Here is a 60,111-nt window from a genome sequence, read left to right as displayed (position 1 = left end):
CCATCCATTGTAATATGAATCTGTAGCACACTAAATTAATGCAAAAGTAACAAATATAGACTCAAAAACGGACTTTAGTATCAACAGTCAGTTTTTATTGATTCAACAATTGGTAACTTGGAGCGCTATATGAAATATGCAGTAAATATGTTTTGGTGGTTTCAGACCACAGTAGTTGTTATTTTGCCACACAAATATACCTGCATCCCTCCGTTGGTGTCTGCACCTCGAATTCAGGTAAGACTGGGTGAATCAGAAGTTTTTAGTATAAATGCATCAAAACTGTCATTTACACAGGATCTCAGTTCATACTATCACAGTATCTCCCCATGTTTACCTGGAGCAGTATTTAAACTAAATTAACTACAGATGCATATTGAGTCTGATTATCCCATTGGCCACGTTGTGGTATTGAATGAGTAAAGGTTTAATGGTGTCACGAGAGAACAATCTGTACACATAAATGATTCTGAGTTATTACTTGTGTATTGAAAGCAACTTAATATCTGAAATTGCAGTCAGGTTCACAACTGACTATCCACAACTAAATGTTTTCATAAATCAGCATGTACGTCTCTGGTAGACAGACCTGCTTTCGGCTAAATAATTTAGATCAGAAGGAGGAGAAACATTTCAAATATATCAAATGTTTCAAAATCCAGGGAAAGCAGAGCTGTCATCAAATATTCACATTATTACTCGCCACGTGACATATTATCTGACTAAGCAGCAAAGGTTGCAAAATGTTGGACAACCCAAGACATTAAAATATTTAGTTGTTAAAAGCTCTTGGTATTCATAGGACAAAAGTTAGAATGTTTCTACACTTATTGACTTCGAAAAAAAGTATCTTATTCATTACTAGACTTATTGTATTGCTGTGAGAAGAAGCCAGCATCAAAAAGCTACCAGTGACATTTAAAAGAACATGGGATATTGGGACTTTAGTTTTACTTTGGAAGTCAAAGTTTTCATGTGAACATATTTTTTCCAACTTTTCATTCCACAGTGAGGTGAGTTCAAAGTTAACCAGAGGTCAATTAAAGCACCTCACTGGAGGCTCTGGATCAACTTTACAGTTGGTTTTGGTTTTGGTTTTGCTGACTTGGCGTAGACAAGAGCCTGCAAACATATAAAGTCCATTGCTTGAGTTGATTTTAATGGAGCCAAACATCCTCAGTGTGAACGAAGCTGCAATAACACCTCTACTCCTTCTGTTTGGAAAGTTTGTTTGGATTTATGATTCCACTTCTAACTAGAGAAGAAATTATTAGTTTGTGGTGGAAGTTGTTCTGCTCTGAAGTAGCGTATACACCACCAAGCATCTGCTGTCTTGGCTGATAAATCCTCTAGGTTTTGTCTGGTGATGATTCAGGCCCCATTTACACAACGTTTTGAGTTGAGAACTCAAAACTTCTGTTGAGTTTTAAGTGTCTGTCTACATGACAACGGAGGTCGGAATCCCTGAACAGAAAACATTTTGAAAATGTCTTCCAAGGGCTAACATTTCTGAAATAAAATGCAATGACTCCATCGTGGTGTAGGTGGGCGAAAACCACTTTCTGGAATTGATCTGAGGGCTATGAAGCGGGAGAAACAAATCCACGATCTCTCTGTTTCTTGGTTGACTGACCCAGACACACACGATCCTGATCACTACGTAGCAGGTTGCCAACTGGCTCGTTCGTCCCAGACCTCTGTGTGCACGTTCACATGACAGTTTGCTGCATCTGACAAATGACACACACGGAGAAATCCTGCAATCCTGTCGCTCCTGCAGATGACTGAAGGAGCGATTATTTTCTGATCAAATTAAGAACTAAAACAAATCCAGCAGCTAAAAGCAACACTGCTGCTGCTGCCAAAGCCTGAACATTCCTGACTTCATAAGATTATATGATATTAATTCACTGGTGATATAAACAGACAGCACAACACTCTGATCAGTCAGTTTAACTTTATACAAGATAATTCTTGTATAAAGTTTGTGATGAACTTGACACATTGAACTCACTGCTCTTCTTTTAGTTTATATTTCCCATCCAGTTGTCTTGAGTTTCTCTTGTGCAAGTTTTTTGTGTTGGAATATTAATTCATCACCGCGATGGGGCGAACAGTTCTGGTTCCATAAATTCATGTTTCTGCAGTTCTGTCAGGTGTGATCATTAACCTCATTGTCACAGATCGTGGAGAAAAACAGGCTTGGAACAGTCAAGCACAAAAACATCCTTGCCTCTGTGACCAAGAACTATTTTATGTCAAAAAGATTGTTCTAATTACTTTCTCATCTCGGCTCTTCTGCAGCTCGGCTCTGAACGTGTCCACCAATCACCATCATTAAAGAATGGGCAGGTCATTTTCCAAGAGATCTTATTGGTTAGGAGGCAGGGCGCCAACCGCTTATCGAGAATATAACCTGCTCCGGAGCAGGTTTGACATTCAGCGTCAGTTGCCGGGGTGATTTATCCTGGTGAGAAGTGAGCGAGTGCCGTAGTGTTTTCAGCCTTTCGGCCATTACAGTATAAAGGGACATCGTTTTCAATATGTTGCCATTTCTGAAACAAAAATACAAGCAATGTATTTTCACTTGAAACATTGTGTTCACGTTGTAAATGAGGCGTCAACATGAATTAATTAGCCGTAGTTGAAAAAGAATCCCAGCTGGAAAAAAAATATGAGTTTCTTACTTTAACAAAGACTACCTGTTGGTCATGCTAACGTCAACTTCAAACTTTCCAACCTCATTTTTACATCAATCTTAGTGATTGTTCACATGCTCGGCTAACTCTCCGAGGTTATGAGAGGTCATTCTAGTCTGATGTGGAGAGCTCAATTAAACAAAGATAAAATACTTTGGAGATTTAAGTAGCCCTGACTTGTTCATACGATCATTTAGCATCCCTCCACTTGTATTTATACAATCACCTTAAACATCTGACCCCACGACTACCTACCCATGCAGACGAAAAGAGACATTTAAAATGATTAAATTACAATACATACTGGTGGATTTGTGTCTGTCCTTATACTCAAACATCTTTCTTAGCCTCAGATATGAGCAGAATTGTACTTTTTTTTTTTTTTTAATAAGAACTGTATTTCATTTGAGGAGTTACTGGAGGTAAGAAGCAGCATCACCGGTTACTATGTGCAGATGATACAATAACTAGATGCTGTGGGAGAAATCTGCAGTCAGAAACATCTTGAAAATCATTCCACCTTGATATCGATTCAACCGTCTCATGTCATCACAGCAGCTGGTGAGCAACACTTTGTGCAGGAAATCACATTCAATATGCATATGTTCACCTGTGTGTGTGTGTGTGTGTGTGTGTGTGTGTGTGTGTGTGTGTGTGTGTGTGTGTGTGTGTGTGTGTGTGTGTGTGTGTGTGTGTGTGTGTGTGTGTGTGTGTGTGTGTGTGTGTGTGTGTGTGTGTGCGCTCTGCGGTAAAGAAAGTGTACAGTCCAGATTTAATGTAAACATATCACATCTTTAAAAACAGAATGTGAGACACAAGTTTTTAATTTTGATCGACGTCTGTTTCTGTTTCATGCACTTGATTCTGTTTCATGTGTAACAACAGCTTGTATAGACATGTACTGTACATTAACAGGATGCATGTAGAGCAGTGTAATTTATGTACAATAAAAAATCTAATTGTGAATTGTTATGGTCATAATTAATGTTGTATTTTTTTTCTGTGTCTGTCTGGCTAGTCTGTCTGAGCCAGTAAATTAATGTTGTAGCTGCACACTGCAACTCAGAATTACTGAGAACCCCAAAAGTACAGATTTCCCAATGTTGGTAAAAATTTGAAAACAACTTAGCAAACAACTTAGTATTAGTGGTGAAATTATGTTTTCATTTGGTTTTGGAGGCAGAAGCAGTGGCATCAATGGAAACCCCCAAACATATGTTCTCACTACAAAAAGGCTTCCTGGAGTTTGTTATGAGATTGTGAATTAGAACTACAATTACTCAAACACTGTTTTTAGTCAGCACAGTCTTCCATATATCTCAGGTGGAACAACAATGAACTCCATCATTTACATTCAATTCCATTTTATTTCTGTCACACAACATACAACAGTCATCTGAAGAGTCAGTCATCTCTGTTCCCACACTCCAAAAAAAAAACATAAAAAAGAAAAAAGGAAAGATTCTCAATAGCAGGTTCTCAACACAGAGCACCTGTAGCCCATCTCCACTGGCATCCACTAGTCATTCATCATACTGAAGTCGACTTAATATACCAATTCAATTAGAAAACACATTATCTAACAGTAACAGACTCTCCAAAACTATGAATGATCACTCAATGGATGAAAATGACGTGAACATTTGCTTGAAAACACTCCATTTAACAGAACACAAAACTTGAGTCTTTGAACAAGGTCTATCCTGTCCAGCACTGATAGAATTAAAAAAACAATACATAACTATCTTACAAAACTATCTTACCACAGTGTTTCAATTGAACATAACAAGAACTATGAACAGATCAAGTCACATTGTTTTCAGACATCAAAGAAATACCTGCAAAGTGTGTACCTGAGAAGTTTGTTCTTCAAAAGTCTGCAGTTTTGGAGGGAGGGAGCGTTTGGTTCCCCAATCCAGGTATTACTCAAATCAGTGTTTTCCATGCATTTTGGGTAATGCAGGTGAAGGGTATACTCTTATGTAATGTCCTGCATGTCTCTTGGCTCGAGGTGCTCTGTGTTGAGACCCTGCTGATGAGAATCTTTGCTGACAACTGTCAGCACCCCAATCTGTCGCTGAGGTGAGTTCTTCTTCTCTTGATGTATCCTGCAAAAAGAGCATTAAATTCATTCATTCAGAGTGTATTTTATTTCTGTAGAATGGAGGTTCTTAAAAGTGTGAGAATGGACATCAACGAAAATAGAATAGATTTGTTGCAAAATGGTTCCCAGTGATTCAGATCATATCTGAGCCCTGGTCACCTCTTAGTATTAACATTTCTAATTAATTTTATTGTATGTGTTTATCTCACTTTAAAATGTCTTCACAAACGGGTAAAATAGTCTGTTTCTGTGCAAAGAGCCACGAAGTTACACAACTGATAGTGAAATACAGTTTCCCCAATTTTGCCTGCATTCTTTTGAGTGTGCCGTGTTGATAGGTGCACTTCGAGTGCTTTATAAGTCCAAAGACTTATTTTTACTTACAACTCCAACTGTCCGTAAGGAACTGGGACAAAAAAACCTTCATGTGTTCTGCTGCATATTCATGGAATACTATACAGACCGAGCTTAAACTCACAGATCTGATCTCACTCGGAGCATTCAGGGCCTTTTACAGCGGCTGGAAACTAAAAAAAAAAAAAAAAAAAACGTCACCCTGTTCTTGTCTTACCTAACTTAATTTGAACTATTTGATGGTTTTTAGAATTTTTTCTTTATTTTTTTTATCTTTCATTGTTCATATGCTCTCTGTGTCTGTAGTTTTATTGTATTTCATGTATTTGTCTATTGCTATTTATTTGTTTTTAAGAACATTTTAATATCACTGACACTGTAAATTAATTTTATGTACCACTACCAGCACACACTTGCAAAAGACATTTTTAATCTCAATGTGTTTCTCCTGATTAAATAGAGGTGCGTGAATTAAATTAATGTGCAGAGATACTCTATGAAAACTTGGGAGTCGGGGTGTCCAGTGCAGCATCGTTTCAAGCGGTTATGATTAAGCAAGTAGCCTCTCTGTTCAGCAGAAAATGTGCAGCTGGATCTGAAAAGATGTAAGCAAAAAGCTGCTTGGAGTTTGTATACGGAGGGAGTACGGGGGATGCATTCTGACATGGTAAATACTTTGTAAAACTCTGCACGTATTTTTTATCAAATGTCCCTCTCACTGTGGATATTCGGGCGAGGTCGCCCTCCTTAAATCTAAACTTTCTTTTCTGACCATTGCAAGCTATTGGTGTGCCGTACAGATTCCAAAAAACTTGGCGTGTATTTTCAGACATCACCTCCGCGAGGGTCATCTTTATGCTTTGGTGAAAAGTGTTGTTGTAATTTCGAACCAAGTCTTGCAAAACCTCGAGGTAACGCCTGGTGTTGTGAGCCATGAAATATCTCCACGTCCTTGTTTTCAGCGTACGGTTAAATCTTTCAACCATGGAGGCCTTTAGATCGCTGGCTGTGGAGAAATGTGTGATGCCGTGTTTCTTCATCAGAATCTCAAATATTTGTTAAAAAAAAAATTCCTTCCCGGGAGCAGTTTGTAGTTTTTCTGGTTTCTGGCTATTGCAAAAGACTGACTTGAAAGCCTGCACGACCTCACTACCGGTCTGCTTTAAAGCACGCACGTAGGCCCTTTTTTTAAAAACACATCTATGATGGTCAGCAGATAGTTTAATCCGTCATTATCGCCTGACAATTCCCTCATGTCACAAAGATCGGCCTGAAATTGTCTGAGAGGTCTGGTCACTATAACTCTATTCCTCGCAAAATGTATCCTGGCTGGTTTGTGCAGAGTCCAGGAATCTTGACAGGATAAAAATTCTTTCACATCTCCTTTCTTCACTTTTCTCCCCGTCTTGTTTTGAATGGCTTTACAAAGTCTGTCTACACCCCCACAGCTGCCCGGATTGGCCGCATTGTAATATAGTTGTTTCATAGACCGTTTCTCAGCTACAGGGCCAAGTGGGGGCCCTAAGCAGGATTTTGTTTTGGGGGGCCCCTTCCAATAACATAATAATAATAATAAATATTATTATTACTATTATTATTGTATTGATGTTTGGAAGCCATCTCTCTCTCTCTCCCTACTCTCCACCTGGAAACAACTGCCTGCCGGCCCATCTGACCACTGATTGGTCAGATGGTGATGCTTCGTGCTTTTGTCTCTCTCTCTCTCTCTCTCTCTCTCTCTCTCTCTCTCTCTCTCTCTCTCTCTCTCTCTCTCTCTCTCTCTCTCTCTCTCTCTCTCTCTCTCTCTCTCTCTCTCTCTCTCTCTCTCTCTCTCTCTCTCCTGCCTCAGACTGACTTGGTGGCGGTGTTCTACGCGCCTCTCGGCAAAATGCACGCGCATCCTTTGCGCATTTGCAGAGAATGATGATACTTTATTGATCCCGAGGGAAATTCAATTCACTGGGCAAAATGGGGCCCCCATGGATCGCGGGGCCCTACGCACAGCGCGTGTTCTGCGTGTAGGGAGGGGCGGGCCTGCTCAGCTATGTTTTCTTCCAACAGTTACAAGGATCTTATGTGTGATCTTATGTGTGAGAGAGAAGTACTTCATTTAGTTTCATCTAAAATCCCAAGTGTAGGCTGTAAGCTGTCATCGTTGTTGTTGTTTGACGTTAGAATGAAATCTAACATTAAACCCTGTATTCAGAGAATTAAACAATTAAAAACCCTCTAATACCCCAGAATTAAACATTTAAACTAAACCTTACATTAAAAGCCTGCGTACGTTCACTTAGGAAGTTGTATTAAAGAGTTAAATTTAAATTCTTCAAACTAACCTTTGAACAGTAAAAACTCTTTGAAATTCTCCTCAGAGCCCTTATAAACTCATGTAGGAAGTTATAACACACCTGCTAAATTCTTCAAAGTCAACTCTAACATCAAACTGTTTAAGACCACGTATACAGAGAATTAAACATTAAACTATTTAAAAACATCCCCTAATACAGGTATTAAACATTTTAAACCATCCCTAATACAGGTTTTAAACTAATTAAACACCTCTGGATTAAACAAAATAACCTTAATTCAGTAAAAACTCTCCATAATTTAATTTAGGAAGTTACTGGCACACCTGCTCATTTCTTCAAAGTAACCATAAAATAATCCAATCCTCATAAATGGTCATAAAACGACCACAAAAGACCATAAACACGTTTTTATGACCTTCTCAATCCTCGCCCCACCCCTTTTTGGGACATCAAAGGGTTAGGGGTCATAAGTCTGCATTTTGACATATGGCACATCACTTTACCACTAATGGTGCTTTGATGATGTCATTGAGAATCCGACCAGATGCTAACACCGGGTTAAAGTGACTCTTCATTTGAATATGAATGAATGCATGAAGTCAGTGATGACGAATGGCCTGAAAAGACGGAAAGACGGAAAGACTGACCGTTGTTCTGAATGCTTCTCGTTTCCTGATCCTGAATCTCTCACTTCACCAGTAGAGGCCCAGCTGCCTCTTCCTCCGAGCCAGAGTAATCAGAGTGTTTCAATCTGCAGGCAGACACTTCTAGCACAGAGTGAAAGTCCCATTTGTCAAGCATGTGACATGTGGGCAAAGATAAAACTGTGGAAAGCACTTGATGACTCTGAGCTGTTAATCATGTTCAATTTTCTATTGTGTCAACATGATGGATGTCGGAAGATGGACTTGTGATTTAAAAGAGAGAAATGGAATCAGCAAACATAAAACTGAAGATAGATTTAAACTATTTAAAAAATATTCTCTCAATGTGGAGTGTAGGAAAGAAAGAAAGAAAGAAAGAAAGAAAAGTCAAACAATAAAGAGAAAAAAGTGAGACTGGAGTTTTAATTCTTTCTATTGAAAATCTTGAAAACAAATCCTGAAAGAGTAAAGACCTAATCTATATTGCCTTCAAAACACAATAGATAAAGAAAACTGAATCCTCAAAAATATATGAAGCAATTCAAAAAGAACAGATGGAGGCTCTTCTTGGTGACCTGGTCCTTTCCTGTACTAGTCCAACTAATAATCTTATTTGAGGTTCTGGTTTTATAAAGAGCTTATTCATCAGTTCTTCATAGTGAAATTTTACTGCAGCTGGATAACTTATTGAATTAAAAAAGAAAATGATTCTATTAACAGCGTCATTAAACACAGACATGAACAACACTCTTTCATCAATCCCATTTTATTCACATATAAAGTATAAAACCACACAAAAAGTCAGATTCCACCAACACCCTGTCATATTTTTTAAATGTTTTTGAAAAAGAATTTTAAAAAGCAGTGTGTTTTTAGGCTTCATTTATTAAAATATGTGTAAAATAGCAGATCAGAGTTAAGGTACCAGCATGCTGCAGCTCGGCATCAGACTGATTGTTCATATCAGACATTTAGCTTCATTCAGCATGTAAACATCAACACTGTCTGTTATTTGAATGCAATTTCATGCAGGAGATCACTTTGTATTGGTCACTGCAGAGCACCAATAGCGTCACTATGGTCTTTGGCAAGGACACAAGCACATGTAAAAAACAGGAAGTGGAAAGAAATCCTGAAAACAACACATGGAAAAGAGCACAGATCAATAAGAATAGCAATGTGTTCCTTCATCTCTTAGACTTGTGGAGATGTGAGAGCAGGGTGCTCATCCATGTTCTACTAGTTGCTGACACATCTCACATACTAAACAGAGTTCATAATCACTACAACTCCTCTGACCTTTAGTGCACAGATTAGTACAAATCAGTAAACACTCAAATAACTGCTATTTTCACATTTTTATCAATGCTTCTTGGTACAAAATACAGTCAAACATCTAAAAATGGGATTCTGTTCACAGGAATGATAAATGGCTTTCACTTTTATAGTGCTTTTCAAATGTTAATCACATTCACACACCAATGGAGGCTGTGGCCATTCAAGTTGCTGCCACTCCAGCAATTTGGGGTTCAGTGTCTTGCTCAAAGACAGGGGGGATAGGAATTGAACCTGCAACCTTTCATTTCGGAGACAAGCGCTCTACCAACTGAACCATGCCGCCCCATCACGGTGCCCCTTCATGGCGGCATGGCTCTATCTATAACTGTTCTCATGCACTCACTTCCACAGTATTGGGTTGAAAAGGTGGTTTGGAATTAAAGGTATATTAAAAAATAGGATGAAACAATGTTCCAGAAATTACAGTCAAACAGGAACAACTCAGATTGAGTGTAGAAGACGATGGACAGGACAACAAAGAAAAACGTCCTGTGAAGCATCATCAGTATAAAGTCACACTGAATCTGGAAAAAGGTCTGCAAATAAAGGGCACAGTTTGAGACATTTCACTGGATTCAACACCAGGAGGCCTTGTTACAAATGACACAATGTTGAAACTGTTCTTGTTTGAAGTAAATGTCAGCTGGTTCAAATGTTTGAAAAGAAATGAATTGTGAACTTGTTCATGTACCCGTTTGCTTTCAAACAGATCCAAAAGTTCAGAGCTGACTAAGAACAAAGAGAAACTAGATGATTCAAACTTGTACATGAGGGTCATAATGTCAGTGATTAAACATGAATTGTAATGAATGTCTCGGTACTGGCAGACACGACCTAAAGGCCAGAACAGAGGCACTTGCGTTGTTTTGAGGAATGTGGAGCTGAAATGTTGTGCTTTTTATCATCAACAAAGCAACAAAATGAAAGCGTATGTTAATGAAATGTGCTGACTTTAACCAAAAATGATGTGTCTTGTAAAAGAGAGCAATTTATCTACTGAAGCCTTAATGTGTGTTTTTTCAATCAGCAATTCAAACCAAAGCAGCACAGACATGAATCAGTGCTACAGTGTCTCTCCTCATCCTCATCTCATTGTTGCCTTCATCTGCTGGGTTTACCTCTGAGGGTCTTGATATTGTTCCTGCTGGAGGAGAGACATTGGCATGTGGAACATCGTGAGATGGCTTAGTTTTACCCTACTGGGGGTGTGTTCTTGCAATAGTAATTCTATTACTATCCTGGGAAGTGAGGAACCAGGATAGAGGAACCAGGATGTGAGGAACCAGGATGGGAGAACCAGGGGGTGAGTGACCAGGATAGAGGAACCAGGATGTGAGGAACCAGAATAAAGGAACCAGGAGGTGAGTGACCAGGATAGAGGAACCCGGATGTGAGGAACCAGAATAAAGGAACCAGGATAGAGGAACCAGGAGATGAGGAACCAGAATAGAGGAACCAGAATAAAGGAACCAGGAGGTGTGGAACCAGGATAGAGAAACCAGGATAGAGGAACCAGGATGTGAGGAACCAGGAGGTGAGAAACCAGGATGTGAGGAACCACGATAGGAGATCCAGGAGGTGATGAACCACGGTAGAGGAACCAGGAGGTGAAGAACCAGAACATGAGGAACCAGGATGTGAGGAACAAAGAGGTGAAGAACCAGGATAGAGGAACCAGGATGTGAGGAACCAGGATGGAAGAACCAGGAGGTGAGGAACCAGGATAGAGGAACCATGAAGTGAGGAACCAGGACGAGGGGAACCAGGAGGTGAGTGACCAGGATAGAGGAACCAGGATGTGAGGAACCAGAATTGAAGAACCAGGATGTGAGGAACCAGAATAGAGGAACCAGGATGTGAGGAACCAGGAGATGAGGAACCAGAATAGAGGAACCAGGATAGAGGAACCATGAGGTGAGAAACCAGGACATCAGGAACCAGGAGGTGAGAAACCAGGATGTGAGGAACCAGGAGGTGAGGAACCACAATAGGGGATCCAGGAGGTGAGGAACCACGATAGAGGAACCAGGAGGTGAGGAACCACAATAGGGGATCCAGGAGGTGAGGAACCAGGATGTGAGGAACCACGATAGGGGATCCAGGAGGTGAGGAACCATGATAGAGGAACCAGGAGGTGAAGAACCAGAACATGAGGAACCAGGATGTGAGGAACCAGGTTCATTTCTTGGAGCTGCTGTGGAGAGGGGAGCCCTGGACATAGGTGAGGATGGCACTCTGCAGGTAGCTGGCTCGTTGGGCCTCGTCGTCCCTCATCCTCTGTATTTCAGCATCCTTCAGCCGGAGCTTCTCCAGCATGGAGGACATCTCACTCTCTTTATCTCGGAGCGCCTCTCTGTGGTTACTGCTGAGAACTACAGGACCACAAGAGGGTAGAAAGCAGAGAGAAGAACCAGAATCACTTCATTTCAGTATTAGTTCTAGTGTTTTCCTTCTTCTGGTTCCGATTGTTTTTTCACAGTTGTGAGGAAGACGTCAGCAGGGTTAAACTCTTTCCATTTCAGGGGCCACACAGTCACTTTTCAGTTTTCTGAAGCCTTCAGTCTAAACATTCTCACTTATTTTAATATAATATTGCTAACACAAATGTAGCTATAGCATTTCACTAAAATTAACTGTTGAGTTCTTTTTATTAGGTAATGTTTATGAATCTACCATAATTTTGCGGCTTATGCAATGACACAGCTAATATATGCATTTTTAAGTGTTTAATGGGCTTCATGCCGTGGATACATCTCCGGGACTTTATTCACTTTTCACAGAGCTCCATCTGAACCACCATCCCCCATGCACTTCACCCGAGCCCATGGGATGCTCACTCTCTCGGACACGCAGCCAGCAAGGACGGGGCTTCACCCCTGGGGCTTTGCTTCACCCTTGGAGCTACAGCTTCACACCCTACGTGTGCCGCTGCTCAGCCCGAGGAAAGCAAACCGTCTCGGACCTGTCTCTCTCTCTCTCTCTCTGACTCCCTCTCTCGCTTTCTCTGACTGTCCCTCTCTCTCTCTCTCTCTCTAACTCTCACTCTCTCGGACTGTGAGAATTGTGGTGTGGAGCTCTGAGTGGAATTGGTGAGAAAGTGCTGTTTTTTGAGTTGCTTGAGCGAGTTAGACTTATTTAATTTGGTTCATGGTGAGATAGTTTGTGGAGTGAGTGTGTGGGTTGAGTGAAGGTGTGTGTTTGTCCAGTTTGGTGAGGCTGTGGTGTGGTTAGCATTGCGCTAGTGGTGTAGCACCATGGCTTCCACCAAGCTGAGCAGGAAACACAGGTTCAAACTGAGCCCGGGGCTCCCCTGCTCAGTGGAGCTGCGGTGGCGAAGGTGGTGGGGGCGGCAGATATTGTGTCTGCAGCGAGAATGAATGGTGCTGTGGTGATGTTTGTGAGGGAGGTGGAGAAGGCTAATGCTGTGGTCTCAGCTGGTGTGGTGATGAGGGACACGCTGGTGGAGGTGATGCCTCTGAGCACACTGGCTAAAAGAGACATTAGTGGAGGATGGAACACTGGTGGAGCTGCTATCCAGGTATGGAAAGGTGGTGTCTCCTGTGAGGAAGCTGTCCTCAGGCTGTAAGGAGGTTGAGGACAGACACATCATCTCTCACGGGAGACAGCACATGATGGTGATGAAGGACAGGAGGCAGGAGTTAAACCTGTCCTTCAAGGTGAATGTAGTAGTCATGTTGACCGCCACAAACAATATGAGGTGCTTTGGGTGGGGACAGGAGGGACACCAGAGGAGGTCCTGTGGGGTCCCTCCAGGAGGGGTCCTGTGAGGAGGGGGTACAGGAGGTGCAGGTGGACAAGGGGGTGCATGGGGTGGTGCAGGAAAAAAGCCAGACGAGAAGAGTGAAGGTAAGAACAGTGGGAGAAGGCATAAGGGGTGGAGGTGGAGGTAGAGAGGGATGGTGGTGGAGGAAAGAAGGTGGTTAGAGAGAGGGTGAAGGTGGAGATTAGGATTTTGCAGGTGAAGCAAATGGACAGGAGGTTAATGGAGGTGCTGAAGGTGAAGAGGGGAGAAGGTGGAGAAGTGAGTAGAGGTGGTGCAAAAGGTGGAGAAGAGGGTAGAAGAGGTTCAGAAGGTGGAGAAGTGGGTAGAAGTGGTGCAAAAGGTGGAGAAGCGGTAGAGGAGGTGCAGAACGTGGAGAAGTGGGTATAGGTGGTGCAGACGAGGGTAGAAGAGGTGCAGAAGGTGGAGAAGTGGGTAGAGGTGGTGCAGAAGGTGGAGAAGTGCATAGAGGTGGTACAGAAGGTGGAGAAGAGGGTAGAAGAGGTGCAGAAGGTGGAGAAGTGGGTAGAAGAGGTACAGAAGGTGGAGAAGTGGGTAGAGGTGGTCAAGAAGGTTGAGAAGAGGGTAGAAGAGGTGCAGAAGGTGGAGAAGTGGGTAGAGGTGGTGCAGAAGGTGGAGAAGTGCATAGAGGTGGTACAGAAGGTGGAGAAGAGGGTAGAAGAGGTGCAGAAGGTGGAGAAGTGGGTAGAAGAGGTACAGAAGGTGGAGAAGAGGGTAGAGGTAGTGCAGAAGGTAGATAAGTGGGTGGGGGTGGTGCCGAAGGTCTCCCCTTCACGAAGTATTTTGCACCCACCTCGTGTGGAGAAAGAACAAATCAAAGGGAGGTTCGTGGTCGTCACAGACACTTTCGAACAAATAAGTTTTTTTTAAATATATGCGTAGGCTCCTGCTGATAGATCTGACAAAGTTGGACTTTTGAATGGAATGGATAGTTTTTTAATGCACAGTGGTGCTGATGATTTCTTGTTTTTAGGGAGGATTTTAACTGAACACAGGATGATCTTTTAGAGAGAAACCACATGGAGCCTCACAAGGAGGTTTTTAACAACATGGCTCAAACACATGACCTGGTGGATGTCTGGAGGAGGAAGAATAGTAAGAACAGACAGTACTCCTGGAGCCATTTTATAGAAAACTCCATCTCACTGGCCAGACAAACAACACAACCTGGCCAAACAGGTCGTATTGTTTTAGCCACCACTTATGTCACCTGTAGGTTTTAGAATCAGAATCAGAATTGTCTTTATTGTCATTGTAACAGGTACAACGAAATTGCATAGAAGGTTTTGGGGAAAGAAGGACAAGATGAGGTGAGGAGAGGAGGGAAAAAAAGGTAGATTACAGACTGTGCTCTAAGGAGCACAGTCTGTAATTGGGGGGGGGAAAAATCCACCTCAGGCACATTTAGCATCAACACAGACAGGTTACAACATATTTCTCGAGACAGCACTTAGGATATGTGAAGCGTAGTTTTGCAGCCCACCACTAGGAGGAGGTGTCTCAGCACACAGCCCATTGGGCACGCAGCCATATCTCCCCCCCATAGCCTCTGCTTGGAGTTGGGTAGGGGGGCGCAGCAAAGGCGGTGAAAGGTACTGTTTGCTTGTCTCTGCCGTTCAGTCCACTTCTGTTGCTGTGAGAAGGCCTTGAGCTCTGCACAGAGGAGCTTCCAGTAGGCCAAAGTACCGGGGGGGGGCAGAGCCTTCATTCCACGCTCACATCCAGGAAAGTTGAAGACAAAACACCAGCCTTGGCGACTGGGTGTCTGGGAATCCGAAATGTAGATTAGATTTGTTTTCATTCAGGCGATTCAGCTTTATCTGTCGACCTTGAATGTCTCTGGTCTCCATGCTGCTCCAATCGTGGCCAAATTTCTTAGCTTCCCAGCTGAGCTTTAATATCCTCCAAGATGGTTCCAATTTTGAGTAAATGTTCAAGAGTCGTGACTTGCGTACTCTTGAGTTCGTTTATCACATGAGTCTGAGCGTTCAAAGCTCGGCACAATCCCTCTGTGATGATAGGCAGCCTTCCCAATGCAGCTGCAACTTTGCGATAGATCAGAAAGGCGTCAGCCCCAATCAGCAGCATACCTGCTATCATTAATCCCAATATGTAGAGGTCCTCCACATCCTCCATGGAAAGAATGGCCAAACACAGGGACCTCCAGGAACCCCAGGAATCCAGCATGTATCCGGCCGCTAACGTTCCATCAGGACATGCAGGCTCTCCTTTGCCCGATCGTCGTGTCGTAAAAATTTGGTCGATCGCATTGAGAGACCAGTTGATCAATTCCATGGTTCCGGTTAAATTCGGATGGGGGTGTGAAGAGAGGCTCTTGTAGATCTGACAAGAGACGGTACAGGACGGGAGCAGCAAGCGGGGAAGACGAGGGGGAGAGGAGAGAAGAGAGAAGTGTGCGCCTTCGCCGAGAGTCGGAAGAAGAATGTAATCATTCATTAGTTTTTATTACTAATATTAAGCCACAGAGCACATATTGTTTTTTTTTTTTTTTTTACTTGCTGACAGTTGCAGTTGCTCAAGATTCCATTGAACTTCTCCAGCAGTTTCTCCCCCCAGAGGAGAGACACCAGGAACAATGGAAAGACCATAAAGCCACAGGGAGGAGAGCAGCGACCCCAGGAGGTCCACAACCTTTTGAAACCAATAAGAGCTCCGCAATGAATGCTGAGCCTGAGCTGCAAGCCACTGATTGGTTGAACCGACAAGAACGCCACAGGTGTCCAAAATTCAAACTTGGCAAAACTGCCTTCCAACAAACTGCTCCTGGCTTTTCAACCCGACCACTGAGAGAGACGCACATCTCTGCCACCTCGGAAAGGTAAAGAGAGCACAAAGTGGAACCACAAAACCAAAACAAGGTTCAGCCCGCTGAACGAGCAGGACACAGTTTAGACTACTTTTTTCTCTTTGTATTTTTTAATGATCTTTGGAACACGACGCAAAGCCGCATTTTTGAAGTGAAAAGGTTGACTTTGCTTCTCTGAGGCAGTGGTGCGACTGTGGCAAGGTCAAACTCAAACAACTGTCAGCTGTACACACAAAATGTCACTCGGGACAATACACAGTCTCTAAGAACTCTCGAGCTTGACTTGGTGAACCTTTACTCTGGTTCTACTGGAAATCGAGGGCATTTTGAAGCTCTGAAGACTAAAAGCAATATGATAAAGAACCTACTAGGCATACAAGCCCAGGGGCACTGGTTCACTCCAGGTACCAGGGGGTCAGTCTGATGAATGTGCCGTCCAGCTACTTCTTTGGTCTGGAAAAAAGAAACGGGCAGAGCCGCTTCATTCACTGGTTGAAGTCGGTACAGGAGAGGATCGAACCGAACCGAGCCTGGGGAAATCCGGAGGGCAGCAGCTGATTTCTACACTGAGCTCTATAAGAGCCAGTACATGGAGGACCAGGCCCTGTTTTACACCCTCTGTGGTGGACTCCAGAGAACCTTTGCTGAGGAGACCCCTGACCTCAAAGACCCCCTGACACTGGACCAAATGCTCGCTGCTCTGCCAAGCATGCAGGGGGGCAAATCTCTGGGGATCGATGGGCTCCCAGTGGAGTTTTACAGGGCTTTCTGAAAGGAGCTCGGGGGGGGGGGGGGGGGGGGGGGACCTCCTGAAGGTCCTGACAGAGAGCATTAGGGAAGACTTGCTGCCCCTGAGCTGCAGGAGAGTGGTGATCATGCTGCTGCCAAAGAAAGGAGACCAAAGGGAAATCAAAAACTGGAGGCCTGTCTCCCTCCTGTGTACTGATATAAGATCCTTTCCAAAGCCCTCGCCAACAGGCTTGGGGGGGGGAGTGCTGGATGACTTTATCCATCAAGACCAGACCAAATGTGTGCCTGGTAGGTCCATCAAAGACAATGTGTCTCTAATCCGTGGTGTTTTGGACATCTCTAGTTTTTTGGGAGCAGATGTTGGTCTCATTTCGTTAGACCAAGAAAAAGCTTTTGAACGGGTTGAGCTCCTCTATCTGTGATAGGTTTTGGTCCAGTTTGGTCTCAACCCAGGTCTGACAATGATCAAAGTGTTGTACTAGGACACTGAGAGTGCACTGAAGATCAACGGGGTGCTGAGTGCTCCTCTTAAAGTCAGGAGGGGGGTTCGGCAGGGCTGCGCTCTCTCAGGTATGCCCCACAATATCTGCTCCACTGGGAAAGAATGAAGGCCTGGCAGTGTGGAGGTGGACCAGGGGTCTACCAACATTACCAGCTGGATCATTGTGGAGAAGAGGAGGGGTTAAATATCTGGAGGTGTGCCCGGAGGAGGAAGCTTTTATTGGGAAAAAGTGTGAGGAACTCAATAAGTGGAAGTGGCTGCTGCCAAAGATATCTTTTAGGGGGTGAGCATTGGTAATTAATAACGTGGTCGCCTCCACTCTGTGGCACCGTGTAGCCTGTATTGAGCCCCTCTCAAGACCCTGGTTCATTCAGCTGGGTGGAGGCTACCTGGCTGTGGAGCTGCTGCTTCGCTGCTGAGCCTGAGGTCAAACCAACATGCCAGACAATTATTAAAGAAGTGGGCGGAGTGGCTCTCTGAGCTGGAGAGAAATCTCCTGAGAATGTACGGGGTAGGGAAGGAGGTCCTGGATCCGGAGGACCCTTTCCGGATTTTGGAATCCTCCCAGATTTCAGGAACTGTTCCGGATCTCTGTTGGGAAAAGAGGATCAAAAGAATGATTTCTTTTCCCAGAATGGAAAAGCGTTGTACCACCTGTACATGAAGGTGTTGAACAGACATGAGCTGGACGGAAAGATGGACTGTAAGTGGAGGGAGGACTGGGCCCTAGGCTCTGGTTGTGGGCCCTCATGGAGGGCCTTCTACAAACTGCCCTGCAAAAAGAAAAGCAGTGACCTGCAGTGGAGGATCCTGCATGGAGCCACAGCCATTAACAGCCTGGTGAACAAGATCAACCACGCTGTGTCAGCTTCCTGTCTGTTCTGTGGAGTGGAGGAGACCCTCACTCACTTTTTTTTAAATGTCAAAGATTTGCAGTTTTGTTTGATTTTTAAAAGCTTTATACTCTTATTTTAACACAGCATGGTCAGAGAAAGTTTTTATTTTGGGGGCTGAGTACAGGAATAGGGAGGACACGAGGTGCCTCCTGCTGAACTTCCTGCTGGGAGAAGCCAAAATGGTGGTATACCTGAGCAGGAAGCACAAGGGTAAGCCAGAGGTGTACCAGGACTTGCTCGGGGTGTTTTCAGCTTTGGTGATGGCCAGGGTCTAGGTGGATTAAATGTTTTGTTTTTTTTAATGAAATGAAGGATGTGGAGAGCTTTAACGAGAGATGGTGTTTTAGAAACATCATCTGCTCTGTGGTGGAAGGAGGACTCGTGTTCAGAACCTTATTTCAGACAATATAAAAATGGAGGTTCCTTTTTGTCTGTGAAATGGTTTAATAAATTGTTCACTGTCGAAAACAGTGCTGTAAGTGTTTTAGAACTGTAAATAAAAGGTTTTTTGAAAACTCAAAAACTCTCTCTCCCTCTCTCCTTTAAAAAAAAGCAGCAATCCTGCAGTGAAATCCCTGCCCTGTTACAACGTGGACACCTAAGTATAGTCAAGTGCAACCTATTATGTACAAAATTCTTTTTCTTTCTAAATTAGGTGGGTGCGGCTTATATTCAGGTCCACTCATTAATCCAGAAATTACAGTATTTATTATATTCAGAGTTCCCACCAGAACAATAAAATATCAATCTCTACTTCTATCATAGTGGATTGCTGTTTGTTTGGGTGGAAGTGTCCGATTTTTCCCGCCACAGATGGGCCAGTTCCTGTGTGTGTGCTGGCGGCCCTGCTGCGCTTTGCCAGTGTGGAGCAGCCGTTCCCCACAGCTTCAGAGAGACACTGGAGCTGTGACAGGAGCAGGTGATGGCTCAGGAATGAAGAGGGGCAAGGTATGGCGTAGAGAGGGAGGGCCATCTGGGTGTTTGGAAATCAGTAACAACCAGCTCCTCTTCTAATCTTTCTAACACTACTAAAGCTCAGTCGTTAAACTCTTTCTCCTGCTCGACACTGAACAGTGAAGAAGTCAATGGCTCGAGATGTGAAGTCCAGAGTGAGGTGATCCTTGTCCTGTTGGATGGTCAGACAGTGGCGGTCACCATAGCAGGCTCGGGGCTTCCCCACGCTGTTTAAAAGGACTGGGGAACCAGTCTGCCGTCCTCCACAGGATCTTATTGATGGCTTTACAGGAGAATGGACAATATGGGATGGTGGAAGACACTGGCTGTGGGCTGCAGGCATTTCCGTTGGGAACAGACCAAACCGAACAGGAGCCCTTTTTATGAAAACTGACAAAAAAGTTTCCTGACGCGTGCTGCGTGCTCAGATCTCACAGGACCGCCAGGCCTCGGCTGTAGCCAATCAGAATCTTCCCTGACTGCTGAGGATGTTCTTGAAGAGATTCCACCAGCTCCAAAGATTTCCCACACCTCATCATATTCGTCTGACAAGCTCTGCATGATCAGATCCTGGGGCAGTGTCAAGTTGTCCTTCAGGTAGAAGTGGGGCAAATCCAGGAAGTACACACCACCTCCTTCTGTTCGATACAGAGAATGTCACATGACTTCAACACGAGGAAGACAGTCACACGTGTGGCGCTGCAGCTGTCAATGCCTGGTCTTCCTGGGACGTCTCAGGGAGCGATTATTTCAATCAACTTAAATATTTTGTTCGATGCAATATTCAAACTGTGAAAAATCAAACTTGAGATTAGATTGGATCCCCAGTGGTCCAGTTTGATTACCAGACTTTTACGATCCAACATGCTCCAGCTCAGAAGGTTGGGTGTTACTTCAGATTATCAGGGAAGTTTGAGCTGACTTACGCAGTCGTAATGATGTAGAGCACTGAAAGACAGAGACCTGTCTCCAGTACCTTGGACAAAAGAAATACCAGATAACTTAACAAGACAAATGGTTGATCTGTCAGCAAATTACTGAGCACAATGACCTAATTTTCCTTGTTAAAGAAGGAAGATGCGTGTACCTTTTATCTCTCTTTCTAAAGCGTTGATCTTCTCTTTCAGTCCTCTTTGAGCTGTCCTCTCTGCTTGGAGATGTCCCACCTGCTCCTGCAGCTCCACCCTCACCCGACTAACTTCTGCCACCTTCTCCTGGTCTTTACCAGAAAGCTCCTGCAAACAGAGGAACACGAGTTCAACCGCAAGTCCACCTGGTAGACCCGACCTCCTGTCTAAAACCTGGACCTCCTGTTCAAAGACTGGACCTCCGTTCTAAAGACAGGACCTCCTGTCTAAAGACTAGACCTCCTATTCAAAGACTGGATCTCCTGTCTATAGACTGTACCTCCTGTTCAAAGACTGGACCTCCTATCAAAAGACTGAACCTCCTCTCTAAAGAGTCAACATTAGACTGAACTGTCAGAGTTCAAGATCTGTCAGGGCAGTTTAAAAACAAATTGTTGTTAAAGAATGTAACTTGATTAAATTAAGTTAATGTTCTTGTATTTATGAATTACATTTGATCACTCTTAAATGAACTGACCCGTTGGCGGGCAGCCACAGCGTGGCGCTCAGGGGAGCAGGTGGGGGTCGAGGGTCTTGCTCATTGACCCCCGGTGTATGTTTTTTAGACTGTGGGAGGAAACCCATGCACAAATAGAGAGAACATGCAAACTCCACACAGAACACCCCGTTCGGGTAGTTGAACCCAGACTTTCTCAATGCAAAGCGAACACACCGACTACAGTGCCGCCATACGGCCAGAAATGATCTATTTATTTACAATAACACAAAGTGAATGGTTTTCTCTTTTTCTGGATTGTTCCAGTCCATCCTCCATTAGTTTGAGTTGTACTATTGTACAAAGTAAGTTTGGCTGCCCTGATATGAACTGTGGCAGTGTTGGGATTTATGGTTGGTAATTAGCATTAAAATTACTGTAAGTAATAGATACTGAAAGTAATAGATTACTGGAAGTAGTTTAGGAAAAATTGGAATTACTAATGGAGGTAAACGGTCATTTGCTCATTAGCAACTCTTATAAATAATTTATCAATGAAAAATTATTAATTTGAATAAATTGATTATTTATCAAATAATAATGGAATTGGGGCACCACCAGCTAAGCTGGAAATAGCTAATACCAAATATCAGTCTCGTTTGTAAAAAGGTTATTTAAGTTAGTTAATATTCCTGTGCAAAATATAACAATCTTAAATAACAAGGAAGGTGTGAGATTCAAGCGCAGACTGTTACAAACCAGTGAATTGTCAACAATAAATCCCAACATAATGGTGCCTCGTGGGAGGTCTTAACTTAATGGTGGCCCGAGGGCTGCACAATGTAAAGCCGCCCGTATGAGGCTGTTTTAAAACCAGTATTGTCACAATATCTGCATAATCTATCCAGAATTGTCCTTTTAGTTGTCCAACTGATAACTTTGTTTCTTGCAGAACTTAGTTTTCGAAGAACACGTTACAGCACTGCTAAGCAAAGTCAGTTGTGTTTGTGAAGTGATTAGAGCCATTTTCTTGCATTTTCATGCATTCTTTTGTTTCTGGTGTAGAGATAAATGTACACTAACACAGCTATTGCTCACCCAAGATGCTAAAACCACCCTGTTAACTTGAGAAGTTACAGTTAGAGCAATTAGCATACACTATAGGAGTGTAAGTCACAGGTTTACCTCTCATATGTGCATCAGCAGCAACCTATAGAGTTGTAGGCCACAAATGTAACCATCCCCTGTGCATTAACAACATTTTGGCACTTTTCAAAACACAGCTTTCGCGTGACTCCTACCATGAGTAGTCAGAGACACTGCGTGCTCGGAGCAGAGACTCCTCGGGAGCCACATGACCCAGCCCTGCAGACTGTGGTCGCTGGGCTCCTATGCCTCTCCACACAGGAGAGAAGAAACCTCAACAGCTACAGCTTGGAGACCTGTGAAGCAGAGATCAGGCAGCTGTTAAGCTATGTGAGGAACCCGGTTGGTCAGGTAGAGCTCACCATTCCGGATGTGTTAGGCCACATTGCACTGCTCTACCAGCGCAAGGCCGAGCTGCAAGCTCTGGAAGCTCAAGAGCAGCTCTCCCAGCTGCAACTTTACAGTTCGCAGCTGAGGATTAACACTGCCCAGCTGAAGCTGGAGAACTCCCGCCTGCGACAGGAGATCCAGGCCAGGGACCATCAGGCCCTTAACCTATTGGGTTACAAACCGAACTTCTGAGAAAGATGTTAAAACAGACTCATCATCTGATGATTCATCAGACGATGAGTCAGGTTATGGCTCTCAACACAATGAGCCAAACCACATTGGGGTAAAACCTGGTGCAGCTCTCAGCAGAGACGCAGCACATCTCCACAGTCTGGAAAATGTCCAGTTAGATGGACAAATTATCCCAGATATGCACATTCTTGAAGCTGTCCAGTCAGGTGGACAGCCTCCTCCAGATCTCTACAGTCCTGAGGTGGTCCAGTCAGGTGGACCGCCCACCACAGGTGAATATAGACTTGAAGCTGTCCCGCCAGTGGGACAGACAGCATCAAGCTTGACACACAGCCATGGGGGCGTGGCACAAGGCACCTGCCCAGTGTTGTGGGAATTGACTGCATCCCACTGAACCGACACACAGTCCCCCCCAGCTTTTTACTTTGACAACCACAGGGTCCCGGTGTGCTCTGACACACATCCATCGTTGCATAGCCGCACCACAATGCGCTCACTTGTTGCAGATGGGGGACCCGTTAGATGTCCACAACCTCGACCACGAGGTGGACAACCACACCAAGGTAAGCGATCAAGCGGACCGAGACCTCTCCACTCCCAGCGGAGAGGTAAGTCTCAGAACCGAGGCCGAGGTCAGACCCAAAACCATTGGGACGCAGACATCCCACAGTGGATTAAAACCTGCATCAAGGAGATGATGCAGGACCTGAACCTGCCTGGTCAGAAGGGACCCGGCTTCCCTGAGGAAACGGACTCCCGGCCCCGGACCGCATGACTAGGCCGGATGCCTCTTCCCTCCGCACACAAAATTCACTTTGTCAGGAGGAGGAGGAGGAGGAGATCCAGGAGGTCAAAGATGCCCCCAGAACCAACAGAGATGCCTCCTTTGACATTCTTGGGTAATCTTGTGCGTAACGGCGATGCCAACCGCATATACACTTCAGTGGTAGTAGGGGGTGTTGACACCCTCCCCCTGCTTGATACTGGGTCAGGAATCACCCTCATGTGTTCAGACACCTTCACACAGATTGCTAGAACCATGCCTGCCCTAGGAAATCCACTCCAGGTGGAAGAGTGTAGCATAAACATCAGAAGCTTCACTCAGGACGTGTTACCTATCACTCAACATGTCTGGGTCAACAGCTTTCCAGGACATGTCGGTGACACATCCCATCTATGTCACTGACCTGAACACAGAGAAACTTCTTATTGGCCAGGACCTCTTAAACTGAGTGGCCGTGCTGATTGACTGTCACCAATGGTGCATTTGGTCTCAAGTCACCAGCCCGAGTCCCCTTGGCCCTGAACCAGGCCACCAAGCTTTCAACAGCAGAGTCGCTGCCATCCAGTCCAGAGGTCCCCTACCAATACCGGGGTCTCTTCCAAAGCTTGACCCCAGCCGATCCACTTCAAGTCTCCCTGACGGTCAGCATCCGCCGCAGGTGACGAGCCGAGACCCAGTTCAAGCACACCACTCTTTACTCTTGTCACTGAAGGACGTGAGTTCTTCTTTGTACATGAGTATTTCTTTGCACGCCCACCACACCGTGGGGGGTGCATACATGGATGGAACCTCGGTTCCGGAGGCACCTTTGTCGCACTGGTCAGAGATATCCACCACCAACACCGGCCTGCTCAAAGTTCCGAGCCACCGCTCACTTTCAGCAGGGTCACTTCAGACCTTAACCAAGGTCCCGGGTTCATGTGCCTCCTCGACTCACTGTCCAAATCCCGACCCGATGATCTGTGACACATTTCTTCTGGAGCTGAATAATCGTTCAGCCAACCCGCGGGTCCACAATCTGACATACGGTCAGATTAAAGTGACCGCATTTCCACCTTTTGAGATGTTAACCGACAGTTCATTTCACAATCTTGAACTGATGGTGCCTCCCCCACCAGCGACGACACGCATGACACCGCTCTCGTCATTTCCACAACCAAAACCATCACCAGCGCTTGCCACGTTAACCTTGAACAGGTTCTCAATGGTACAAAACTGAGCACCGAAGGTGACCTAGTTGTGCACGCTCTGATGACTCAACCAGAGAATACAGATACTTCAGGTAAACAGACCGCATCTGTACTAGAAGAACCTTATTCAGGTTTTGAGTCAAAGACCGAGCCACACTCTGCTAAAGCTAGTGCTTTACCACAGCAGAAACGAGGAGATGCATTCATTGAGGTCTTCCGTGATTATCGCACGATCTTCGCATGGGTCTCGCACGAAAGGGGGGGTCACAGACCTCCACCCGGTGCGCGTCCCCACTGACCTAGAGGCACCGCCATCTGCTGTACACCAGTACATACTCTTTCTAGCTGCATACGTGGTAAAGCGGCACTGGACCATGAAGGTGGTCCCCGCTAACCAGTATCAGCTAGTTTCCGTTGGCAACCGCCAGTCCGCCTGGAACCGGTGCCAGTTCGGCTACTTAGATCCACCATCGGTGTCTACCACCCTTCTCCACACCATGATGAGTAACATTGCTGCTCACGGCAATCTCATCTATGTGGATGACCTCATGCATCACTGTACCCGTGAGGAACATTTAGCCGAAACACGACACGTCCTTTATCAACTTCTGGTTGCAGGGACCAAACTTGCTCTCAGCACAGTTCGGGGGTGCCGCACCAAAGTTGAATTCATTGGGCTCATAGGTGATGGGACTGAACCCCTTGCAGTCAAAACCTCAGAGCCCTGACTAACGTGTCATAACTTGGGAGACTCCATCTTGACACAGCCATCCCGGCTGCTGCCCTCCTTCTGAACCAAGCGTTCAGCCACTGGAGCTTCCCATCTTCGGTCGACTCAAACAGAGGCACACATGTTACACCCATGCCTGCCCTGTATGACATTTGGTAATGGAGGCCAACCTCCATTCACCAAATCACCACCAGTCATCTTCCCAGGTTGGCCAAGTCAACCACAGCACCACCCAAATACTTCGGTATGGCAACAGCGGTGGTACAGATGGAAATGTGAGCCTCCAACGGGTTCTGGTGACCAGTCGGTCTACCGCTCACCACTCCACAAGTTCCACGCCCTCCGAAAGAATGACTGGTAGAGAAATGACCTTACACTGCACCCTCTGGACCAGCCAGAAGAAGTCAGTGTTGTCACGGCCTGCACTGCAGAGCCACTCAATCCATTTACCCCCTAGGAGTAAGGTCAACTCCTCCCCTAGCGAGGAAGGAGAGCCTCCATTCCAGGAGCAGAACAGATTTTTATCAGTAGGGTTTAGTGCCAGCATGCTCAACTCCCATCAGGTGCATGTACTAACCCTGCCACCATCAGAAATCTAACTCTGCCCCCTGAGACAACGTGAGCAGTTACAAAGCTTGAGGTGAACCATTCAGGGAAATATAGTCACTGTAAACTCATATCCAGCTCTATTAACACCACTTAGCATGCCTTGGACTCAGTCGAGTATTGTTTAGGAGAAATAACCCCTGTGTGTAGTCAGAGATCTCACACGAGCTCGTAGGGAGATTAGCTACTCCATTAGCAGCTTCAGTACAGGTAGAACCACCTTACTTAGCTCCACTAACCCGGGTTGAGCAATATGTCAAGCAGAACAACACCACGGTTATACAACCTTCACAGATACATCTGACAGTCTCGGCAGTGCTATTTCAACCTCTGTGAAATCACAGAGCCAAGAGTTGTGATTTCTTCAAAACTTAGCCATTATTAACCAAAATAATGTGTACAGTTTGAAGCCTCTGTAGTGAACGTTGGGTTTTGGAAGGGAACACACATGCGCACCTCCACACACCACACTTCACACTAACTCCTAACCGGAGCAGGTGCACCAAAACCCCCCAGACGGCTGGTGGCTTTTGGACACTTGCTCACTGGTGCAACCACGTCCACATTTTACAGATCAGACTCGATTCCTTGCATCCGGTACCTCCACTTTTGTAAACTGGTCCTTGAACTGTCTACTAACCCTTTTCCTAACCACCCATTTCCTTCCTGTTCTTCAACTTTCCTGCCCCTTTCCTACCTCTTTCATTTTCACTGGTGATGCACCTGTAAGAAATGAAATGTATGGGTGCTTAGTTGAATAGGAATAGTAGGTCTGCCCAGACGAGCCTTACCCTGCCTAGACTAGCCTTATCCTGCTCAGACAATAACCCCACGTATGGACTGTATGAACTGTTGGACAGAAAAGGGCCCTATGTTTCACAGGACATTGGGACATTCACAGACTCATAGACTTTTCGGCCCAGGTTTGCTCCAAAGCCTGCGATCAGCATCCCACTCTTCGGACCAAAGGGGGGATGTTGGAGCCAAAGTCCAGTGGTCATGGAAGGGGGGAGGGGGGGACCACGTTTTAAGAACAAATAGACCACATGCTCAGGACTGGAAAAATTCGCCATTGGTCATGTGACCCTCCCCCCAGGTCTACCCCCCCAGCATGGTGCAACACTGCAGGTCAATGGCAGAGGGATCCAAAACCTCCCTCACCAGCCGGAAGCTCCAGGGCAAGCCCCGTCAGGATTGGTCCACGTCGCCCTGAGCACAGTGGTAACCTGGAACACAACGAAGAGGTACAAAGTCCAGCTGCAAACGTAAACAGGCGTCTTTCCAAGCCGAACTTGCGTCTGGACACGACCCACCTCTTCGCAAAGACAACCACATGTTAACGCACACCGATCAGCCCGGAGTTTCTTCACCTCGCTGGACGAGCAGAGAACAAACTGTGGAATTACTTTTTTTTCTTTTTCTTTTCTTCACCTGGAGTGTGCGCTGCGACCACGCACTCCGCCGCATGCTGACCTGACTCGTCCAACTAAGTAAGGCTTAGAGTCTGGGCAGGCAATTAGAATAACGTGATTTCAATATTGCTGTGTTTTCATTGTTGTGCTTGAACTCGGGACGCTGATCCTGTGTTCCCAAACAGTTTGTGTCTGTGCGTTGGATTCACATCCACGCGAACCTCCACACCGTGCAGCTCTCTCTCTCTCTCTCTCAGCTTACCCCTCTGCTCCTAGAGTCTAACCCTGCCTAACTCGCAGATCTGGACTCTGTGGGCAAGCTGAATACACTGCACGAGCCCCAGATCTCTCTCTTTCCCCCTCTTCACTCTCTTTTCTCGTCTCCTAACTAACCCGTTGCGCAGCTCAGCAACAGCTGTTCCCATGCGCTCCTCCACTCTGTTTCTGAGACCGTGTCTAGTTCACTGTCCCTGGGATTTCTTGGCTACGAGACCCCAGGCGCGCTCCAAGCAGGCTCACGAGCCGTGCAGGAGCACAGTGACGTCACGCCGTCCAGAAAGATGGTGGCCTCGTGGGTGATTGCAATCTCTTGAGAGGCCGCCATTTGGTGCACGCATCGAGTCATTGTATTCTCCCTCCGTGCGCCGCCGCGCCCCCAGTGGTCATTACGGTCACCGCCCCGAACCAGACGCCTGCCTCCCTCTGGTGTCCGTTCCAGATCATTACACCCACTGACACTGACCCTCCAAGGTCCGCCCCCACCTGGTGGACACTCGTGGTCATTACATCCCCACTCAGGCTTACATTAGATCTCTGTGTTAGATGATGTTTCTTGCTTGATTGTGTTGGTTTAATAAATTATTTCTGAATTATTTACGAATTAATGCATTTTTGTTAATAAACACCTTTTCGCTGAATTGATCGATTCCTGGTTATTATTGTGTATTTATTGTTGACAATTCACTGGTTTGTAACAGTCTGTGCTCGAATCTCACACCTTCCTTGTTATTTAAGATTGTTATATTTTGCACAGGAATATTGACATATTGACTAACTGAAATAACCTTTTGGCAAACGAGACTGATATTTGGTATTAGGTATTTCCAGTTTAGCTGGTGGTGCCCCAATTCCATTATTATTTGATAAATAATCCATTTATTCAAATTAATTATTTTTCATTAATAAATTATTTTTGATAATTTATTAACTTTTGAGTAATTATTCAATTACTCTAGGAGTTGCTAATGAGTAAATGACCCTTTACTTCCATTAGTAATTCCAATTTTTCCTAAATTACTTCCAGTAATCTATTACTTTCAGTAATTTTTAATGCTAATTACCAACCATAAATCCCAACAGCAGTAAACCAGATTTCTACAGTTGAAACAGGTATGTTGGCTCAAAGTTTCTCCTGTACTTTATTATAGGGGAACATATTTGACTCCTTCAATCTGTGATAAGTTATAAAAGGAAGAGAAAGAAAATCCTGTCATAATAAGAAGAGGAAAGAGGATTTCACAATAGTATATAAACAACAGCAAAAGAACATTAGTAAATATCAAACTGTGAACTTAGGCACATTTTGAACTGGTTTGGTTGTTACAAACAGCAGACAATACATTTCGATCAAGGATGATTCATAATCAGAATTTAATCAAAACATTTTATTTGAATAAAACATCTTAATTGTTTCACGATTTACTTTTTTCACTTTCGCTCATTTATTGCAGCCTCTATTTCCCATTTTATTTTGACCATTTTAATAAATATTATTCTATTTTTATTGCTCCTTCGATGTCCAAAAACATGCGCTGAACAAAAAATTTGTCCATTTTTTGTTCTGTTTGTGTTGTTAAAATTGAAAAATAAAAAGTTAAAAAAAAAACAAAAAACAAAAACATGCGCTGCGGTTTCCTGAGCGAGTCCCTCGGCACCCCCCCTCCCCCTGAGCGCTACTCTGTATGGCTGCTACCGACAGCTCAATTCCATAAAGAAATGTCCCCAAAGCAGTTAATACAGCATGATAAATAATAATTCTCAAGCAGAACTCACCAAGCATTAGATTGTTCACCCACTATCTGGGATGGTGAGCTGGGATGAGACTGTGGTGAGACAGGTCAGGTTTACCAACTGATGAGGTGTTGTTGCAATAGTAATTATGCTCTTTATTTTTATTTGATGAAACTGCAGTTTGCGATTTCATGCTGATTTTGGTATCTCAATTGCTTTCTCAGCAAGCTGGAAATGATATAGTTAAACATAAAAGCCTGACTGGTTTTGTGGACAAATGTGGGTGAAATCTTGGAAATTTAAAACAATCACTGATTAAACAATTTTAAGAAGAAAATATTGGTAAAAAACTCTTGAATGAGTTGTCAGTTCCTGACCTGCTGCAGCTCCATGATCCTGCGTCGCAGTCCGTCCAGCTCCACACTCTGGTGGCTGTGTTTGGCCTGCAGGTCGGAGATGGCCTGTTTCTGCTGCGAGCAGTGCAGCTGAACCTCCTGCAGGGAGGAGCGCGACGAGCGGAGCTTCTCCTCCATCGACGACACCACCTCCTGCTGCTCACAGCAAATAAGGCATTCTCCATGAAACTAAACCACCGCTGCACTGAAACACAGCAACTCAAGAGGTTCTACTCTTCAATTCTGCTGCAAGAAGAACTGAAAATGGAGTCAATCCAGTTCAGAGGTGCTGTACTGATATGATGTGTAAAACTGCAGAAAAAGTTGAGGTGTGTTTCACCAACCTCCTCCTGACGCACTTGAGCTCGAACTCGTCCCAGCTCCTCCTCCGCCTGAGCACGCTCCATCACACAGGCTGCTTTAGCTTTACTCAGATCCTGCAACACACACACACACACACACACACACACACGCACACACACACGCGCATCACTATTTGTGACGGATTAACGCGAGTTCGGTTGTGTGGTAACGAAGCTCATTCTGAACTCTGGACACTCAGGTGGTTCTGCTGAAAGTCTCCATCTGTGTCTGGTTCTGTAGTAGGGAAGTATTATTACTGCTATTCAATCCATGAAGCCTTTACCAGTCATTGATTAGTAATACTAGAGTTGTGCACAACATCAAGACTCAAATCAACTTGGCGGGCAGAAACAGTGTCATACAGCTAGGAGGTGTACAGAGAAGACACTGAGGGACAATACACCTGCTTCATAGTGTTTGCCTAGAAACGAAGGCAGAGATGAGAACAGACATGGAGTCGGGAGAGGGTGACTGGTGTGACTGGTTTGAAACCATAATGATGGAGTGTTTTTGTGGAGTGCTGACCTCTTCCAGCTGTATGCGCTGTCCCTCCAGTCTGAAGATACGTTCCTGCAGCACTCTCTCACTCTCCTCCAGGTGTCGACTGACATGCTGCACCTGCACACGAACTGTCATGTTCAATCATTTGGTTCTGAGAAAGGCTGAACCTGTCTGAATGTTCAATCCTCAGGGATCACACAGAAATATGCCAAAGGCATTTACAGAAAAGGTACTAATAGATCAGTTCCACACAGAGTTCATTTATACAACTGATTTTGGGAATGAATAATAATGAAAGCAAGAAAACATGAAAGCTGCATATTTAAAATGGTATAAAGTTGTGTTGAAGAAGGCACCTCTTTCTGACGGAGACTGTCCATGTCCTCCAGGGCCTGTTTGGACCTCCGCTTTTCTGCTTCCAGCCGGTCTGTCACACACACATTGTTCAGGTTGTCCAATCTGTTTCTAAAGCTTTGCACAGCACAGATTCAGCACATTGAAGAGTTGAATGGTTTTTCGTGTCATTCTTTTCACTCAGACTCTTTCAATATCAAACTGCTGCTTGACTGTCATGAAGACATAAAGACCTGTGCGGCCTTAAACTTTTTTTGTAAATGTATCTGCAACAAGACAGACAACAAGACAACAAGACAACCCCCCCCCCCCCCCCCCCAGTCAGTTTATGTCAGACCCACCATAAAAACTGTCACATTTGATTCCAACATGAAGCCTCAGAGTCACATCAAGCTTCTCACATCTGAGGCTGTGAGCTGAGATGCAACCAGTTCTTAATGTGTGTGTGTGTGTGTGTGTGTGTGTGTGTGTGTGTGTGTGTGTGTGTGTGTTTTACCTTCAGTCTGTGCTAATATCAGCTTCAGCTCGGCAATGCTGTTGGTCAGTTCCTGCTTCAGCTGAAAGATGTGCTGCTGCTGAGACTTACACCTGAGCTCCATTTCCTCCACCTGAAACAAACCCAGTGGTCAGTGTCCAGCTCACCTCTTCACCGTGTGAACTTAGAATGGACTCCAACTTTGCTCCTCAGCTGGCTGTTGGTCTCTGTCAGCTGCTGCATCTCTCTGAGGAGCTTTGCTTCTCTCACAGCGTTGTCCTACAGGATGAAACACATTGGGTTCAACAGGAGCTGGTAACTGCAGGTGTTGAATGTGAGTATTCAGCCCTCCTCAGTTTCTAGATCAGCTCCGATAAGATGTGTTTCTTTAACTCTGCATGCATCAGTCATGAAGAAAAGAATGAAGAAGGCCATCTTTTTTAAGCATTATTTCTCACCTTCCTTTTCCACATGGGTATGGACGTCAGAAATGTGAAAACTCTCTGGTCATGCAACAGATTTAACTTATGGCCTTAAAATGCAGGATCAAACACAAATACCATCACCAAGATACCAAGCTATAGCTTCTAAAAGATTTCTTTTAAGATGCCGTACCTCTTTGTCTTTCTTCCTCTCTCTGCTCTGCTGCTCTCTTTCTTCATCTTTCTCAGCTTTTGCCCGAAACAGTACTTCTACCATGTTATGATTTTTCTGCTCAGCGAGAGCGAGGGCAGCTTCTGTCATCTGCAACCTGAAGGACCAAACCGGAACAAACAACTTGCATTACTGGGAAGGTATTTCTTCATACATTTCTCTCAGTACAAAGTTGTCTGACAGATCACACCGCAGCCTTCATTGGCCTGAGTTTAGTCCCAGGATTTTGTTTACCGACCCTGGACTCAACGCTGGGCTTAGTCCAGAATTTTGTCCAGAGTTTAGTCCAGGGCTTAGTCCAGGGCTTAGTCCAGGGCTTAGTCCAAGGTTTAGTCAAGGGCTTAGTCCAGGGTTTAGTATAGGGTTTAGTCCAAGGCTTAGTCCAGGGCTTAGTCCAGGGTTTAGTCAAGGGCTTAGTCCAGGGTTTAGTATAGGGTTTAGTCCAGGGCTTAGTCTAGGGTTTAGTCCAGTCCAACCCAGTCTCACGGCAGTTCGTCAAATGGTGATGAAATTTCTGTTGGGATCTCACAAGACCACAGAATGTTGGTTCATTTCCAAGGAAAGATAATCTTCATTTGTCATGATACACAATCATGACGTGAATTCTGAATCAGGAATCTGCCTGAGTATCACACCCAGCGGGGGGCCCTGCAGACACTGCAGACCCATACTTGAAAATCCTCCCCCCTTTCTGCTCAAAAAACACTTCCCCCATGCACTCAGCCAGTTACCGATTGGGTGAGGACCCAGAGTTCCACACCTTTGAATTCCCCAACCTTCACCAGGAGCTTAGCTGTAGCCCAGCCTGCTAACAGCTAACACCAGAGGCCTTCACTCCTCCACTTCTCTCCTGACCGGACCACGAGGGTCAGACCTTCCCCTGATCCAGACACCAGCAGCCAGAGTCTGATCTCCCATCAACCAGGGAAAACCAAGCAGTTCCTCCAGGACGGACCAGGGAAACGACGTCTCACAGAACTTCTTTGTGTTTTCCTCAACCAGCAGGAAAACCATCACAGACCTGAGCGACCAGCTCCTCAGTCTGGACAAAAGGAACAACCAGGAGCTGCAAAGAAGGACTCCTGAAACATCAACTTCATCTTCTTCTCCTCAGCCTGCAGAACCAGCAACCACAGTTAGCAGGAGGTGCTAACTACAGGAGAAGACACCAGCTTCCCTCCAGCAGGACAACAACTGAACTCCTTCTTTGAAAACATCAAGGAAGTCCACAGTACACTGAGAGCAGTGCACAGATGGAAACTACACACTGCCCGATGCATATTGTAGACTGGAAGGCTATTCGAGGTGCGTAGCGTCGACACAAACCTGTGCGTATGTGGTTCATAGCAAAAATAAATAAATAGATACATTTTAAAAATATATATATATTTATATATATAGCCGTCATGTATCATTTGCATATGGAATATGAATTAGGCTTCATGGCATTTAAAAAGAACTTGTATTGGTCCTCGATTATGACAGTTGCGAAAGGTTAATACTCAAACTAATACTTAAAAGAATTGTGTTGGGATCTCACGAGACCACAGAAAGTTTGTTCATTTCTAGGGAAAGACAATTTTCATTTGATGCACATGATACCCAGTCATGACATATGAATTTGGACTCAGGAATGTGATTGACCATCACACCCAGTGGGGGGGACCTTTTGCCACTGCAGACCCTCCTCCGCTTTCTGCTCAAAAGACACTTCCCCATGCACTCAGCCAATCACCGATTAGGTGAGGGACTCAGGATTTCACACCTTCAAATCCCCCAACCTTCACAAAAAGCCTTTGGAAGAGACTCCTCAAGGGTGTCTTGCCCCAAGTCTTCCCCGGTGAACACCAGGGAGGAGCTGTGTCCGAACAGTTCCTCTCACAAAACACTTCTACTCCTGTTCTTCGATGGAGGAGGTGGGTTGCTGGAGGCAGCTCACCTCGCGTTAGCATACAGCTAACACTAGAGGCCTGCAACCAGGGGTCTTCACTCCTCAACTCCTCTGCTGACACACCACGAGGGTCAGACCTTCCCTTGAGCCAGAGACCAGCGCCCAGAGTCTGATCTCCAGGAAAACCAACCAGTTCCTCCAGGACGGACCAGGGAAAGGACGCCTCACAGAACTTCTTTGTGTTTTCCTCACCCAGCAGGAAAACCATCACAGACCTGAGCGACCAGCTCCTCAGTCTGGACAAAAGGAACAACCAGGAGCTGCAAAGAAGGACTCCTGAAACATCAACTTCATCTTCTTCTCCTCAGCCTGCAGAACCAGCAACCACAGTTAGCAGGAGGTGCTAACTACAGGAGAAGACACCAGCTTCCCTCCAGCAGGACAACAACTGAACTCATTCTTCAAAGACACCAAGGAAGTGCTAACAACAACTAAGATTAGTTAAACATGATGCTATGCATAGAACTGTTTAACTCTATGAAGATGTGTTGATTCTGTTACAGTAATTGAGTTCTATTGACACGTCTCACACTCAAACTCCCTCCACCTCTCACTCTCTCCCTCTCTCTCTTTCTCTCCACACACACACACACACACACACACACACACACACACACACACACACACACACACACACACACACACACACACACACACACACACACACACACACACACACACACCCAGCTGTATATAGGTAGTTAGAATCTGTGTTTTATTTGTTTTCATTGTTAATAAATATAATTTTTGGAATCATACTTGCTGTTTTATTAATGAGCACAAAGGAGAATGAAATGTCGACCTCTTCTGTGTCAAGAACTCCAAAATCCTTCAACCTTGACTGTTAATTCTGGTAATTGTAAATAATTTAACTATCAATTCAAATTACCGATTAACTGTTTAGACTGATATAACTGAATTGGCTATCATTTCCTGTTAAACAGGTGGTGCTGCAAGGTAATCAGATTACATTTTCAATAACATATTTAATAACTCTCTTCAATAATTATTATCATTATTGATAGCCAAACACAACATAAATGGTTCCCCGCATGAGGAGGGACCGCACCAACTAAATGATACCTAGTGATCCTTACGAGGTTAGAAATCTCTACAACTGGTATCAGTGCATCCCTAATTAAATGTGTCTGTTAGCCTGTGGTGGATCTACCTCTCCTCTCCTTTAGTTCCATCACACGTCTCACACAAACACTCCCTCCACCTCTCTCTCCACACACACACACACACACACACACACACACACACACACACACACACACACACACACACACACACACACACACACACACACACACACACACACACACACACACACACACACACACACACACCAAGCTGTATATAGGTAGTTATATACAGATTGTAACATAGAAGTTACAATCTGTGTTTATTTGTTTTCATTGTATGTAAATATAAATTCTGGAATCATACTTGCTGTGTTATTAATGTGCACATAGATGAATGAACTGTCGACCTCTTCTGTGGATGAAGAAGGTGTGAATGGTATGAATGAGTGTGATTGAGGACGACTGTGTTTACTTGGCTGTCAGAGAGTTGATAGCAGATTTCCTCTCATTCAGAGCCTCCTGGAGTTGAACAATCTGAGTGGAGGTCGACCTGATTCAACAACAAATAAGTCATGTATTTTAAAAGTTTGCAGGGTATTTGATGCTTATAAGGTTGTGGTTTATGAAGGAGACCTTCACTCACCTACTGGAGCATCCCATCTCTTCTCTCTGCCGGTCTATGGTCTCCATCAGACTCAGGTACTGAAAAGACATACAGAATAATCACATCAGACATGTGTCTCTACAACAACTATGCTTATCTTAAAATAGATCAATAAATTAATTTGTCCACTGAAATGTGCTCCTGGCTGCTGCATTTTGAATTTACAGCAGCACCCTTTGGCCAATTAACCCTGAATAAATCCAAATGAAGAGAAAAGACATTTATTCGACACGAACAGACTGATGCTACGTTACCTGAATGTTTGACAAATATTTAATTGACGAAAACAGCTGGCTCGCTGCAACAGTTGAAGAAACTGATAAATCACAATTAAAAAAAGATTTAGAAAGCTCTAAGGGAGCTAAAATTCTTCCAATGTGAGTTGGTGACGTGAAATGTAGGGATGAACTGAAACCAGTAATCAGGTCCCATACTGTATAAAATAAATGGCTTTCACTTATATAGCGCACCCACCAGGAGCAGTTTGGGTTTCAGTGTCTTACTCGAGGCTACCCATACTCACACTCGTACTTGTACTCGGAAAAAGATTCCTGATACAACCCAGCGAGTATTACACAATGTCATCCATCAGCAACATTGTCTTTTGGTTGTGCAAGAAAGCACTAGCCATGCCTACAGTTTGGAGACTCTTTAAAATGAATGACAATGACAAAAGTGAGACCGACTGTTTATTATGTTCTGTCAATAAATCAAGAGGATGAAAAAGATAGGTTAAACAACACCATCAACTTAATCACCAGTGAGATTTGGACCAGCAGCTAGCCCGATGCTGCTCATTGGTTAAACTTCTCAGTGGATCAGGAGGATCCGAGCCGTGCTACATGCTACATATTAAAGAGTTTCAGGCTCACTGTCAGGAGGATTGCCTCATAAAAATCCTCAAGGAGACAGAATTCACAGGAATCAGACTGAGAGCAATTTGAGAACTTTAAGACAATTTAATTACATTCTTGCAACAAGAGACAAAGTCACAGTCCAACCTTTGCATGATTGTCCAGGAGTCTGTCTAACTCTGAAGTCAGACAGTGGCTTAAAGGCTGAAATTGTTTTGAGAAAGATCCACCTGCTTCCTGCACTGAAGGACACCAAAAGTAGCGCAGAGGTTCCAAAAGTGCTGACCCCGGTCATCCCTGAACACAGACTGCAAAATTACACATCGTTCTTTATGAGACAAAACTGATACACTCATTAACAGCAAGCTGGAGTGTGTGGCAGCACACAGCAAGCTCAGTCCTTTGGTCTGCAGTACACTGAGAGCAGTGGACAGATAGAAACTACACACTGCCCGATGCGTATTGTAGACTGTAAGGCTGTTGGAGGTGCGTAGCGTCGACACAAACCTGTGCGTACTTGGTTGATAGCAAAAAAATAATAAAATAAAATAAAATATATATACATACACACACACACACATATATATATATATATATATATCCATCATGTATAATTTTGCATATGGAATATGAATTAGGCTTCATGGCATTTAAAAAGAACTTGTATTGGTCCTCAATTATGACAAGTTGCTAAAGGTTTATACTCAAACTACCAGGAGCTTAGCTGTAGCCCAGCCTGCTAACAGCTAACACCAGAGGCCTTCACTCCTCCACTTCTCTCCTGACCGGACCACGAGGGTCAAACCTTCCCCTGGTCCAGAGATCAGCACCCAGAGTCTGATCTCCCATCAACCAGGGAAACCAACCGGTTCCTCCAGGACGGACCAGGGAAACGACGTCTCACAGAACTTCTTTGTGTTTTCCTCAACCAGCAGGAAAACCATCACAGACCTGAGCGACCAGCTCCTCAGTCTGGACAAAAGGAACAACCAGGAGCTGCAAAGAAGGACTCCTGAAACATCAACTTCATCTTCTTCTCCTCAGCCTGCAGAACCAGCAACCACAGTTAGCAGGAGGTGCTAACTACAGGAGAAGACACCAGCTTCCCTCCAGCAGGACAACAACTGAACTCCTTCTTCAAAGACACCAAGGAAGCGATAACAATAACTGGGCTTTACCTGAGATTAGTTAAACCTGATGCTATGATAGAACTGTTTAACTTTATGAAGATGTGTTGATTCTGTTACAGTGATTGAGTTCTATAGATAATGATATTAGGAGCAGTTATCAACCTGTAAACCAACGTTAGCTCTGCCACAGACACAGGGTCTGCATGCTAATCTTTGCTTTACTAACTTGTTAACTCACAATCCTACACATATCACATCAAAGACAACATCACACAGTAACTGAACACCATATGACGACTCCTGACGTTTTACAAAGCAAGTCGCATTCACATCAAGTCATTCTAGAAATGGTCCTTTAGCAGAGACACACAGGAAGCAGATGCTAAAGACTAGCTTCCATGTTCCATTGTTCTCCAGCACATGGTGGAGACCCAGGACAGACTTCCTGTTCTCTTAAAACCTCCATTTGGAATGTCGTTTCTTGTGACCCGCCATCTTGTTTTATAGTTCAATCACACGTCTCACACGAACACTCCCTTTACCTCTCTCTCTCCACACACACACACACGCACACACACACACACACACACACACACACACACACACACACACACACACACACACACACACACACACACACACACACACACACACACACACACACACACACACACACACACACACACACACACACACACACACACAGCCCCGGAGTGGTTATAGAGAAAAACAAATAGTAACACATGGGAAGAAGATAATAAGTCGCTCCTGCAAGTCAATAATGAAAGGGAACAAGATAATTTAATCCGTGATGGCAGAGCCGTGGCTCAAACTGAACTGCTGTGCTCCTGCTCTGCCCCGTCAGCTGCGTCAGATATATAATTTAGAAGCAATTTCCCATTGTTGTTTTTTTCAGGCTTTTCATGGCAACATCATTGTAAACTACACTTCCAGGTCTTGTTTCATGTTATGACCACAGGCTGAGGTCTGCATGAGACTGCAGGGGGCGCTCCACTATGACACGCCCCATTATTATTTTCTAACCCACAGAACTTCTTTATAATGAAGCCATACATTTGGTTCATCAGCAACTAAAAAGAAAGCTACATGCTACTTTTAATGGCTTCATGTGAAAGAGAACTTTGATCAGCGTGTGTTTACGGAGGTTTCCATTCTAAACGGCTGTACAGCTGCGTTCTATCATTCTACACCTCCATTCCTCCTGATGCTGAAGGTTTTGATTCAGACAATCCAGAAATAAAGTGAAAGGAGCAGAAATTCACAATGTAATGCCTAAATGTTGAAAAATAAGCTCCGAGCTCATTCACACATTTTTATTATTTTTCTCTGTGTGGCCACTCCGGGGCTCCGGACAAGAGCAAGAAGGACACCAATCGAGCAACGAGGAGACTCGATGTATTCTGGCTCTTTGGTCTGCATGCGAGGTTCAGGCCAGACAAGATGGAGTGACCCGGACCAAACAGATGAATACAGTCCGTCTCCTCATTCTTCTGTATGAGCGCTGTCAGTGCTGATCAGTCAGATCGGTGACGTATCACGTTCTGGAGTGACGTACTGATGTGGCTCTCACTTGGCTCCGTTAATGGTGGAAAAAGAACCAGTTCCTTGGCGGTGCTCATTTAAGAACTGGCCCTGGCACCGGCCCTGAACTGGCTCCTGCTTCTTTCTGGTGGAAAAGCCCTATTTTTGGCCCATTATTTTTTTTAACTGAAAATTACATCCTCATACACTCATTATGAAATTTTACTTCTTTCTGCTCCTTTTCATTCATATGAAATGCTGTTGTTGCATTGTTTTAAATGAATGAAATAAAAAATAAAAAATTATAATAAATATAATTAGTGCTGTCAATTAATTACAAAAAAATACGAATTTAATTGCACAATTTTCTGTAATTAATTGTGATTAATCACACTGTTTTTCCACTGAAGACTGAAGCTTGTAATGGATATTTATAAAGAGAATTAATGTCAACTCAACACCCAAAGTATATTTAAATTTAAAGACTCTTTATAACACCTTTTTAGCTTTGCATGAAACAGTTTCTCTCTAAGATTAGCAAAATAACAAAAACATCAATTAATACAAATCGAATAGGCATATTAATCTCTATCACTGACAACAATTCAATATGAATCTCGGTACATTACCAGCGATACGATATATTAGCGATTCACTGAATCCCCTGGCCATACGATCCGATACACTCCTGTTCATGATTCGGTACAATTCGATACGATTCGATATTGATTTAATGGCGATTCACTTCTACACAATGCGATTTGTTGTGATACCATACGATTCAACATGATGCAAAGAAATGATACCAAAAATGTAATTCTAAAATAAGAAGCTATTCCTCGCGCTGATACCTACCAGCATGTGCCTGCTGTGTCTCCTATTGCCTGCTATAAATTAATACTTGTTCTGCAATTACAGTAGTCCTTACCGCAACACACAACAGTCGGTCTTTCACAACTATCATTTAACTATTGATCGGCAACAGCAGCTGCTGTAAACAGATCGACTCTCACAGAGTCATATTCAATGTAAACAACACAACAAATACAGTTTTGAAAACAGATCTGTCTGTAAAGCATTCAACAACTTTTCTATTCACATTTGAGTATGAAAGTCAAACGTAGGAGAACCAAAGTGAACTTTTCGCCGTAGAAGTGTGAGCAGTGTGAGAGCTACCTGACGGCCTTTCAACTCCTTCAGGCTCTGGATCTCCTTGCTGAGGACCTGGGTCCTGCTGCGGTTCTCCTTCAGATTGAACTGTCGGTCCGAGTTGTGTCTGGTGCTCAGCTCTGAAAAGGCCAGTCAGGAGCAAACCAGAGATATTATAGTTTTTAGTCTGTTTCTTTTAAGTAGACATGAAGATGAGTGTGACTACATTGAAAGCTGTGTTGCTAGTTTGAGTGCACAATGAGTGTATAGAGTGTTTGTGCTGTTTGTTGTACCAAGAGCTTTGAGTGTTTCACTGGGAATGTTGTTTCCTGCCATCTCCAGCTGCACAATGCTTTTGTTTTGCTGAAGCGCCTCCAACAGGCACCGACCGCCCAGCAGACTGATGTTGTTCCACCTTAAATCTGAAAACAGTCAAACAGTCCCAATGTTCTTATTTAAAGATCAAAATACAGTGAATATATGTCTTTTGGATGAAGATCATACATGAGCATCACCATCATGGAAAACAAAAACACTGATCTGAAATGAATGTTATGTCCACATTATGTTATGTTGAGCCACTTTTGCTTCAGAGGGTCTCTGAGCAGAGGTGACCAGTCCTGTCCTGCTTCTACTATATCAGGGTATAATCCAGAAAAAAGGTTATGTGAAAATCCAGAGTATGTCAAGACTGAAATGAGGTAAACATTTAACATACTAGTGGAAACAAACTCTGTGAACAGAACCTGCTCACTGGTAGGTTTTGTGGAAACCCTGTGTTTCTATGGCTCTTCCTACCTGAAGCTCCCAGAAAAAAATTGAGATGACTGAGAGTTTGTTGAACCTCCATTGTGGGATACCTCCTCAGTCAACATGTGATATATAGTCCAGTACTGGTATGTACCTAAGTGATGTCATTTGTGGTGAATAGACACTGATCTATATGATGTTAACATCTATGTGCCTTCAGATTTTTTTTCTCCAAAATAGCTTGCTCTTTTTCTTGCCCCTAATTCACACAGCACAACAAACCATACCACGAGCGTTATTCTGCAGTTTGAATCATGATGAAACTTTCCCACTCTGTGAACTCAGGATAGATCATCACCTAAAACTTCCAGTGTGCTGTTGCGCTTGAGAGCCAGAGCAAGTTCAGCTGCCCCCTGGTGGTTGATCTGATTGTTGCGCAGGTCCAGATGTGTGAGGGAGCTGTTTGAAGCCAAACCATCACAGAGACAAGAGAAGGCTTTGTCCCACACTCCCAGAGTATTCCACTCCAACACCAGTCTGCAAACATAATACACCAGCATTCTTCTCAAATGTTTGGGAAACGTATGGTTGCGAGTAGGGTTGCGAAGGGGCGGAACATTTCCGGAAACATTCTGGAAACTTTCCATGGGAAGTTAAGCTGGGGGATTTGGGAAATATTCCAAATTAAATAAGTATGTATAATTTAACTGAACTGTCACTGAGCTGCCGATGCACGTGGCCACCTAAATAAAATGACTTTAGAACAAATGTACTGTCAATAAGTTTGAAAATTCACTAAATTAGACTACAACCAAGCGCAGGTTGCTGTGTTGAGGCCTGCAGGACAGGTGATCACATAGTTTAACACAACACACTGAATTTGAACTCATAATTCATATTGCCTATAAATAGATCGGTCGTAATTAATTTCAGGGGACCAGAGGAAGTAAATGGCTTGTAAAGTAACTTAAATATATATTTTAAAAACTCAACATTAATAAGGATTCCTCCTGCAGTAAATCAAGCTGCTAACTAAACGCTTTTTTCAAGGTGACTGAAAGCACAAACAGAAAACATTATTCATTCACAGCAGTCACACAGGTGGAGGTAAACTGCGTTGTAGCCACAGCTGTCCTGTCCTGGGCTGCTGACAGTGGTTGTAGTATTATTCAAAACCATGCATTGGAGCAACAGCTGTCCTGTTTTCCCTGTTCCCACAAATTCCCGTTAATTCCCGTAAATTCCCATGGAAAGTTTCCAACTTTGAAAATTCCCAGAATTTTGCAACCCTAGTTGCAAGATAGTAGTGATATTAACATTCACAACATACATATGCGATACATAAATTGCGAGTGAACTGCGATAAACAAAGTCTCCATACATTGTGCATTTGTGAAAACTGTGGCATCGGCTTTAAAATCCCAGAAGAGAAAGAATGCTGTTATTTGGAAGTACTGATTCCAGTATACAAAAGCATCACCATCATTTACTTAAAAGTTTGTATATTTATCACAAGTTGTATCACAATCGTAATACTAGATGACATTATTGCATTATTGTGTAGCCTTGGTCACATTTACAAACTGAACTTGATAAAAAACAAAAGTGTCTTTGATAAGTTTTATTGTGTTTACAGCCCACTGAGCAAAAACACATCCGTCCATCTAGGCCATCACAACTGGTTGAAAATAAATGTTTTAACCAGGCTGTAATCTGGACATCTATACGACATCCAGAACTTGTTGACAAATGACGGAAAAATGATGGACATTATTAAAAATGTTAACATCTGAGAAACCCAGAATCGGTTGAAAGAGTTATTGATTTGTCATTAAAATATTGAGGAAGTAGATCATGACAGACAGGAGGAGACAGCATGTGAAGTTTAATGTCGGAGTTATGACCATTTATTGTTTTAGTCACAAGGCATTAAACTTTTTAAGTCTCCATGGAGACTTAAAAAATGTATAGTGCTCTTGCTTTATTGACAGAAGATCTTGGGTTCAAATCCAGCTGGACTGTGTAAATTACTTTTGTGTGCATGTGTTTCCTCAGGGTTCCCTGCTTTCCTCCCATATTTCAAAACAATGCATGCAATTGGTTATGCTGAAGTCTGTATGTGTCCTTTGTAAGAGTGATGAACTGTCCTTTTTCTTTTGAAATGTATTTTCATTGAGGTGTGATGTGATGTTCAGACAAGACATGAATACAATGTCAAAGATCGACATATAAAAAAAAACTTTTACATTGGCTCATCTGAGGACATCTTCTGAATGTAAAATATTGACATCCATATGATCTCCAGAAAAGACATCCAGACAACATCCAAGAAAGACGTATAAAAAAACGTTCTTTCTGGCCCTTCTGAGGACGTCTCCTGCGAGAGACGTCTTTTACACATGTTTTGGACCACTTTTTGCTCAGTGGGCATCCTCTCAAATGAACAATGTCTACATAGTTTTGCTTAGACTGTCCCTCCATGCTGCCTTCGTATTTGCTCTTCTGGCACTGCAAAATCTACAGGGATGCGGTTCCAATGACATGACAACTATGCAGTGAAATAAGTTAAAGTTAAAGTTTAACTTTGTGTCTAAAAACTTGAGAAACTGAGATAACTTTGGCTCATGAAAGCTGATGAGACAAGAGCACAAAGACATTATTCTAAACAAGGTCCTGCAAAGTGTCCCCTCACAGGCACAATTGCAAAAATCTAACTTTTTTGCTGCCATAAAAATTTAGATAAGAAAATATTTTTAGGGAAATCGAATGTAATAGCTCCACACCAAAAACAACACAGCAAAGCAGAAAAACACATAAACACTATTTCTAAGGATGCGATTTTGAGTTTTATAACTACAAAAAAGATGACCGTCAGCATCGCTTTAAAATAATACTAAGATCTCTGAAAGAAACCTAGTGTCATTTTTCTTTGATAGTTTTTCATTTTATTCACTGGATATTACAGAGCTGGGAGACGAGAGACCAAGTATCATTTTAGAATAGTTTAGGATTTTGTTATTGCATTAAATATAAATGTTTATGATATATCTGGTACTGAATCAAAGGAAAATAATCTGACTTGGTTGCAAAAGGGTTCCTATGATATATTTAATGTTTTACTGGCCCATCTGCACAATCCATCCATCTTCTGTATTGCTTCATCCTGTTCAGGGCTGCACAGCACTAGAGACAATCCCAGCTGACTATGGACGAGGACACAGGGCAAAACAGAATGGGCAAGGACAGCGTAAACTTGGATGGATGAGGACACAGGGTAAACTTGGATGGGCGAGGACACAGGGTAAACACGGACAGGCAAGGACGCAGGGTAAACTTGGATGGACGAAGACAGGGTACACCTGGACGGGCGAGTACAGGGTAAACCTGGATGGGCGAGGACACAGAGTAAACCCGGACAGGGTAAATATGGACGGGCGAGGGCCTGTGGTAAACTTGGATGGACGAAGACAGGGTACACCTGGATGGGCGAGTACAGGGTAAATTTGGATGGGCGAGGACACAGAGTAAACCCGGACAGAGTAAACATGGACAGGCGAGGAGACAGGGCAAGCCTGGACGGACGAAGACCAGGTAACCCTGGACGGGTGAAGACACAGAGTAAACCTGGATGGGCAAGGACAGGGTAACCCTGGACGGGTGAAGACACTAATAAACCTCATGTGCATGTTGTTAGACTGTGGGAGGAAATCAGAGTAGCTGGAGGAAACCCATGCGCACACATGCAAACTGGAGAACTGAAAGGCCTAGCTAGTATTTGCACCCCTGACCGTCTCTCTATGAGTCAAGGGGACTCAACATGGTGCCACAATGAAGCTCCACCTGCACCATCACACTCTAAAACTGGAAGGTTATTGAATGATTTTGATGTTTACCTATTATTTAACTCTTTCTTACATGTATTGAATTTATTGTTAGCTGTTATCAACCAAGGAGAGGTAGATATAACTGAAGATAAAAATATCTGAAGATCGAGTGACATCTGACCAGGAAGTATTCATTGAGACTGGAAGATTCAATAGTAGAAGTAGGGATGCACCGATCCTATGAGGCTCCACACCTCGCTCCAGCACCGGATCCTCCTCACTGACACTCCTGCAGGTAGTTAACTAATTGATTGCTCCCACCTCTTAAGCCCTGCAGTGAGGAGGTCCAGTGCCAGAAGATTGTCTCTGTTCTGAGTCACCAGCTCCTCTCATGAGCTCCTCGACTCCCTGCTTCAATCGTCCTCGGCCACCCCGCCTCGCTGGGCAGCTCTCCCTGCTGCAGTCTCCTCGCCTGCGCACTCTGCATCCCAGAGTCTCTATTCCCTCGTCTTCCAGGTCTTGCAATAGAAATACATTGCTAATTGAACCTGCTCTGCCTCCTGGTCTGCTTTTGGGTTCCAGAAACTCCACGCATCGGCTCTCAGTCATAACAAATCCAGGTTCTTTGACTTCCGAGCCGATCCCCAAATTTGAATATCTGCCAATACCGGTATTATTCCGATACCAGAGCTCTGTTTGCTTTAATAATGTTATCATTATTGTTTTTATATGAGGGTGTAATAAACTCCTCTCTACAGTAAAGTATGAAATATACAAATGTATGCATGTATTCACTTAAAAGACAACTTGAGTTTAGTATAAGGTCAGAAAAGGAAGCGGTACAAAGTATTTTTGTTCCATTTGGACAACATGGGGGTCTGGGTGATGTCATCATCTCATAATAAACTTGTTATAACTTTAAAACCTCAGAATCAATAATTCCTGGAGAAATTCTTTAGCAACGCAGCACAAACTGCAATTTTTACAGCACTAACGCAACACAAATGATTGGGACTAGCCGAGCCGTTCTCTTCGACGAGCTGGCGTTATAAAACGGTGATGTCTGGCTGCAGAGTCCGCCTCGCTGTACAACAGCTCTACAAACATTCACATAGATGCGTGCAGGGTTTTTTTTGGTGTAAAATCCATCTAAACAGGGACATGTCGGATAGCGCTACTTCCGTAGCATGCTAAACTGGCTGCAAACTGTGGAAAGGATTTCCTGACTCATTACTCCTCGTCTCATTGAGACCCACCTCCCTCCAGAAAAGCCATTCCACAGTTTGCAGTGAGGAGAACAGCCAGAACAGAAACACGTGGACTCATTTCAGCAGAAGCACATGCGTCTTCATGGATCGGAAACCTCCGCAGGTTGGATCAGACATTTCCGATCCGTGAATTACGTTCATATCGGAACCCGATACCAATACTGGATCGATTCGGCCCCATCCCTAAGTAGAAGGAAAGGAACAGTGAAGCAAAAAAAAGATTCCATAGAGTGGCTGTTTCATCAGGGGAAACTGGTGACACTCTAGTAGCAGTAAATGCCGTGAAGAAAAGACGAGCGCATCCCCACCTGTGCAACGTCTTGTTATGTGCCAAAAGCTTTCCCAGCACCTCAGCCCCCGTTGACCTCAAGTTATTCCCCTGTGAAGAAAAACTTCACTTGAACAAGGACATCCACAGGCCAAACAGAGAAAAGACAATGCAGGCACTACCTTCAGATCGAGAATTCTCACTGTTGTGTTCTCAAACAGTCCGGACAGCAGAGCTCTGGCACCTGCATCACATGGCACAAAGCCCGACGGGTTTGAGTGAATGATTCTGCCAGGATTTTATTGTTTGTCACAGACAGACAGAAATTGTGCTGTTTGTGGGAGCTGTGTTTCATGACACATTTCTGATCTTTGAAATGCCTGCAGCATTCATCAATTTATTATTTTTAACAGAAAATGTCCTGAATTTAATTAATTCTGGCCCCAAGGCCTGATGTTTGAGCCCCTGTCTCATCGTGATACGTACCTTCCTCAGTGAGCATGCAGTCACTGAGCAGCAGCTCTGTGAAAACCGTGTCTTCGTGGAAGGCCTTGGCAAGCACAGAGCAGGTATCTGCAGACAGACCCTGTCCACACAGGTCCAGTCGGGACCCCTGAGCAGACCACCTCTCCTGGAGCTGAGACATCACACTCTCCTGAGGCTCCACACCCTCTTCCTTACACAGACGCAGGAATGTCCGTCTGAAGTCCTCCATCCTGGATGAATAGTCTGGATCATCTGAGAGCATCAGAGAGGACCACTGTCTCCTGCTGTCCTCGGTGTCTTGTCCTGTCCACCAATTATAGAGCAGCCACAGTTTACAAAGTGAAATATTTGTTTTAGGTAGCATCACTGCAGATCCCTCACACCCTGGACACAAACTCTTCAAACTCCTCCCCTCTGGCAGGCGCTACAGATCACTGTCCGCCAAAACAACTCACCACAGAAACAGTTTCTTCCCCCAGGCTGTCACTCTGATGAACACTACTTTGTCACTGAATGCCAGAACGGCTGCTGAGGATTCACCTGGAACAAACGGTCACTGTGACTGTACATATATCATTTAATTCAAATAATCAACGTGATCTGAACGTTAACTACCTCATGTTATTTCATCATCCCTTTGCACTATTCAACACTGCGCTCTTATCTATTATTTTATTTATTCTAGTACATATTAGTCTTTAATTACTTGTTTATATTTTTGTTTATTGTCATTATTTAATGTTTACATTTGTACAAAGAGAGCACTGTCTACCACTACTACTACTAAGTCAAATAAATCCCTTGTATGTTAAACATACCTGGAAAATAAAGCTGATTCTGATTCTGACTACATGAAACCAAGAGTGGTGTTTGACGTGGGGTCGAACCAGTCATTACAACAATGCTCTTTAACAAAGACATCCAGTTTTCAGAGAACAGCATTACCAGTTAAGGATGAGGCCAATTCGATCCAGTATCGGTATCGGGTTCCGATATGAACGTAATTCACAGATCGGACATTTCTGATCCAACCTGAAGAAGTTTGTGATCCATGAAGACGCATCTGTGCCTCTGCTGAAGTAAGTCCACAAGTGTTTCTGTTCTGGCTGCTCTGCTCTATTCGCTGCAAACTGTGTAATGGCTTTCCTGAATGGAGGTGGGTCTCAATGAGACGAGGCGTAGCCGAGGAGAACGGCTCGTTCCTCTACAGTAGCAGGTGATTCACACCTCCGTCAAGCTGCGTCCTCCTCCACCCTAAACTCCCTGACAATAGCCTCAATCATTTGTGTTGCGTTAGAGCTGTAAAAATTGCAGTTTGTGCTGCATTATTAAATAATTTCTCCAGGAATTAATAAAGTGATTGTGGGGTTTTAATGTAGTTTTTATGATGAGATGATGACATCATGCAGACCCCCACATTGTCCAAATGGAACAAAAATATTTTGTACCGCTTCCTTTTCTGACCTTACACTAACCTCAAGTTGTCTTTTGAGAGAATACATGCATACATTCAACATTTCATACTTTATTGTAGAGAAGAGTTTATTACTGCCTCATATAAAATCAACAATAATGATCTGGTATCGGAATAATATCGGTATCGGCAGATATTCAAATGTGTGTATCGGGATCGGATCGGAAGACAAACAACCTGGATCAGTGCTTCCCTATTACCAGGGCTTTACAACACCATTGTCCTGCATGTTCTAGTTCTCTCCCTGCATCAACATAGCTGAATCTAATGATGATGATGTCATCACTAAGGTTGTGAAAAAGCCCAATAACCTCATCACAACCAGGTGTGCTGCAACTGAAAGAGAGCTAAAACATCCAGGACCAGGGTTGGACTCTCCTGCTTCACAAGGAGGAACAAATGTTGACCTTTTAATTAATGCAGTGCTTCTCAAATGGTGGGGCGAGCCCCCCTGGGGGGGCGTGGTGGGGTGTCAGGGGGGGCGTGAGGCAGGCGCGACTTTCAGTATTAGTGTCTTTATTCATGCTTGAATGATAAAAAAAGGGCCTCCAGCTCATTTTATTAATTTATTTTGATAATCAGGCGATTGTATGCAGAATGCTGGTGCCAGCAACTCATACAGTGGTTTATACAGATAAATAAATAAATATTATCAGGTTCTCAATGGTAGTACAATTCGGGGGGGGGGGGGGGGGGGGTTGAACATTTTTTTGTCCTCTAGGAGGGGTATGACAGAAAATAATTGAGATCCACTGAATTAATGGGATGAGATTATCTCTGCTGTTTATCGACAACGCTCATCACTTTACCTGCATCCTGCCATTTTACAACAGGACATTTTAGCAGAAAATTTGAATCAAATCTGGATGTGGTTGCTCAGCCAAAAGCATAGCCAGTTCAAATGAAACCAGCATGCCCATGGAGAAATGATGAACACTACTGTGACGGAGCAACGCCGTCAGTAACGGGGCAACGGCACACATTCACACACGCACGCTCATGCACACGCTCACACACACCCTGCGGCGCGCAGGCAACACACAAACGTACAACGTCACACACATTTCCTCACTCCCCCTCCGTACTTCACATCAAGTCATTCAATTAGTTCATCGCCCTCTTACCCAACTGTTAGCATAGCCAGACAGGGGTCCACACCTGACTGCTGTGGTTTACCTGCGCAAACATTCACACATTCACACTAGCTAGCTTCCAGCCGGTCTAGCGATTCTTAAGCCGCGTCTTGCTTCGGAAATTAAGGCATCTGTTAAACAAACCCAGCGACTAAAAACTACCCAAAACATGCTTTGTAAAGATATGCAGCATGTCCATGTCGGGAAACATTTAGCTGCTGCGGGAACAGAAATAACCATAAAGCTATTTGCTATTAGCAGACACAACAAAATCAATATGACATAGCAGATTAATACAAAAAGGCCAATGGAGTAGCAGGGTTAGGGTTAGATTTTAATTAATGCTCACTACCATCACCTTAGGCCCATACATTTGATGATGATAATGTAGTCTAGTCTATTCTAAAACTGAGAACAGTAAAGCATGAATGTAAAAACTAAAGTACAGCTACTTTATCTCTTATTATACTTTCTGTTGCACCAATAGTCTGTTATATTGTAAAACTTTGTTTTTCTGCCTCTGCTAATGACTTGTCTTTCAGTGTGTGTCACAGAAACATGGAGAGAACGACATGGGAAGAGACCACACATGCACTGAGGAGGTCGGGAGGAATTTTAATGTACAAATAAACAAATAAACAAAGCCTACACTGGCCTACTTCTCCTCCATGTGGTCGTACCACAGCGATGTAATCTTGCTGACTTGTGACTGTGCTTTAAATTGGAAACAATTAAACAGACTAGTACGGTATTGTAAATCAAGTAGCGCGGGGCTAAACCGGAAGTGTGATAACGCGCATGGCGCCGCCCACGCAAACTTCCGGAACGTGGTGAATAAAGCTCACGAGCACGGAGTCATGTGATCACGAGGCACTTTTGAATAATTATTTATTTTTCTTTCGGAATGGAATTATTTGCTGTTTTGCTGTATAAAATGTTTTTGTTTACTTTAGTAGAAAAATTGAGTATCCTTTTAAAGAAAGGAGGTGAATATTTATTTTCACTGATGTGATTGGTTAAGGAAAGTCATCCCATCCCTGGGGGAGGGGTTTACCCTTTAAAAGCAGGGTGGTACACGGTGTTGGGGAGTCTGTCCCTGCAGGTACCAGTGGTAGAAACTCCTGAAAGCAGTCAGGTTTTGTTTTCTCACTATAAATTAGGGATGTCCGATAATATCGGCGGGCCGATATTATCGGCCGATATTGACTTAAAAATTTAACATTTGGAAATATCGGTATCGGATTTTTACAACCGATATTGGAATTTCCGAGTCTGCATGAACGCAGCATGGGACGTTTACCGGCGCGCGCTTGATGACGTTTAACAACAACAAATACAACATGCTGTACTCGTGGCTAAGAAGGAGAAGCCCGGTGAATGAAATGTCCGTGGAGGACTGGAGGCTCAACCAGGCCCTCTTCCCTGCTGGACCAGTACCTGACTGCACCCTGCACCAGTGTTGACGGTGAACCAGCGTTCAGCACTGGTGCCAGTACCTGACTGCACCCTGCACCAGTGTTGACAGTGAACCAGTGTTCAGCACTGGTGCCAGTACCTGACTGCACCCTGCACCAGTGTTGACAGTGAACCACTGTTCAGCACTGGTGCCAGTACCTGACTGCACCCTGCACCAGTGTTGACAGTGAACCACTGTTCAGCACTGGTGCCAGTACCTGACTGCACCCTGCACCAGTGTTGACGGTGAACCAGTGTTCAGCACTGGTGCCAGTACCTGACTGCACCCTGCACCAGTGTTGACGGTGAACCAGTGTTCAGCACTGGTGCCAGTACCTGACTGCACCCTGCACCAGTGTTGACGGTGAACCAGTGTTCAGCACTGGTGCCAGTACCTGACTGCACCCTGCACCAGTGTTGACGGTGAACCAGTGTTCAGCACTGGTACCAGTACCTGACTGCACCCTGCACCAGTGTTGACGGTGGACCAGTGTTCAGCACTGGTACCAGTACCTGACTGCACCCTGCACCAGTGTTGACGGTGGACCAGTGTTCAGCACTGGTACCAGTACCTGACTGCACCCTGCACCAGTGTTGACGGTGGACCAGTGTTCAGCACTGGTACCAGTACCTGACTGCACCCTGCACCAGTGTTGACGGTGAACCACTGTTCAGCACTGGTACCAGTACCTGACTGCACCCTGCACCAGTGTTGACGGTGAACCAGTGTTCAGCACTGGTACCAGTACCTGACTGCACCCTGCACCAGTGTTGACGGTGAACCAGTGTTCAGCACTGGTACCAGTACCTGACTGCACCCTGCACCAGTGTTGACGGTGAACCAGTGTTCAGCACTGGTGCCAGTACCTGACTGCACCCTGCACCAGTGTTGACGGTGAACCAGTGTTCAGCACTGGTACCAGTACCTGACTGCACCCTGCACCAGTGTTGACGGTGAACCAGTGTTCAGCACTGGTACCAGTACCTGACTGCACCCTGCACCAGTGTTGACGGTGAACCAGTGTTCAGCACTGGTACCAGTACCTGACTGCACCCTGCACCAGTGTTGACAGTGAACCAGTGTTCAGCACTGGTACCAGTACCTGACTGCACCCTGCACCAGTGTTGACGGTGAACCAGTGTTCAGCACTGGTACCAGTACCTGACTGCACCCTGCACCAGTGTTGACAGTGAACCAGTGTATTCATACAGAACAATCTCCCTCTTACACACGAGGACATGGGGAAAGAAATAGACCAGTTATATGGACGAGTCAACTTCAGTCTTTGTTTTTGTTGCACTTTAAAGGAGGGCTGTTTTAATTTTGGGAGCATTTCTGTGCCTTTCTTGTTTATATTTACACTATTGTGTTACTCTTAAAAGAGATTGAGCCCAGTTTGAGTCTATTATTTGACAAGTTATGTCCAGTTATTCATTCATTGACTGTTTACAACTAATAGACTGAAGATATGCCTCTTCCTTTTTTTTTTATATTGTCTGTGGTGTTGTTGAGTTTGTTGTTGAGGTTTCTCTCTAACACTAAATAAATATGGCACTTTTTTCCATAATTTAAGTTGTTGTTCTCTTATTTTTCTCAGTGTGTACATTTGGAAAGCCATGTTTGATTCACATATGCATCCAGTGGGGCGTCACAATAAAATTAGGCATAATGTGTTAATTCCACAGTAGGAGATATTTTATGTTGTTGTTACCTAACAGTTTTGATGTAAAAAGCCAGCATATATCGGTATCGGTGATATCGGTATCGGTGATATCGGTATCGGAAATTAAGAGTTGGACAATATCGGAATATCGGATATCGGTAGAAAAGCCAATATCGAGCATCCCTACTATAAATATATTTTTTTCTCTTGCTGTAAATATATGTTTTTGTTTTCGCCACTGTGCATACTGAGCACCAGCACTATTCTTGGAGGAAAATGAATACACAGTCGACTTGCCATATGGATCGTGGTGGTTATTAATATTATCATTTGGACTGAATGAGAACCCCGCCACAACTACTTTAAAGAAATTGCAGGAGAGCTGAGAATAAAGTTACCAAACTTTATGAGAACACATTCTCAATTCCGCTTTTGAACACTTTGTATGAATCCCTTGAGGTCTTCTCCTCTGCCTTTAAAACAACTGTGGTGGAGTCCACTAAGGGGCGCGTCATGGGGTATACGTGAAAACCACGAGGTCCCAATTTTTACACATAAATCAGCTATAATTGATTGCTTCTTTTATTAGTTCATATTTTGGCTCGTCATTTTGAGACTTAACAAGATACTGGGATTTTTGGAAAACCACCTGAAACGAAAATGCTCCTAAAATCTCTAAAACCACACTAGCGAGCAACTCCAAGGCTAAAGCTACTAGCAAGAGCACTTTAGACATGAGCATGTCAGCGGCATTCAGAAACATTGTGAAGGAAGTTATTCAAGAAGAAATTAATGGCCTCCGAGAAGAAATGAAGCGGTCCATTTCTCCAGTAAAGGTTGTCCTGGATGAATAATGACAAGACACATGATCATTTCGCCCAAACTTTCTATGAAATGTCGTTGCACCTGTTACAATGACAATAAAATTATTCTGATTCTGATCATGAAGAAGGGCTGAACAACCTGTATGTGTGTGTGTGTGTGTGTGTGTGTGTGTGTGTGTGTGTGTGTGTGTGTGTGTGTGTGTGTGTGTGTGTGTGTGTGTGTGTGTGTGTGTGTGTGTGTGTGTGTGGATATTACAGTATATTATTGCCACTGAGTTCATGTAACAACTTTACAATTTTGTAAAGAGATACTAGAAATACTAAAGTTATCAAAGTGGTGGACCTGCACTCAACAAAATCCAGACTTATGTTAGATGAAAAATAGTCTTTTAATTTAAATATAGTCTCTGTGTGTTGAGTTGACATTAATTCCGTGGTTTTCCCTCAATAAATATCCATTACAAGCTTCACTCTTCAGGAGAAAAACAATAATGCAATTAATTACAGGAAATTATGCAATTGATTGGTTGGTTTTTGTATCGATTGACAGCACTCATTTCTATATTTACAATTAGACTAGCAGCAGTACAACAGTGACATTTATGTTTTCCTCTGAAGCTGGATGGCCGTAGAAAGAATGACTCAGTGAACGAGTTGATGAACATGATAACTTGTGAGTCACCGTTCATTAAAGTGACTCGCAGGTTTTAAACCATTCGTTCAAACTCGAACATCCAGTCCAGTTTCATCTTGAGTGGACCAGACTAGTAAAATATTATTCTATTCTATTCTATTGCTATAATAACCTTTAAATTTACACTTCAAAGTTTCTCTTTGTTGTGGTCACAGTGTAAATTGACATTGAAATTGTCTATAATTTTACAAGGGCAAACAGTTAGTACTGAAAATTATTACAATTTCAACATAAAGTTGCACAGCCCACATTTTGTGACCACGCATCCTGTGCGCACAGGACGCGCCAACGGTACGAGCCAACTGCGCATGCGTCAGAGCTTTTGCGAGGAAATCCTCCGTCTCCCCGTCTGAGCAATCACAATTTTAAAATAAATAAAGATAGCCACACGGCTCAAAACTCTTGAAGTGAAAGATAAAGTACTTTAGGAAAGGCCCCTAGGTGAATTGAGTTTGAGACCCTTGTTGGAGGATGAGGAGGATGAGGAGTGAGGGCCCTGATCCCTGCTCTCTCCCAAGCAGTTCTCCCCCAAGAGAGCAGGCTGCAAGAACAATGGGGAGACAATAAAACAGCAGGGGGGGGGGGGGGGGGGGGGGGGACAGCAACCTGAGAGGGCCACAAGCCCCAGGTTGGAAAAGCCCCATCATTGGTCGAACCCGACCCGGATACAGCGGGTGTCCGAAATGCAACCAACTGCCCCCCACTTCTCAACCTGGTCTCCAAGCAGAGAGGACGTCTCTGCAGCACCGGGTCAAGAGAGCACAAAGTGAGTCACAAGAACCAGACCACGGTTCAGCCCGCTGGCGAGCAGAACACACTGTTTGGACTATCCTTTTTCTTTTTTTCTTTTTGTGGATCCTGGGTGCCAGACGCGAAGCTGCGTCTTCTCCGAGCCTCGCCAGAACTTTCTCCCTCTCTCTCCTTCATTAACCCCTCGTGTGTGTGCGCGCCTGCCCGTATCCCACCACCGCGTGTTAACTGATGGAGTTAAGCTCTCCACATAGCCACATTTAGCATCCAAACTGCTAGCTTGTGCCATTGTGATACCTCCGTATCGCCACCAGAGTTTGACGCATGTCTCAACATCCAGTTAAACTCCGGCGCTACAGTAATGATTGGGCCCTGGTGAGCCCGCTTGCTCTGAGCGTCCCCCCATGCATGCGCGCGATGGCCGTCTTGTTTATCTGGTCGCCAAGCAACCGCCACATCCCCAGAAAGAGCGAGTCAAACATCCTGAGTGGCTGCGTGAGTCATCACAGTCTCTCTTTACGCCCACCTGGTGGTCGCATCGAGTCATTGCGCTCTCCCTCCGCGGCCCCTCGTGGTCGTCACGGTCACCGCCCCGAACCAGACGCCTGCCTCCCTCTGGCGTCCGTTCGAGGTCATTACACCCATTCACACCGACCGTCCAAGGTCTGCTGCCACCTGGTGGACACCTGTGGTCATTACATCCCCACTCAGACCCACACACACACACACACACACACACACACACACACACACACACACACACACACACACACGCACACAACCTTTCTTTGTACATAGTGTTTGCTGTTTAGTAGATTAGATCTCCGTGTTTGACGATGATGTTACTTGATTGTGTTGGTTTAATAAATAATTTCTGAATTATTTATGAATTAATGCATTTTTGTGAATAAATGCCTGTTGGCTGAATTGATCGATTCCTGGTAATTATTGTGTATTTATTGTTGACAATTCACTGGTTTAAAACAGTCTGTGCTTGAATCTCACACCTTCCTTGTTATTTAAGATTGTTATATTTTGCACAAGAATAGTAACTAACTTAAATAACCCTTTTTACAAATGACACTGACATTTTGGTATTAGATATTTCCAGTTTAGCTGGTGGTGCCCCAATTTTATTTTTATTTGATAAATCAATTTATTCAAATTAATAATTTTTCATTAATAAATTATTTTTGATAATTTATTAACTTTTGAGTAATGACTCAATTACTCTAGGAGTTGTTAATGAGTAAATGACTGTTTACTTCCATTAATAATTTAAATTTTTCATAAATGACTTCAGCGATCTATTATTTACAGTAATCTTTAATGCTAATAACCAACCATAAATCCCAACAGGAGGATGAAGATATCTATGACATCCCTGTTGCTCTCATCACTATTAGTGACATCTTCAGGCCCCAGAACATCTTGGTTGTCATTGACGGAGAAGTTGTTCAGTTTCCCAACACATTCATGGTCAGTGTCGCCACAGTTACCTTAAAAAGTAATCTGATTACTGATTACTAGTTACTCCTTTAAAATGTGACTTGTGCACAAGGGCTGCACACATTTTTGTGCTTCAAACAAACAGCACACAACAACAGAAACCTGACTGGAACAGTTCACAAGTGTTACGTATTTCATGCCAAAGGCAATTGAATGTAACAGTTAAGTTTATGCTTTTTTTTTGTTTGGAATGAAAAATGATATTGTGTGATGTAGAATGGCCTTTCATTTTGCTGAAAACAAAAACAAGGTCTCCTCCCTGACTGTATTGATCCGCTGTTAAAAAAAGTGGATAATATTGTACTTTCATTTTCGAAATGATTGCATTGTTGATTAATATTCTGCCAGCCAGTATGTATATGCTCATGTTGGAAAGTGCTTTTAATCTGACGATAAATGGTTTCATGCTTTGTTGATGTTTTTGCTAGGTTTAAGTGTCTTTGAAATGGCATTTGGGATTATGTTATATTCATCACTTGTGATGAAAGTTATGATTAATGTCCCTTTACACGACACCAGTGTGCGGATACAGTGGATCCGCACACTGGTGTTGTGTAAAGGGACCCCCAAACAGCGAAGAAAATGTTGCGGATACACTCGTATTCATTGTCATGTAAATGGAACCATAGGTGTGACTAGGGCTGCAACAACAAATCGATAAAATCTATCAAATTTAATTATTAAAAGTGTTGGCAACGAATTTCATTATTGGTTCATTGTGTTGCGCAATTTATTAATCACTCGACCGTCTCTTAGTAACATTAAAATTGCGGCGAGGCACTGGAGAGCGCTCCGATGCTCGGGAGACATCGTCTGGGCACGCTCCGGTGTCTAGCTGGTCGCACTCCGACGGGGGGAGACGTCACCAAAGCTGACTGGCGTTTGCTCTCAGAAACAACATGAATGTTGCGGCATGGCACTCGAGCTGCCGGAGCATGCGCTGATGCAGGGAGACATCACTGGGGCGTGCTCCGGCGGCCCGCCTACTTTTTAACCTACCTTCTGCGGAGGAAACACACAAGATTTGGCTGTGATTTACCTTCTCACTTTACCTCACTGCTCCGTACCGCTCCACACTGCTGTTTGATCTTGTAAAAATATAGACAATTGCATTCTATGCACTGTGACCACAACAAAAAAAATGTCTAAATTTAAAGGTTATTATAGCAATATTCTACCAGTCTGGTCAACTCAGGATGAAACTAGACTGTATGTGGTCCCTGAAGTACAATACATCTTATTTAATAATTATCTTGTATTCATCTTATAAACATGTGTGTATATATGTATTTATATTGTATACATCTTTGTATTGGTTTCGTTATGTGCTTTTAAATAATCATAACATATTTGGTGTTTGATTCGTTCAATATGAACTGGTCCTACAATCTGAAAAAAATGTTTCACCGATTCATCGATTAATCAAAAATAATAATGACCGATTAATCAATTATTAAAATAATCGTTAGTCGCAGCCCTAGTTGTGACTCCCTCCATGCTGCTGCCAGATGTCACCCAGCAGGGGGGCCTACAGCCACTGCACCCAGCATCTGATCTCTCTCGTCAGGCAAGGAAGGACTCAACTCCAGTTTTCCCCAGGAATGAAACCTGGAAAACCACAGCTCACAGAACTTTGCCTTTTCCTTCAACAAGCAGAACAAAGTCATCACAGATCAAGAGACCAGCTCCTCTGATCTGCAAAGGGACAACCAGGACGTTACAAAGACTGCTCCTAAATCACCAAGGTTCAGCTTCTACTTCTTCTCCTACTGCACCACGTGGCCAAACAGCGTGAAACCAGCTTCCCTCCGGCCAGGACCACAACAACCAAACTCCTTCTTCAAAGAAATTCAGGACAACTACTGGGCTTCAGATGATTAATTAAACATTACGCAATGCACAGAACAGTTAAACTTTTATGAAGATGTGTTAATTCTATTACCTGTGATTGAGTTCTTCTGGTCATGATATTAGGAGTAGTTTTCAACCTGTAAACCAACATTAGCTCTGCCACAGACACAGGGTTGGCATGCTAATCATTGTTTTACTCACTTGTTAACTTGCAGTCCTACATCACATCAAAAAAAATCACACACATAAATGAACACCATCTGACAACTCCAGACGTTTTACAAAGCAAATTGCATTCACATTATGATTTAGGGGCTGTCCACATCATGAAACCAGTTCACCTAAACGAGCTGTTTCTGGCCTGTCATCCACATGAAGCGGTTATAGAAGTGTGAAAAGAGGTGTTTTTAAACACGTGTCCCAGAGTGGGGAAATTCTAAAACCCCGGCAAAGTTGGAAAAAACAATTATCTGTGGAAAAAATATGGCCTTGGGCCCCCCTCTTCCCCCCACTGCAGTCTGTGATGTCATCAAATAACCACAACAATCAGGAAGTACAAGCTCAGGTGGAGCTGCAGAAGCTACTGACACTAGCAGCAGGAGGAGTCGGCCACAGACTTACAGAACTTGAGTTATATAGAGGGTTCTGAGCAGGTTCTAAGTTCTATGTGCTCTGTCTCCTTCTGTGTTGTTGGTGAGTCACAGCACCCCTACAGGCCTGGCATGTGTACTACATGCCCTGAAAAGCCTGTGTTGAGCCATGTTCATAGTGACGTGTGGACAGAGGTTTTTGGAGAAGTCTGGGGAGAAAAAAGATTGTTTTTCTCGTCGTATGGATGTGGCCTTTGTCTTAAATAAGAATACACTCAGGAAGCAGATGAAAGACGAGCTTCCATGTACCTTTGATGTCATCCCAGAGAGATGCCTTATTAACCCATAACTTAATAATTTATTTAAAAAAAAACAAAAAACAATTGGTGACCAAGGATGAATACCGGTGTATTTTAACACATAGTGATACATAGATCTTTTGAAAAAGTTTTGCTGAACAAAAAATGGTAAAAGGATATATTTAAATATAGACATTTTCATGACTTGTTCCACTTTGCACCAAACGAAATGGAACGTTTTGTGACAACCAGTATTTCTCAGTAATTGTGCTCTCATTATACAGATGCGTATTCAAACACACTGTAGCAGTGATCTCACCACATTAACTACAATTACATAAAACAACTAAAACCGTGGATTTTCACGACATATGCAAGATCCCGGACCTGCAGAATGACCTGATTAAACCCACATTATGATGAATGAACCAGTGGATGTGGATCATTTATTATGTTTAAAAAGTGCAGGGGGCAGAGAAGGCAGGCTGTGTTGAGCAGCATCAGTTTGACCTCATTCTGAATGAAGGCGTAAGTACAGACCACAAAGACGAAGCGTTTTCTTCACAACTAATCAAAGTAGTTCGAGACACAATCACAGACCTGGCCGAATGGAACACTGCTCCGGTTCTTCTGAGCAGTAATAACACAGCTAACGGTGATCAACTGGGTTCTTCTGAGCAGTAATAACACAGCTGACAGTTGAAGGAAGCCGAGCGCAGACAATGTAACAAGGAAGTTTAAAAACGACGCACTGCATCTTGGGTAGTGAAGTTTATCAACATTAGACTTCTGGAAGCAAACGATGTAACTGCCCACTTCAGCAAAAGTTGTATCATCAACAAGTTGTATTATCCAAATAACAAGAGCATATCAGTCTGTGTTTGCTGTCAATTTTGCGAGTTGTGATGATTTTAGTGGCTTAAAAATCTCCTTCACCGCGGAGGGCGTCC

At 43.8% G+C, this 60,111-nt stretch overlaps 1 protein-coding gene across 1 annotated transcript; it reads right to left on the bottom strand.

Moving 5' to 3' along the window:
• Nucleotides 1-8,884: 8,884 nt before the first annotated feature.
• Nucleotides 8,885-59,846, bottom strand: lrrc45 (leucine rich repeat containing 45). The gene is made up of 18 exons (XM_080516897.1): nucleotides 59,762-59,846; nucleotides 46,919-47,221; nucleotides 46,615-46,676; nucleotides 46,473-46,543; nucleotides 41,431-41,609; nucleotides 40,616-40,744; nucleotides 40,350-40,462; nucleotides 35,627-35,685; nucleotides 35,456-35,533; nucleotides 31,906-32,041; nucleotides 31,492-31,569; nucleotides 31,312-31,423; nucleotides 30,818-30,888; nucleotides 30,486-30,578; nucleotides 29,942-30,034; nucleotides 29,580-29,753; nucleotides 20,267-20,414; nucleotides 8,885-11,820 (listed from the first exon to the last, which is right to left on the bottom strand). Exons 2-18 carry the CDS (start codon nucleotides 47,178-47,180, stop codon nucleotides 11,627-11,629), a joined length of 2,052 nt encoding a protein of 683 aa, XP_080373023.1. The 5' UTR covers nucleotides 47,181-47,221; nucleotides 59,762-59,846; the 3' UTR covers nucleotides 8,885-11,626.
• Between the last annotated feature and the right edge of the window lie 265 nt (nucleotides 59,847-60,111).

The sequence above is a fragment of the Blennius ocellaris genome, assembly GCF_963422515.1.
Source record: "Blennius ocellaris genome assembly, chromosome: 21".
Classification (NCBI taxonomy): Eukaryota; Metazoa; Chordata; class Actinopteri; order Blenniiformes; family Blenniidae; genus Blennius; species Blennius ocellaris.
This window is presented reverse-complemented; position numbering and strand designations above follow the sequence as displayed.

Bases quoted from the DNA above. Each gene is read 5' to 3' on its own strand.
- lrrc45 (XM_080516897.1), bottom strand. From the start codon at position 47,180: ATGCTCTCAGATGATCCAGACTATTCATCCAGGATGGAGGACTTCAGA. The intron at 41,610-46,472 runs GTGGGGATGCGC...TTATGTTTGCAG, and splicing joins CATAACAAGACGTTGCACAG to ACTGGTGTTGGAGTGGAATA. The intron at 31,424-31,491 runs GTTGGAGTCCAT...GGTTTGTTTCAG, and splicing joins ACAGCCAGCTGAGGAGCAAA to GTGGAGGAAATGGAGCTCAG.